This window comes from Stegostoma tigrinum, chromosome 31 (genome assembly GCF_030684315.1).
Source record: "Stegostoma tigrinum isolate sSteTig4 chromosome 31, sSteTig4.hap1, whole genome shotgun sequence".
Taxonomy (NCBI): domain Eukaryota; kingdom Metazoa; phylum Chordata; class Chondrichthyes; order Orectolobiformes; family Stegostomatidae; genus Stegostoma; species Stegostoma tigrinum.
Genome location: NC_081384.1, coordinates 13,494,161 through 13,556,516, shown reverse-complemented (window position 1 = coordinate 13,556,516; position 62,356 = coordinate 13,494,161). Strand labels below are relative to the sequence as shown.

Below are 62,356 nucleotides of genomic sequence, written 5' to 3'. Positions count from 1 at the left end.
GTGGATGGAGTGTCCCCTGAGACATTAGTGCCAGGTGTGCCAGATGGAGCTCTGGAGTCTCCAGGTAACCCATTCTGACTTTCATGTCAGGAATTCTCCTGCTCCAGATAGAATTGATGCTGAGGATGGGAACCTCCATATAAATGAGGTGATATTAACCAATAATGAGATGCAAATGCAGGCAAATAGATGCAAATAGGCCACTTGCTGCTCCCTATTGGAATTCTCGTCTCACTATTCAACACTTAGTCCTAGAATGGGACTTTCTGTTCTCAACATTGCGAATCTCAATACTGCTGGTCTCACCTGATTTTTCCAACTTATTTATCAGAAAGGGGATTGGGAAGCTTCTGCCTTAAATGATCCAGAGGCATGAATTCATGTATTCAGAGCTGCTGCATCATTTAAATTCAGGTAATTAATTAGCTGCAGGATAACAAATAATGGTGACTATGAAATTATTGATTCCTAAGATGATTTGGCTTGACTTGCGAGGAGAGATCGAGCAAATCTACCCACTAGAAGAATGAGAAGAGATCTGATTGAGATATATAAGATGCTCAAGGGGATTAACAAAGTAGACGTAGACAGGATGTTTCCTTGTGGGGTGATCCAGAACAGACATCATAGTTTTAGGAGAAGAGGTACCAGATTTAGGACAGAGATGAGAAGAAATTATTTCTCTCAAAGTGTTGTGGATCTCCATACATGAGAGTGCACTGAATATCAGGATACTATATATTAGTTTTAATTAGTAATGGGTTAAAAGGTAATAGAGACTGGGCAGGAAAGTAGAGTTGTGGCTGAGATGAGATCAGCCATGATTGTATTTAACATCAGAGCAGACTCAAGGGAATGAATTGTCTCCTCCTGCTCCTAGTTCTTATTTCATATTGGATTGTTGTCAGAGCTCATATTTTTCTCTACTGACCTGTAAACAAAGGAAACGCGCTATCTTCACCCAGTGCAGAATGCATATATGACTCCAGACCCACAGCAATATGTCTTGATCCTTAAATATCTCTGAAAGAAGAATTAGAGGGTATCTCATAGAAACATACAAAATTCTGATGGGTCTGGACAGGCTAGATGGGGGAAGAATGTTCCCAATGTTGGGGAAGTCCAGAGCTAAGAGTCACAGCCTAAGAATAAAGGGGGTAAGCCATTCGGGACTGAGATGAGGAAGAATATCTTCACTCAGAGAGTTGTGAACCTGTGGAATTCTCTCCCACAGAAAGCCATTGGGCCCAGTTCATTGGGTACAGTCAAGAGGGAGCTGGACGTGGCCCTTGCAGCTAAAGGGATCAAGGGATATGGAGAGAAAGCAGGAATGGGAGACTGAAATTGCATGATCAGCCATGATCACATTGAATGGTGGTGCAGGCTTGAAGTGCTGAATAGCTCACTCCTGCACCTATTTTCTATGTTTCTATGAAAGGTCCCAGGATGTCATTCAGTTTTCAGGAATGGGCACTAAATTTTGGCCTTGCCAGCAATGCCCACATCCCAAAAATGAATATAGAGTTGATAGCCAGGGACTATTTCCCAGGGCAGAAATGGCTAGCACGAGGGGTCATAATTTTAAGCTGGTTGGTGGAAAGTATAGAGGGGATGTCAGAGGCGGGTTCTTTACACAGAGAGTTGTGAGAGCATGGAATGCGTTGCCAGCAGCAGTTGTGGAAGCAAGGTCATTGGGGTCATTTAAGAGACTGCTGGACATGCATATGGTCACAGAAATTTGAGGGTGCATACATGAGGATCAATGGTTGGCACAACATTGTGGGCTGAAGGGCCTGTTCTGTGCTGTACTGTTCTATGTTCTTTGTTCTATGTTCTAAATTGAATGACAAGTTTGACAACAGAAGGCCTGAAGCAAAAGCTAAGCACCAGTGACACAGCCAAACTGCAATGTGCATAACTGCCTCCTGCGGGCTGGACTTGCTCTCCGTTTAAATGTCGCAATCTCGTTTGTCACCCCATCCCCTCTCCAACATTCTTGTCCTTCATTTAAAAACATATCCTCCTGGAGCTGAACTTTCTCTCAAAACCAGCGGTCACTATGGACTAAAAAAAACAGAGAAATAAAGTCCATTTTAATACACCTTGAACAGTGGTGAAAGAACGATTTTAATACAAACACCACTGTGTAGAACAAATTGAAGCTTTTGAATATGCAATGTTTGTTGCATGTCACTGTACTCCTTCAGTGGGCCCTCTATGCAGCTCCAGAGAAATGCTCAGTTTCAGTTTCAATTCCTGTCGTACAATGAAAGGCCAAAACTCGATTTGAAACGTTTTTGTGACACATTGATACTTCCCCCACTGCTCCTTCAGGGATGAACAAGGAGAACGTCTCGGGTGAGTCGTGTGCTTGATTCCTCACTGCTCAGTTGCAACTTCTATTTTTTTTGCTTTTTTGCATTTAATATGCTTTTATTTCTAATTTATATGTTTGATCATTTTCTTGAAAATAATTACTGCCTTTTCTCCAAGCCTCTTTGTTCTTCCAACTAGCTAACCTTATTTTCGTTATCGATGGGTGCCAATTATGTTGGAATACAATTCTGTACTAGCTACCATCCCTCAGTGACCATTCTTTAAGCTTGTTGGGTGTGTACACCAGCAGACATAGCTTGGTACATAAGGGTTGAGGCATATGTATTAGAACAGACACTGATTGGGAGGATGAGGTGAGAACACAATTAGGTGTTTCGCTGTCAGAGTCACTAAATTGAGATTGGGAGCATGAAATTGGCTTGGCTTCTTCCTGGTGTGCTTAACTTAGTGCCGTTGTCAACGTGCCAATTGCAATGAGGTGATTTCCCTTGTGAGCTATAGGTGGATCTCAGCAAACTGTTTTTGTTGAAATCTATTACCTGGTGTCACTGTAGAAAACAGGCGGCTATCGTAACGAGGACTGATGTTTCAGGTTTTTAACTTTAATGTTTACTGATATTGCCTGTAATGCCAAAAAAGGCACCCAGTCTTTTTCACGCTCTAGTTCACAACAGAGGGTTGGCTTCAGCAAATGCTGCATTATTACAGGAAATGGAATAGAGTTTCATGTCAGAAAATAATCTGAGGGCGGGTTCTACAGGCAGGAGAAATGAAACTTTGGCATGTGCCGCAGTAGCTAGTTTGTTTTGATACAGAACTATAAGATGTAGCTCCATATCTGTGTAGGCACAGGCCAGTTTTCCTGTTTGCAACCTTTGCTTTAATCCTGATCTCGTATAGAGGAGACCTAGCTAGTTCTTCTGATAAGTCTTGTCCAATATAGGAAACAAGACCTGAGGGTGCGTATTGGACTGGCTAAGTCAACAGTGCCTTAAGAATACATGTACAATGAGAAGACTAATAGATGAGTGCTTGAATTGGAGAGTGATAGGTGAACGGATGTGCATGAAAACATACTGTATCTTTCATAAAGCAGTCCCAGGCTGAGTTTCTCAACATCTGAGGGTTAAATATAACTCATCTCTTTTTTTCAGTGTTTCCTTCAATGCTCCTGTGCCAGATGTTCAACTAACCATTTTATAGAGGTAAGTCTCATTTGCCACTATCACACTAATGTCCTTTTATAAATGGCATAGTACATTGTGGATCTCTTTTCATGTTGCTGATTTCTTTTAGTCCCTCATTTCTAAGGACAGGCATCAAAATGGCACTTGACAGAAATGCTCCATTGAGTTTATATAAAATGAATGTCAGACTGACAAGTAATCCAGAAATTTAAAAAAAAAGAGAAAATGTGGGAAATATTTAGCAGGTCAGGCAGCATCTGGAGTGAATCAAGTCGTTAACTCTTATTTCTGTCTGCACTGATACCATCCAAATGAGCAAGTTACCAAGTACCATTCCTCTCCACCTTCTCCATGTGATCCTGCACATTCTTTCTTTTCCACAAATAATTGTTTCAAAGCCTCAATTGAACCAGTGTTCATCTCACTCTCTGTATTCCAGACCCTAACCAGTTGCTGCCTTAAAAATTTTCTCCACATGTCTCCAATGCTACTTTTACCAATAACCTTAAAATGGTACCCTCTCATTCTTCCATCCTTAAGATGTCTTTTTTTATCTACTGTGACCAGGCCCTTTATGATTTTGAACACCTCTATTATTGTGTCATCAGCAAATTTGGCAAACATACTTTCTATCCCTTCATCAAAGTGATTTGTCTAAATTACAAACAGTTGAGGCCCCAGCATTGATCCTTGTGGTAATGCACTTGTGACACTTTGCCAGTCTGAAAACATATCCACTTATACCTACTGTCTGCTTCTTTTTGACCAGCTAATCATCTGTCCTTGCTAATATGCTACCTGCTACATCATGAGCTTATCATTTCTACAATAACCCTTGAGGTGGCACATGTACTCGTTCCCCTTTATCCACAGCACGTGTTACTTCCTCAAAACACTCCAATAATTTGGTTAAACATGATTTCCCAATTACAAAGCCATGTTGACTGTGCCTGATTAGCTTGAACTTATCTACTTTCCCTGTTATAACTTCTTAATTGTAGCTCATAACATTTTTACAATGGCAGATGTTAAGTTGACTGGTGTAATTTCTTGCTTTCTGTTTTCATCTCTTTTGAATAAAGGAGTTATAATTATGATCTTCCAAATGAATGGAACCTCCCAGAATGAAAGGAGCCAAGGAAAATTAAACCAATCCATTAACTATCTCACGAGGCATTTCTTTTAAGACCTTAGGATGAAGTCCTTCAGGATGTGGGCACTTGTCAGCCCATAGCTCTGACAATTTAATCAGTTACACTTCTCTAGTGGTTGTGATTTTCCTGAACTCCTCCTTCCACTTTTTAGATTTATCACAGCTTCTAGGATATTGCTTGTATCCTCTGTATTGAAGACAGATGCAAAATACCTGTTCAATCCATCTGCCATGGCCTTAATTTCCATCATACTCCAGTCTCACTTTCCATAGTACCAACACTCTTCATTAACTGTTTGCTTTTGAAAATATTTATAGAAACTCTTACTATCTATTTTAATGTTTCGGGCTAGTTTTCTCTCATACTCTCATTTTTTCTTAATTATTTTTGTTATATCCTGCCCAGTCTTCTGACCTGCCACTGGTTTTACACAATTATATGCTTTTCCTTTAAGTTTGATAATACTATTAACATTTCTATTTAAGCACAGATGGTGGGATTGCTCCCTTGAAATATTTCTACAGCTTTGGATCTATCTATTCTGTGTATTCTGAATTATCCTGTTAAATGTCTGCCACTGCACCTCTGTTGACCTATGCTTTAACTTAATTTGCCAATCCACTTTGGCCAATTCTGCTTCCATGATCTCATAATTGCCCTTATTTAATTTTTAATAAGTAGTCTCAAACTCACGCCTCTCTCTCTCTCAAACTGAATTTAAAATTCAATTGTATAATGGTCACTGCTGTCTAGAGGTGCCTATACTGGGACTTCATTATTCATTAACCCCACGCACAGTTTCAGGTCTAGTAAAGCCTGCTGTCCAGTTGGCTACAGAACGTACATTTCTGAGAGGTTTTCACACCATTTCTTATGTCCTCAAAACAGTTAAACATTTAACATCTTTTCAGACGCCCCTCAGATGCAGCTGCAGCATCTCCTACATTTCAACATGACTATCACTGAAATAGTCTTCCCATTGCACTGATTGCAGTGAACTTATCTATATGCCCTGCTGTAACTTCTTTAATCATAGTCTAAAATTTTCACTGCAGCAGGTGTTAAGTTAACTGGCCTGTTTTCTGTCTCTATTCCTTTGTAATCACAATTTTGCAAAATAATGTAACCTTTTCGAATCAAAGCAATTTTGGAAAATTGAACCAGTCCATTAACTATCTCTGGCTTGTACATGCTTTCTACCATGAATTCCTCTTACTGTGATCTTTTGCCCTTGGTAACTGAAGATGCAGGTCTCTGACAAACTTCATCACACACTTTAATTCCACTGCCAGGGAGAGAGTGATGTCGTGGGGATGTCACTAAAATAGTAATCCAGAACTTCAAGCTAATGGACATAAGTTCAAATTCAATAAGATCTGCAACTAAAAGCTAACCTAACGTAACTGATGAGCTAAAAATCCCTTTGGTTCACTCATGTTCTTTTTGAGAAGGAAATCTGCTGCCCTTACCCAGTCTGGCCTATATGTAACTCTGGACCTACAGCAATGTGATTGACTGTAAAATGCCTTCTGGGTAACTAGGAATGGGCAATAAATGCTGACCTAGCTAATGATATCCACATCCCATGACCTTGATTGTCAGATTCCACATATTTTACTAATATATCTTTAAAAAGGGAAATGTAAGTAGAAACTACCCTGTTTTTGGTAAATGACAGTATTTTAGAATGATTTAATCCTGAACTAAATCCATGGCCTGTTTCATTTCTAGTCAATTTATTGGTGAAAAAATGTTAATTTCTTTCAGTGCTGTTTCAGATTTATAATGCAAATTGATCTGCGGGACTACCAGTGGGAGGTTATACAGCCTGCTCTTTGGGGCAAGAATATCATCATATGGCTCCCAACAGGTGGAGGCAAGACCCGTGCAGCCGTGTTTGTTACCAGATACCACCTAGAAACAAAGGGAGGTAAAGGCAAAGTAGCTGTTCTTGTAAATAAGGTAATAAAAAGTCACTATTTATGTTAACACAAAAGAGTCATTAATAGGTACTGTTTAATTTGAAGAGTACTGCATAGCAAGGTAACCTATTACTCTGGAAGTAGGAGTGAATATGATACGAAAGGGATTTACTGGAATGGTTTCATTGATGAGGGATTCAGTTGCATGCTTTATATTTTGATATAGATCACATTCCAGAAAGGCCTGTACCTTTAAAACAGTTACATGGCATCAGGACATGTGACATTCCAGTATAAAGGTACCTGCCTCCCCTTCAGTCATCCTTTCTGTGCCATGGATTCCATGTCACCAGTCAACTATATGTGTATAACGTATGTATTATCATTAAGCACAGAACCCAGGCTATATGTGTAAGTCTGTGATATTTTAGCCACATAAACAGTTAGCGTTGTTAATAAACTTCAAGGTATCTGACTCAACAAGTATGCAAGTCTTTCTGTATATATTTCTCGGGCTAACATATAGAAAGTCACTGACTGCATTGGCTCCCAGGTTGATAAGCAGGATCCACAGCCTTTAGCTGAAGGGCTAAACATCAGAATTAACTGAATTCCTTTTCAAAATACACAGTGGGCCAAATGGCCTTCTGTTCTTTTTCCATCTGTGACTAATTGATGACACAGTGCTATGATCAGCCATATCTACTTATGATTTATGTTTCATTTTGCAAGCATTTTACAAATGTAGTGTGTTTAAGTACAATTTTTGTCATATTGCCCTCAAAGTGTTACTACGGAATGGGCATGCAGTAATGATAGCTGTTCTTGTGGTTACTTTGAAGAGCATTCAGGAAAGCATATCTCAAGATTGATTTAGAGCTGTCTACTGAGCTTCTGTTTCATTATGACTCAGTCAGTTCCGACATCCTTCTGTTTGTTTCCTCCGTTTCTTTTATTGTGATTGTTTTGTTGCCTGAAGGCAGAAATGAAAGTGAAACCTTGAAAAACATTTTTTGATTCAAAATATTTTTTAAAAACCCTGCAATTTTATTGTGGTTTTTGTGGCCTCCACACATCTCAAGGTATTTTGCAGCCAATGACAGAATTCTGAAGTATAATAGGCACTGTTCTCATATAGCGAACACTGTAGCCTGTCTGTGCTGACCAAATTCCCATAAACAGGCAATGCAATAAAGACCAGATAATCTGTTTTTGTGATTTTGACTGGGGAATTAATGATGGCCGGGGCAGTGAGGATAAACCCCCTATTCTTCCTCAAGCTAACATCAACAGGGGGTAATGGCTGAGTGGTATTATTGCTAGACTACTAATCCAGAGACCTTAGTAATGACTTTGAGGAGCTGGGTTCAAATCCTGCCAAGACAGATCGTGGAATTTGGATTAAATTGGGAATTGAATAGTTTAATGATGACTATGAAACCGGTGTTGATTTTTGGTGGGGTACAGCCCATCTAGCTTACTAATGTCCTTTAGGGAAGGAAACTGCCATCTATAGCTGGTCTGGCCTACATGTGACTCCAGACCCGCAGCAATGTGGCTGATGCTGACATGCCCTCTGGGTAATTAGGGATGGGCAATAAATGCTGGCCTAACCTTATCCTGTGAATGAATTAAAAGATATATATTTGGGTTCTTTGCCACACACCTGAGTGGGTACGTGGGGCCTCAACTTATTGTCTCATCTGACAGACAGTTCCACTGACAGAACAGCATTCCTTCAACACTGCCTTTGAAATTATTTTGTGCTCGGACCTGGATTGGGGCTTGAGAGCAGAAAACCATATCTCAAGGGCCAGAGTGAGCCAGAGCTGACACTTTGGAGTCACAAGGTTTAAACAACACATTGACACCAATATACTGAAGGAATATTGAATGTTGTGAAAAACAGGCTTTAATGTTGTAGTATACTTCAAATTAATAACGCAGCTGGGTAACTTTTATGCATTTCTCATTTGCACTTTGTCAGCAGAGTTGAATTTTTACTACATTTCCAAAATATGTGCAGGACTGAAGTGTAAGGTCACAACCAAAAATGGATACTGATCATAAATATTTCAGAGAGCAGGAGCCATCATTTCTACAGCATCAAAACTACCTTGGAGTATTCAGATTAAGCTGTTCAAAGTCAACCTTCCCCAAGCCCTGTCAGTGGGGATGAAGATGCTTTTTGACTGCATCTGTTTACAGTGTTGGTTGTGAAAAGCATTACCAATGGAGGCAAGAGAGAATATTAGCACAGTGTTTCTCTACTCCTACCCATTCACACTACCCAGTAGGATTATGGTTTTGAGCATTGAACTAACCCAGTCCCAGTGTAATCAGCACTTGTTGCTAATGAAAATTTCCCGAGTGTTATAAATCAGCTTTAGATATTTTCTAACCAACCTATTCAGGGATGTTTTTACACACTTGGTGTAGGTGGGTTTTGAACTCAGGCCTCCTTGCTTGGATGTAGGGACTCTACCACTGCATCACAAAGCCCTCATCTCAAAAAGCAAAAGTAAGTTTGAGCAACAGTTGTATGCAAATAAAATGGGACTGTGAAACAAAAACAGAAATTGCTGGAAAAACTCAGTAGGTCCGGCAGCATCTGTGGAGAGAAAACAGAGTTGATGTTTCAAACCCTGTTGACCCTTCTTCAGAACTGGACCCAAAGCTTTGACTTTGTTTTCGTTCCACAGATGATGCCAGACCTGCTGAGTTTCTCCCCCAAGTTCTGCTTTTGTTTGAGATATCCAGCGACCACATTTCTTTGTTTTATTAAAATGGTACTGTTGGCATGTGGCTTTTTGAATGAACTGCTTTCAACTGCTTATCTAGTGTGACAACTATTGAGTTTACTGCCTGGGATTCTTACCACATTAGTCCACAGGAATCAATACTTTACTTAGCTGTACTGCAAATGAAGTTATACACAGGAATCCTTTCTCTAAAATGGTGGTTTGTACAGGTGCCTCTGGTGAACCAACATTATGAAAACGAGTTTGAGCCTGCGCTGAAGCATGCCTATCGGGTGGCGCCCATAAGTGGTGACAGTGAACTGAAAGATCATTTTGCACTCGCTGTGCAGAATTATGATGTCATTATCTGCACAGCACAGATTCTGCAAAATGCACTGACCAGCACTGAAGAAGAAAAGCATGTGGACCTAACAGGTAGGGGAATTTAATCAATGCACCCTACAAAACAGAAGCCACACTGGATTTAAAATTCATAAGTCACACGACACCAGGTTATAGACCAACGGATTTATTTGAAATCACAAGCTTTCAAAGCGCTGCTCCTTCGCCAAGTGAAGCCCCATCTCACCTGATGAAGGAACAGCGCCCCAAAAGTTGGCGATTTCAACTAAACTTGCTGGACTATAACCTAGTGTCCTGTGGCTTCTGACTTTGTCCATCCCAGTCCAACACCGGCACCTCCACATCATGGATTTAAAATTGTTTTACTTGTTAACTAGAACGGTAAATAAGCCAAACCATTGTTCCAGTAAGAAATATCCCAAATCTGGCAGATAGAATATTGGGTTCCTCTGGGTTCGTCTTGGTAGCTGTCAGGTATTGAGACTTCGAAATAATTTTCTCCTTCATGGTAATTGTTTTAGGTTTGAGCTCCATTTTGAATGAGCTTGAAGCTGTAATTTTATGAACGTTTATAAAGACACATATTGACAATGGGTGTTAGCGCCAAACTTTGCAGAACGTTTCAACTATTCAGTTACATTCCCATCTCAAGTGAGATGATGGGGCGCACTAAACAATTAAGCATCCTGTTTCCAGATGGCCAGCTAATTTTTACAGTCTGGGAACCATTATTTTCAACTCAGTAGTTAGGCCTGCTAATGAACACTGACACTGGAAGATGCCTTTCTGTTCCATCAGGTCAAAATTAATAGAGAAAAGAGGAAATGATAAAGAGATGTATATGCAACTGGTTTTACACAGGATTGAAAGACAAAGCCTTCAGTCTAGAGCAAGCAAATCAGGTTGCACAGTTAATGACTTAGAAATAAAAGTAATGCCAAAAAAAAACGAGGCCAGCCCACTGAAAGGACAGTTCATCATCTTAATTCTCTCTCCATCCACCAATCCCTGATAGCAGTGAGATTCAGTTAAATTTGCTTTGATCATTTTGAAATAAAGAAACTTAACAACTTGAATGTGGTCTCATCTAACAACACTTCTCAGTCAGCTGTCAAAAATGGTGAAGAAGTACACTGTTTGGACAAGTGAAGAAAAATGTGGTATTAAATTCAGACCACAGGATCTCTGAGATTGTTCGTCAAGGATGGTGTATTTAGATATTAGGCAACAAATGCACATTCTTAAATGTAAAATGTAAATTCAATGGGAATGACCACTGATCCAAAATCAAATTGAGGATGGAATGGAAGGGTGTACAAGTAATTACATCACATCCTGAGTACCACAAGAAAGTTTCATTGTTTAGATCACCCATTCACAAGTAGAAGACGAGAGAACAGTCAGGGATTCTACCAAATATCTAGATGTCCTTAAGAAACTGCAGGCCTTCTGGAGAGAAAAACAAGCTCAACTAGCATTTTCTGTCAAGTTTTAAAAGAAGTTGAACTTGATTTTATATTGGAAATGTTTAGAAATCAGCCCTGATGTTAATAGGGCGTGGTTACTTTTGATTTTTTTTTCTCACTTGTTCTATTTCCTACAAGAGCGAGCTCACTTTAGATTCATGGTCACCTCTCTGATTTTAAGAAAGAAACATTCCATCAGGGCTATGAATCTCTGAATGAGAAAAGTTGTTTGTTTTTTCTGTGTCATGGAGATAATGGTAAGAGTAAAATCTGAAGGCACTTAACCAGAAAAGGTTGGTAAAAAATTATCCAGAGATTTGTTCCATTTACAGTTGGTCTTGGCATCCAATTCTGGAGCCAGCTTTCAATATGATTAAGTTATTTACCGGTACAGCCATAAACTTCACTGTTATGTTGGAAGTGTCACCTGTTGAGTAGTAACATCTGCAAATCCAAATATTATGTTTAGACTAGATTCCCTACAGTGTGGAAACAGGCCCTTTGGCCCAACAAGACCACACCGCCCCTTGAAGTATCCCACCCAGACCCATCCCCCTATAACCCACACACCGCTGAACACTACGGGCAATTTAGCATGTCCAATCCACCTAGCCTGCATATCTTTGGACTGTGGGAGGAAACTGGAGCACCCGGAGGAACCCCACGCAGACACGGGGAGAATGTGCAAACTCCACAAGACAGTTGCCTGAGGCTGGAATCGAACTTGGGTCCCTGACGCTGTGAGGCTGCAGTGCTAACCACTGAGCTACCACGCCATTTAATCGATGGCAACCAATTTAGTTATAGAATTCCAGTAAGTCCTTAATGTGGATCTGTTGCTTGTAAATTCAATTAATCAATTATGGGTTCTGTATTCTTCAGAGGGGCATTCTCTCATTATGGATATTTGTACAGATGTCCTATGATTTTGGTTACTCATGGCTATGTACAAGGGGTTTGTTATAGCTCTTCTGTAATTGCAGGATTGCTGAGAAATAACGAGATTTTCAACTATTTTCTTAGAAATTCTCGAATGTATTCTGTCCAACCAGGTTTCCTGTATACAAATCTTTGACATCTATGTTGTAAGAAAATCATTACTAAGGCCTACTGATGTAATTGATTTATAATGTTGTGTTACAAAGTTCTGAATACGGATAATAGATCTGTCATTTGTGCACTGTTTGTTTGTGAAATAATTCATGAAAGATTAGTTCTTGGTGGGTGGAACTCACTCACACTCAAGCAGTGAAATCTTGAAGTAAGAATGTTCAGGATTTTCAAAGCCTTCTTTAAGAAAGAGCTTTTTGAATTTTTTTGTTTAAATGCAGAATTCTCGCTGCTGATAATTGACGAGTGTCATCACACCCATAAAGATGGAGTATATAATAAAATCATGGGACACTACATTGAGAAAAAGCATCAGCATACAAAGGGCTTACCTCAGATCCTTGGATTGACAGCATCACCTGGAACAGATGGAGCCAACACTTTGGAACGTGCAAAGAGACATATCTTACAGGTTAGTCCAACGTTTGAGTTGCAATGAAACCTCTCACTTAAAACATTTCTCAGATATTGACTGACATTGACATATCCCCAGCAATTCTGTTTGGGTAACTTTTGCTCTTACCCTGAACTGCCTTTTTTTCTTGACATATATTTTATTCATAAAAAAAATCCTTATATACCTGCATAGTCACAAACGTTGTTTGGTTCAGTACAATAATGTATCGAGGAAACAAACAAACATTTGACTGTATACAAACGAATGAAAGGCATCTCTTGCTTGAACCAGGATCTGTTTATAAGCTTTTGAGGCAGCCGGAGGGCCTGATAATTGACCGTTCCTCATTTAACGATAGCGGGAAGACTTCAGACAGTGACCTTTCCCCACTGTGCCTTAGCGGCTGCTGCCCCCAGCTTTAATGCATCCCTTAGCATGAATCCTGGTTCCTGAATTGTCTCTAATGTCTAAACCAGTGATGTCAGGCAGTTAGACACAAAAAAGAACTGCACATGCTGGAATCTAAGGTAGACAAACAGGAGGCAGGAAGAACACTTGCAAGACAGGCAGCGTACGGAGGAAAGGAGCAGTCATCGTTGCGGGTATTATCATTCTTCAGGACTAAGTTGCCTCAGTGAAGCACACTAATGCTGACCTCTCAAGAGCTTAGCCAGTCCAATCTCTTTGTGCTAATATTTCCTATTTGGTGGTTTGTCCAATTTCTGTTTCATGGCATCAGAAGTTTGACACGTCTTTTATTAAGATATCACTGCCTTCTCACTAAATAAATCTTAAACTAAAATGCACAGATCTGTTGATATAGGCAAATTAAATTATAAGCAAACTATGAGGCAAATTTGTCTGAGGGCCTATTGTGTTGTTTTCTTCTGCCCACAATAACTAAACCTTGGATATCTCTGCTGTAAACTGAAGAAGTCCTAATAGCTATCATTTTAGAATCTGTAAGGAAAGTTGTAATCATGAAATGCTGACTTTGTAATAATAATATCAGGCAGTTCATATTATGTACTAAACTGCATACTAATTATTATACATGCTAATGCAAAATTCATTGCTATGTGCTGAATTATCTTTCAACTCACTGTGATAAAATGCATGTTGTGTGCATGTAGTCACTAGCAAAAAGCACAGCTCAAAAATAGAGCTAAACCAAGTTGATGAGGATTTTTCTTTTCATGCACCAAGTAGCCGAGACTAATTTCAGAAGCCATCATCTAATCTCACAGTTCAAATAATGGGTATAAGCTGAATAAACCATTTAATAAGTTCTGTCTCACTTGAGTTATTGTTATAATTAGCAAAAGCCCATCGGGGCGAGAGCTTTCTTTAAAAAAAAACTGCTTTGAAATGAAGGTCAATGAGACTGAATGTGGAGTGAGCATGCACAGCAACAGTAATTTCACTAGTTTGAAAGCTGCACTTGACTTCTCAATAAATAAAATTGGTCTTTTTAGGAGATTTTGAAATGTAGGTTCAAAGTAAATCTACAATGGAAATAAAACTGGAAGATTTATTTGGGTTTTGGCAGTTTTACATCCCAGTGCAATGCCTTGGTGTACTTGGATACAGTACACCTTTACTCAATTCATTTGGAATTCTAAGCACTGTTGATTGTTGGACTTACTGGGCAATTCCAAATTGCCAAGCACTGAGAATTGAGGAAAGCAACTTATTCACATAGCAGAAGAAAATTATATAATTGATTTGGAGCTTAGCACAGGTAATTTGAACATTAATTGTAATCTTAACAGACTGTATTAATTTATTAATGTCCAATGTATATTCTATTCGTAACAGATTTGTGCTAATATGGATGCTGCTATGATAACATCCTCCAAGGAGTGTATAAAAGAGCTAGAAGATAGCGTCCCTCAGCCTGTAAAAATATATGACATTGCAGAAGAAAGAAAAGAGGTACAAAACTTTACCTTCTGCACACTTTAAATTAGGAAACCCATAAATGTATATATGTGTCTACAAAATAATATTAATGCACAATTATTTGGTACAACTTCCTAACAGTATAGCAAAATGGTACACACTAGATTGTGCTATTTATAATCTACCATGTGATAAATTCGCAATCTCAAATACTCTGCTGTAGAGAAATGTTGATGGAAACCTTCTTTAGCAAGCTATCCTTGGCTAATTTTCTGAACAAATTTAGACTCATATTCTGATATAAACAAAAGCTCAGCAATAGCCCCTACTCCTACACATACTGATTATCCTAATCTCTCAAAGCTTTGTTCCCATGCTTTTTAGTGCCCTGTTAGTAGAATTAGCTCATGCCCACTGGCTATCCCACCTTTCTTTGTAGGAATCATCTCCATTCCTCAGGGTTGTAGACTGTGTGCATCACTCCCTCACCAAGAAACTAGGTAGAGGGTCTGTGGTTCTTCTCCATTGCTGTTTCTGCAAAAGGCCAGAATAGTGGCTAATATTAGTATATGTTTGGGCAAGTCTTCCTCTCCCATTGGGAAACATGCCATTATCTACTCAAAATACTTTCTCCTTAGATCATTCGATTGAGCTACTTAACAAGCTGAAATCAGACAGTTTTTATATCTAATCACGTAACACCATGTAAGCAAAAAACTGATTTAAGCACAACATTTTACATAACATTCTAATTTTATTATCAAATCTATCATCCAGAATTACAGCCCGGGCAATTATTATTTAATGTGTCTGAATACTTGTGTAAGACCCCTGTGCACTTGGACAGGGTGCAGGATGTGTTCTGACCCAGTTTGAACAATCCCGCACCATGGGAAGGGAGTGAATCCGGGATGTTATCCCTCCTGAGAGAACTCCAAGCCCGGGACCTCCACCTGGATTCGGTCGGGGCAGATTTCTGATTGTCTCCCATCCTCGGACAGGGTGCAGGTGAATCTCTAACCCAGTCTGAACTATTTCCCACCGCTGGAATTGTATATCTTGTCATAACAACAGAATTTGACTTCACCCAAACCTCTCAGATTTTAATTTTCCAGTTTCCAGCTATTTTTGTGATCTCTGCAATCACTCAGTCATGGGCTGTTAATTTTTCTGATGTCTTAACCTTAACTGAAATTGCCCAAATGTGTGTTCATAAACTAACGGGAAGACACTCTTTTCATCCCCTGATTCCAAGTAGGATTGATTCCTTGTCACAGAAATGAACTTATATCACTCCCTGGGTATACTCCTCTGCTCCCCAGTGGACCTTCTGCCCACTGAGATAAATCTACAGCTAACATGAATGACTACAAATCGTGTTAGTTTCAAAATGTATGAGCTGCACCCATTCCGTCTCATTCTCGTTGCATTGATTTCTACTGCACCGACTCTCTCCTATCCACTCACATCAAATAACATATAAGTAAATGAATATCAAAAAAGAAGTGAAGATGTTGGAGATCTGAAACAAAAACAGAAAAATAACAGGAAGGATGTGGAAGTGTCAGAAAAGGTGCAGAGGAGATTTACCAGGATGTTGCCTGGAATGGAGGGAAGATCTTATGATGAAAGGTTGACAGAGCTAGGGCTTTTCTCTTTAGAACAACGAAGGATGAGAGTGATTTGATGGAGGGGTACAAAATGATTGAAGGTATAGATAGAGTGGACAGCCAGAGATTTTTCCTAGGGTGGAGACAGCTATTAGGAGGCGCATAGTTTTAAAGTGAGTGGAGGTAGATATCGGGAGACGTCAGAGGTAGATTCATTACTCAGAGAGTGGTAGGGGAATAGAATGAATTGCCAGAGAGGGTAGTGGAGTCGGCCTCATTAGGGGCATTTAAGCAGCAATTAGATAGGCATATGGATTATAGTATAACGTAGCGATGGAGGTTAGATAGACCTTAGGTTAAGAGTAAAAGTTCGGCAGAACATCATGGGCTGAAGGGCCTGTACTGTGCTGTACTGTTAGATGTTCTATTGCTAGAGAAACTCAGCAGGTCTGACAGCATCTGTTGGAAGAAAGTAGAGTTAACATTTTAAGCCTAGTGACTCTTCAGACTGCTCAGAGTTGCTAGGCGAAACATTAGCCTGCTTTCTTCCCACAGATGTTGTCAGATGTGCTAAGTTCCTCTAGCAATTTCTGTTTTTGTTTCAGTAATCTAATGACTAACTTAATGCTATGAACGAATGGACTCTACACTGGTTCACTGTGCACCATTGTCACTACAACTGTATTGAAGGTTAACCTGGTGCAAGTGTATAGTTCAGCTTTACATGAGCTAGATTACACAAGCTATTGAGCCACGGAATTTTCATTGAGAGCATAGCATATATATTCCTGCCCTTTCAATCAAACTAAAATATAGAAAACCTGAAATTTAAAAATGTTAAAAACATGAAGAAAAGATATTGTTTTTCCTCACAAATTTGGAATTTCGCTTTAAACAGCTTTTTCTAATTTGATTCTTGCCTTTTCTTCCCATGATCATCCAGGACCCCTTTGGGGACACAATTAAAGTGATGATGAGAACTATCCACTCCTATTTGAATGCACCTTCAATTATGGGTTTTTTCGGGTCACAGACTTATGAGCAATCAGTTGTGGAGTTGGAGAAAGAAGGTGAGGGAATGGTTTATATTGTGACCACTTTGCAACAAGGCATAGATAATTTACATCATTTCTGAAGATAAGCAAAATCAGGAAATGCAAAACACCAAATGGAGGTGTGCTATACCTTTCAACGGCATAGATTTACTTGAGAAATCAAAACATGAGACACAGCCCCATTGAGACAAAGTAGGAATCATATAGGGTGTTCCAAATAACTAATACCAAAATCAGCTGCCAAGCAAAGGGAAACAGAAGCTGCTGGAAGTTCAGCAGGTCTGGCAGCATCTGTGAAGAAAAAATTCAGAGTTAATGTTGCAGGTCCAGTGACCCTTCCCCTGAACTGGGGGACTTGAAAAGTATTTATATAGCACTCTCCATGGCCATCATACATTCACATAACACTTTACAGCCAATTAATTAAAAGATAGTCACTGCTTTGATGTGTGAAATGCAGCAGCCAAGCTGTGTACATTAATCTCCTACAAAAGAACTGATTCCTGGTTTTAAGAGCCCTTGTGACATAGTGATCATATCTCTGCCTCTCAGCCAGTAGACTTGGGTTCAAGCTCCACCTGCTCCTGAGGTGTGTCATAGCATGCCTGAACAGGTAGATTTAAAACGAAAAATATATGCAGGCAGTGCCTAGTCTGCAAGTGGGTTCCATTCGCAAATCAATTTGTATGCAAGTTGGAACACAATACAGGACAGCGAGTTTTGAGAAGATTTGTAGCTCAGGTTGAGGTTCTGGATGTGAGTTTGTTCGCTGAGCTGGAAGGTTAGTTTTCAGACGTTTCGTCACCATTCTAGGTAACATCATCAGTGAGCGTCCGACGAAGCGCTGGTGTTATGTCCCGCTTTCTATTTATCTGGTTAGGTTTCCTTGGGTTGGTGATGTCATTTCCTGTTCTTTTTCTCAGAAGCATGGCATTCCAACCGGAACTCCATCATCAACAAACACGTTGATTTGGAGCCAATCTACCATCCCCTGAGAAAAAGAACAGGAAATGACATCACCAACCCAAGGAAACCTAACCAGATAAATAGAAAGCAAGACATAACACCAGCGCTTCATCGGAGGCTCACTGAGGATGTTACCTAGAATGGTGACGAAACGTCTGAAAACTAACCTTCCAGCTCAGCGAGCAAACTCACATCCAGATCAATACAGGACAATATAAAGGAGCTATATATAAGTACAGGAAATGTTCATGTGTCGGATCTTTGAAATAAACCCCTATATGAGTGTGCACTCATAAGTTGGACGCTGTAAATTGGAGATCCCCTGTACATTAACAAAGGCTCTTGTCGTAGAATAGTAGTCTCCCTAAGGAGCTATATATAAGTACAGGAAATGTTCATGTGTCGGATCTTTGAAATAAACCCCTATATGAGTGTGCACTCATAAGTTGGACGCTGTAAATTGGAGATCCCCTGTACATTAACAAAGGCTCTTGTCGTAGAATAGTAGTCTCCCTATCTCTGGTTAAGCAGGCCTGTGTTTAAGTCCCATTTGCTCCAGAAGTGTGTAATAGCATCTCTGAATAGATTGATTGGAAAATGTCAAAGTGCTACATACAACCATTCAATAATAAGCAGATTATCTGTTTATGCGATGGTGCTGGAGGGATGAATTTTGGCTGGGACACTGGAGACAACTACACTCATCTTCCACAGAACAGTGTGGTGCAACCTTGTAAGTTCACATGACAGGGCAAATCTGACTTAGTTTAACAGCTCGTCTGGAAGATGTCACTTCCAGTAGCTTGGTGCTCCTTCAGTAAGGGATCAGGATGTTAGCCTTGATTATGTTCAAAAGGAGATTCAGGAACATTGAGTCTTGTGACTGACAAGTGAGATCACTACCAGCAGAATCACGGCTGCTCGACAGCTCATAAAATGTCCCTTGGTTTCGGAGTAAATCAGAAACAATAGACTAAAGATTGTTAGAAAAATAACAGTTAATGATAATGAGGTGGCCAGCACTCACTTTATAGAAGTTCCTGTATCTACACAATTAGGTGCATACAGCGTACATTCCTCAAATCTGATCTTGGACATAACTGTATTTCCAGACCATGCAAGAATTCTGCATGACTAACAACAATTCTATGTTTGGATGTTGCCAGGAGCCATTACATTTGACAGAAAAAAGCGGAACTGTGCCCTTCACCTCCGGAAATACAATGATTCTCTTCTGATCAATGACACAGTGCGCATGATTGATGCCTTTCAGAACCTTGCAGAATTCTACAGTACTGAGGAGAGCAGCAAAAATAGTCTTGATCACACGGATGAGTTCCTCCTCAAAGTATTTAATGGTAAGGATTCAATCTCCCTATGTCTCCTCCATTTTCCTGCTACAAGGAGGTGTACAAGGTAATGAGAGGCATGGATAGAGTCGATAGCCAGAGACTTTTCCCCAGGGCAGGATTGACTGCCACGACGGGTCATAGTTTTAAGGTGTTAGGAGGAAGGTATAGAGGAGAGTTGTTGGTGCATGGAATAGTTTGCCAGTGGTAGTCATGGAAGCAGAGTCATTAGTGACATGTAAGCGATTGCTGGACATGCACAAATACAGCAGTGAATTGAGGGGAATGTAGGTTAGGTTATTTTATTTTTGGATTCGGATTATTCCACGGCACAACATTGTGGGCCGAAGGGCCTGTACTGTGCTGTACTTTTCTATGTTCTATGTTCTATGTTCTACAATCCAAAAATGAGCAGGCCATGGGAAATGCAGGACGGGATGTGTCTGGGTGGGATGCTTCTTGGAGATTTGTTGTAGACCTGATGGGCCAAATGGCCTAATTCCACAATATAGTCATTCTCTGATTTCTAGAGTAGTTTCTCAGGGTGGTGTCCTAAGCCCAACTACCTTCATCTGCTTTGTCAATGACCTTCTTTTCATCGTAAGATCAAAAATGGGGATGTTTGTACAATGCTTGACATCATTCAGAGCTCTTCAGATAGTTGAGCAGTTTGTGTCCAAATGCAGCAAGACCTGGGTAATATTCAGGCTTGGCCTGAAAAGTACCAAATAACATTTGCATCACAATAAGTATCAGGCAATGACCATCTCCAACTAACCACCTTCCGTTGACATCCAGTTGCATTACCGTCACTAAATTCTCCACCATCAACATCCTGTGTGTAATCATTGACTTGAAACTGAACTGGACCTACCATTAAAATACTGCAGCTACAAGAGTAGGTCAGAAATAGAGAATTATGAGAAGAGTAACTCATCTCATGACTCAGAACCTGCCCACAATGTACAAGGTGCTAGTCAGGAATGTGACAATTGCCCTACATTACCTGGGTAAATGCGCCAATAATAACACTCAGGAAGCTTGGCACCATCCAGAAGGAAGTTGCCTGCTTGATAGCCCATTCAGCATTAGTGCACCATAGCTGTAAGATACTCCATGTACAGAGCCTCTGGATTACTGGTCCAGTGACATTACTGCTACATTCCTTCCTTCACTCTAATTGCAATGGCTCAAGAATATTGTTCACCAGCCCCTTCCCGTGCTCAATGAGAGACATGCAATAACTTCAGGCCCAGCCACTGATGTCAATCCACACCTGCAAATACTTTTCAAAGAAACCGCTGTGGTCCATATGGTGCTGGTTCATCCACAGTGCTGTTAAGAAGTGAATCCCAGTGTTCTGGCCAAGAGATTGTGACCTAGTTCTTGGTCCGGAGGTAGGTGGCTTCGTGGAGAACCTCAAGGAGATGGTGTTCCCATGCATTTTCTGCCCTTGTCAGAAATTGTTTGGGAAGATATTGCCAAAGGAGCTGTGGTGACTTATTACCATGTATCTTATACAGTAGAGAGCAAAACACTGTTGCTACTGTGCATTAGTAGTGTTGGAGGTGAAACTGTATACACATCCAGTGAACAGTGAGGTTCTACAGTGATGCTTCCTCAGTCAAGTAGGATTGGCTACACTCACTGGCAAGGCTTATTTATTAAAGAGTAGACACGACAGCAGATAATATTTCAAGAAGACTTGCACATCAGGAGAGGCCTGGGAGATAAGAGAAAGAAAAAAACACAGTTTGTATGAGAAATACCAGAATTTTATTATATATAAAAATATTGTAATTTCATACAATGTTAGGAGAATGAATGGATCCATTTAATGGTCAATTTGTTAATTAATGATTGTTTATGTTTTTCCCATCCATTCATACTTTGCTCCTCTCATTAGATTATAAAACCAAGCTGCACTTACTTGCCTTAAATAAAGCGTATGAAAATCCGAAGCTGGACAAATTGGAGCAAATTCTCCTGAGGCGATTCAAGGACTCAAACTCCCGAGGGATTATCTTCACAAAAACACGACAGAGCACTCACGCCATGCTGGGCTGGATCAAGAGTAGTGACAAGTTACAGGCTGCTGGGATCAAGGCAGAAAGCCTAACTGGGGCTGGTGTTAATAGCCAGACAAAGCACATGACTCAGGTGAGCTGGAGCAGTGAGCTGAATATGCTATTCTCAAGCGCTATGATCGTTTTTTTTAAAGCAACTTGTTGGGATCGTTACTCCCCCTAAACATGACAAACCAATGCTGTTCCTAGAACGGTTCAAGCAATAAGGAAACTGTCAATAATGTAGATGATCCAGGTTGCATACAGTAAAGGATAAAGTACCCATAGTCCCACACTCTTGTTAGACACAGAAAAAGAGAGATGACTAGTGGGGACCCTCAGCGAGGGGTGAGGTTGAGAAAGTGGGACCTTAATGGTAACTTCAGCCGGTTCAGGAATTGAACACACACTGTTAACTCACATCATATCAGACATGTAGGGAAGTCTTTGTTATGGCTGTCATGCGAAAGAAGCTCTGGGTTCAATTCCCATTCCAGGACTTGTTGATCATGGAACATGTGTTTGTAACAAGGTCAAACAGGTGATTAACAACATGTAGATCCTGATATGCCTGTGACAAGTGGTGCTTGCAGGAGATCTCCTGGTCAGTTATGGTTGATGCAGAGATATGCCCCTCTCAATCTACAACCCCTGGCTGCAGGGTAGAAGTGACATGTTTTGTGAAAGTCTAACTATGGAAACAGACAAAGGCTGTAGATGTGAAGAAGAAGAAGCTATCAGGATTTGGGAGGCTAGATATCTTTTCCATTACCAAATTTTATTTAAGTTGTGAAATCAGACTGAATCTTTTCTTGGTCTTTCTGGATTACTCCCATTCTATGCTTTGCTTTACCCACTGGACTGAAAGATTTATTGAGTGTTTTTTAATTTTATTCATGAGACATGGACGTCAGTGGCAGGTCAATGTTTATTGTCTATCCCTAATTGTCCTTGGAATAGTAAGTAATGAGTTGCCTTCTTGACCCCTGCAGTCTGAGTGGTGCAGGTAAATCCACAATGCCGTTCGGGGGGGGGGGGTTGGCGGGTCGAGGTTCAAGATCTGGACCCAGAGACTGAAGCAATGACGACATACTGAAGTCAGTATGATGAGCGGAATTTGATGGTGGTGGTGCCCTTGTTCGCCTGCCTGGTAGACTTTGTGTGTGTTTGAAGATTCCATTAAAAGAGCTTTTTGCTGATTGCAGCCATGTCGTTGTACTTGTTAATCTCACTGCTCATAGAAAAAGTAGGCATCCTGGACATCAATGATGGGGTGGAACCGACCCTATAATCAGAATGCATGCATCCTTTAAATTAATCAGCAGCTACTGCAGTTAAACCATTTATATGAAATTATCACTGCATTGCAATCACCTCCCTTCTGCATGTTTAATGGGATGGATTTTAAACAGTTGAGAACGTGAGACAAAAGTTTTTCTTAAAAAAAATCACACCCTGCAAATGGTGCGTTACACAAAATGAGAACTGGACCACAAAAAGGCGGTGATTGCTTTAAATAATTTTGACGAAAAGATCAGTTTAGGAAATTTGTGTCCTCTCCCCTTTGTTCTTTCATGGGATGGGGGTGTTGCTGACAAGGTCAGAATTTGTTTGTCTATCCCAAAATGCCAGGTAATTTCCAAAGGCAGTTAAGAGTTGCCATAGGACGAGAATCCATTTGTAGAGCAGATCAGGTAAAGTCGACAGATTTTCTTCCTCAGCACTACATTACCACCTTGCCATAGTGGGACTTGAACCCATGACCCCATGGTATTAAGCCAGGCCCCTCGCCTAATAACCCAGCGACATTACCATTACACCATCATCACTCTTCGTTCAATTTTCAGAAGTGTTGTTTATAATCTGGAAAAATATATCTACTTCGAAAATACTATTATCCTTGGTCTGTTACTTTTGAACAGTTGGGAGGATGGACCCTAAGAGGAGGTGGGCATTCTTGATGTCTGTGAATACTAGACTGGGGACTGGTGAACGTGTGATGAAGAGCTGGGTCAGAAGGGGTTCAAGGATGCAGGAGTGAGTCTGATAGAGGGATCAGAGAGAAGCTACAGAGAGATGTGATTCGGGACAGAGATGCGCTGCGACACCTAAGGGAAAAATGTGGCTGAAATAGTCAGTGGTTGGTTTCAGATGGAATCTGGAAACAACCAAACACTTCCTAGAAGCCATCCAGATGTGTATATTGAAGTTACCGTGGCTGCTTACTCTGACATCATTTAAGAAGGCTCAGATTTTCTGGTATTGTTACCAACTTGGGCGTTAACTATTGGCAGAGAGTAAAGAAAGGTATTAGGGACAATTGCAGAATCTGGAATGGAGGCAGGGAGACAGAATGCATGCCAAAAATATCCTATATCGTAGTCCCTGTGGTGCCACTGCTCCTAATTGCAAGAGCCAGAAATCCCAACATTTACAGAATTTTCCAAAAACCAAACAGCGAAGGAAGAGGTGAAGAGAGGCTAGATGCCAAGCAGCATTAGATTTCATGGGTACAAAGGGAACGGTAATGTAATACAGCACAGTACATCAACCAAATTACATGGAACAACTAAAATGATCAAACCAGACAGCATTTTGCATTTGCTATGACCTCATGAAACCCCTTGAATGACTTCACATAATTTGATGCATTAGTAATGCTGCCAGTGAGTCCTAGTATTCACAACATAGAACAAAATGTACAAATTTCAACAATTCTGTTAACTCAGTCTAACACTTAACACCTATCTATTGCGCACACGAAAATATATAACAGATGATTCATTCCTTCAAATGTATTTGCTGCATGTAGTAATGAGACACCACAGAAACAGGATTTTGCTTCCAAATGTGTGAGAGGGAATGTGCGTGTTGTAAACCATGAAAGGAAGCAAAACATCCATGTGGTTAGTGAAGGAACAGGAAACCTCCAGCTGGGCTGTAGAAAGCAAGAAAACCTCCACAGAGTGGGAAACCATCATTTGAATCAGGACAATGGTGGGAAAATCCCTAGTAAACAGTACAAAGATACAGTGTCACTGTAAAGAAGGTTTTGAAATGTAAAAGTCGCACCCCATGGCTTGGCCATAATATAGAATGTAAAGTTTTATTGGAACAAAATACGATAGCATCACTGTACTATAGAGTTTAAACGCTTGCAGATAGATAAACTACAGCAACATTACTATTATTTAGCAATGATCTAGAATGAGACGTCATTATTTTAGGATAAAGTGTGGCAAATTTAAATAGAGGAGATGAGGAGGAATTACTTCTGTCTAAGTGTCATGAATCTGTGGAATTCAGTACCCCAGAGTGCAGTGGATGCCAGGACACTGAATAAATTTAAAGAGATGATGGACAGGTTCTTTTAATTAGTAATGGGTTAAAGGCTGAAGAGCGGGCAGGAAAGTGGATTTGAGGCAGAGTTGAGATCAGCCGTGATCAATTGAATGATGGAGCAGGTTTGAGGGGCTGAATTGTCTACTCCAGCTCCTAATTCTTATGTTCTTAGGTATAGAGTTTTTAAAGGTTTGAAGTAAGTTTAAGAACAATGAACTAACATAACATTGCTTTAGCAGAGGATTCAAAGCCTTAAGACTGCACCAGCATTATATAATGCAGAATCATTAACTTTTTGAGGAAAACAGAATAAAACAATACAAAGATGCTACAGATTTATAATATCTTTAAAGGAATGTGCATAGATAACCATAGTAAGAAGAAATGGAATGGATAAGAACATTATCAAAAGCATTTAACCTGAGAGATGGTCCAATCAGAAAATGTGATTGAACATCTTAGAGAACAGCTTCCAAATTAAATACCAAATGTCAAGCTGAACAAGCAAATACTCTTTTGCATTCACTAAGTCCTACAGCTAATGATGTTGTAAATTACCAGAAAGAAAATAAAGCACAGATATTTTTGAAGATTTTACAGACAGATTCACCATCCATGGAATCCATAGATAATTTCATGAATGGTTTATGTAAATTAGTGGAGGCTGTAACAATGAAACTTTAAAAGTCAAATTCATAAAAGACAGAATTGTTGCTGGAATTATTGGCGATATTACACCTCACTGGGATAGCACAACTTTGTCATCGATAACTGATTACTAATCCTTAGACCTATCAGCTACTTCTTACCAATTGAAGCTCCATTCATATACAACCTCCTAGCTCTAGCTTGTCTGTAACTGGGTTTTGCTTGCAATGAGTGCCAGGTAACTTGCTTTTAAAAAAATTCAGCAATGAACCAAAAATCCTTTGCTTTTAAACTAGCTATTTTCCCATTTGAGCCTCCAATCAAAAATACAGAAAAATAAAAAGGCATGGTCTTTACAATGAGTCTTTGTCAGATTTATTAAAGCCCAAAGGAGACTTGATTTTGAAGAACAATATTCAAATTATGCAGGAAGCAGAAATTAAGAAGACTCTCAGAAAAATCCTGAGGGGAAAAGGACAACAAGAGACCAACTAAACCTATTTATAAGATATAAATATCCTACAGACATACCGGATAAATGAATGCAAAGAAAAGACCAAACAGAAGATAATAAGGTAATAAGCAGATAATCTGTTCAGTGGAACAATTATGCCACAAAGCTTCAAAGAGTGACCAGTTATGATACCTGTAAAGCTATAGATTACTTCCACACGATGTGCAGAAGCAAGACAGATTTCCAGGCCAGTGATATTTGATGGAAGTTACACACACAAAGAGCTCAATATGTTAGAGACCAGAGGCACACCGAATGGAAAGTAATGCTTCAACAGAACCAGTTTTGGATATCGCATTAATTGTAGCCTTTATACAGGAACACGTGTTCCTGTCTTGTCAGATCCAATACCATGGCTGAAAATAAGAGAGGATACAGCTTATAAAACTTAAACTACATGCTCCAGGTGGAACAATCTGAGATTGAAGGCATGTTACAAGAAAAACTGCAATTCAAATAGCATACAAGAATTGAAGGTGTGTACAAGGTTCAAAATCAATACTTCCCTCTCTTGATCCTACTTGCACACTTTTATCTCAGCATGCTTGTGGCAAAAAGAGTTCAACATGTTCAAAGAGAACAAATGGTTCAGAAACAAACTGTTGTTGATCAACCAGTGAGAACAACCAATAGAGGGTTTCACAAGGCTTTCTAGACTTACAGTGGAGCCCAATAAAACATTGAATTTATTGAGGTTACCCTCTGCTAGCACATTGTTGGTAGTTTTATATTGTAAGCAGGAATTCGGCTTTACAGGGCTTATAGAAATGTTTTTCATTCCTATCCTCATTGAAGAAAATTCCGAGAACAATTATCAGCAAAGTTTGCCAGAAGAAGTAACTACTGAGAACAAGAATGAGTTGTATAACCCACTTTAGCTTGTAGACGCATCTTTAAATGAAGTTGTTCCGACAGCAAAATAGCCTATTGCACAAACCAATACAGTAAATTCAGCTTTTATGCAATGATGAGTCAGCATAAGTTCAAGAGCAATGTTTCAATTCTTCAATTTCTGCAGATAAATTATCAGGACCAATAACATAGCTAATGCTTAGTAAGCAGCTGTCATCTCGTAATAGGACTGTGAATGTGAAAATGTCTAATTCACCAGTAAAATAACCAGAAAGAGCAACTACAGATTTTCAATATAATCAATAAGTTGAAATAAAGACCTTACTTCCTTCAGCACAGATATATCAGTGTATTATGAGTAAAGATTTGCTTGAACAGGATGGAGATGAGCTGCATATGAGCTGCAGAGACAGGAAAATAAAGTACCAAATTCAAGACAAGATCTCTCAAACCAAATGATCTGTTACGAAGATCCAGGATATGGCATAGAAGAATTTTCCTGTTCTGGTATTCCAGGATATTGTGAGAAAGTACGTTATTGCTTCAACACAGTAACCATTTTCCATTGTGGACATTCATGAAATCAAAGGACACCCCATCTCTGTGAAGGGAATTAAAGAGATTAAGGGATGCCCCAATTAAGGTTTAGTGGTTAAGATTTACTAGGTTTAGCAGAATTACGTCCTCTGTGAAAGATTTCAAGAAATAAAAGATCTTCTAGCAGTGAAATGGTTCACAGACCACTCAAGGTCAAGATCAGAATCAAGGTCAGTAGTCCTCAAGTATAAGAGCCAACAACCTTCCAAGTCAGAAGAGAAAACATTCTGGAAAAATATTGAAACCTCCAGATCACTTGAAGCAATAAACTCAGAGTCTTGGTAGGAGATACTGCATGTGAAACTGTTAGATATGGGGAAAAATTATTTGGAGGTGGAGGTTGCATAAAGTGATAGTTTTCAAAGACTCTACACAATCTGATGATGTCACATAGACTTTAAGATGAAGAATTGTAATGTGAGGTCTTGCTAGAAGTAGATGTAAAGTCTCTGGCCCTAAATACCTTTGCAATTATGTCTAAGTCATCAGTATAACTTTCCTATTTCTATCATGCAACAAACTAAATCTTGACTGTGTAAGGGAAGTACCTTTTCTCATTAACTCTCTGTAGTGATTTATCCTGTTTGCCAATTATATAGGCAGTTAACCATTGCATACAAAAGAAGATTAATAGGGGCTCTTGAAGCACTGTGGCAGTGTCCATACCTCTGACCCAGGAGGTCTAGGTTCAAGACCCACCTGCTCCAGTGTTGTGTAGTAATAGCTTTGAAAAGGTTGATTACAAAATTAGAAAGGATGACTGGTGACAGCACTGTCTCCCTAATCACAAGCCTCCTGTGTTTGTCATTGTAACATATCACTTTATTTTCCAAAAAAAGGACACATAATTTTTATACAAAGTATTCCCACCTGACGAATACACAGTACAGTTCAAACAATTTAAACCATTTACAATGGAAAAGTCAATGGGATATGACTTGATTGAGTTGGCTTCGGATGAGGCAACTCCCTCTGAGGCTGTCTGCTTCTTTCCAATTTGATCACTGTGAATATAATGTTGGTAATGAATTTCAAGGTATTTTGGCTTTAGGATGAGAAAAGAGCTGCTCACCAAGTCAGAGTTAGTAGGACTGCCAATGCTGGAGAATCTGTAATAACTGGGTGTAGAGCTGGAGGAACACAGCAGGCCGAGCAGGAAGGTTGATGTTTCGGGTCTGCATCCTTCTTTAGAAATGGGGCAGGGGAAGGGGATTCTGAAATAAATAGAGAGAGAGAGGGAGGCGGATGGAAGATAGATAAAGGATCAGATAGGTGGAGAGTAGACGGACAGGTCAGGGAGGTGAGGATGGAGCCAGTAAAGGTGAGTGTAGGTGGGGAGTTGGATGGGGCTGGTCAGTCAAGGGAAGACAGACATGTCAAGGAGGTGGGGATGAGGCTGATAGGTGGGAGGTGGGAGTGGGGATTGATGTGGGAGGAGTGGATAGGTGAGAGAAAGGATATGGCGGCAGGTACGAGCTGGGCTGGTTTCGGTATGCGGCCTGGGAAGGGGAGATTTTGAAGCTTGTGAAGTCCACGTTGATACCATTGACTGCAGGGTTCCCAAGCGAAATATGAGATGCTGTTCCTACAACGCTCGGCTGACATCGTTGTGGACTGGAGGAGGCCCAGGATGAGCACGTTGTCCAAGGATTGGGAGGGCGAGTTGAGGTGGTTCGCATCTGGGAGGTGCAGTCATTTGTCGCGAACTAAGTGTAGGTGTTCCACAAAGTGGGATCCAAGCCTCTGCTTGCTTTCCCTGATGTAGAGGGGACCACATCGGTAACAGCGGATACAGTATACCACATTAGCAGATGCGCAGCTGAACGTCTGTTTGATGTGGAAGGTCTTGGGGCCTGAGATGGGGGTGAGTGGGGAGGTGTAGGGGCAGGTGTAGCACTTCCTGCAGTTGCAGGGAGAAGTGCCGGGGATGGTGGCACTGGTGGGGAGTGTGGAGCGGACAAGGGAGTCATGGAGAGAGTGGTCCCCATGGAAAGCAGATACGGGTGGGGAGGGAAAAATGCCTTTGATAGTGGGGTCGGATTGTAGATGGCAGAACTACTGGAGGATGACGTGTTGGATGTGGCCACTAAGTCAGTTCTTTGAAGGGTATTTACTAAGTATTTTGATCAAAGTGTTCTGGCGTAACAATGCATTACTGTACTCGAAACTATTCACACATCACAGTGATTGATGCATTCAGAGACTATGGGATATAACATAAAACTCTACCTTTCTGTATCCTTTCTAAACACACAATCAAATGTTTCAAGGATACCGTTTTATTTTCACACCCTTTGTTCTTGTTCATAACCTGATTGTAGCTCATGTCTGAGACTGAACCCAATAATTCACCCCTTGCCAATACTGTTTCCTAAATTCAATAGATCCCTTCCAAAATGGCTACTTAAGAACTGCCAGTGGCAGAATTTCAGTGAAACTCAAATTACCTCTGGAACAGATATACAAAAAAATTAAACCAGCTAAGTAAATGCTTATTTGTAGAACAATGTAATTACATACAACAATTTCTTAAGTGATGAACCAATTTGTTGGGAGTGTCAGTGCAGAACACGGGGAAGTATAAAACTGAGGCACTGCCAAGTCACCATTGACAAAAAGTTGTAATTATACCAGGATGAGCTTTTGTGTTGCAATAGTAGTGCACCTACTTTTGATGCAGGAAGCCTGGGCTCAGATTTCATCCGCTGCAGAGGTGTGTAATAATAAGTTGATTAGAAAATATTATTATACCAGGCAAGGTTTACACAGGACATTTACATGATGAATTTGATAGAGGGATTATAAAAATATCTGTACGTTGTACGTTGCCCCTTAACAAATAGCTTCAGCCGTAGGATCCCTAATTTTTCCAGAAGCAAAAATCAGTAAAACTTATAAGATGGCACATACCAGTCTAAATTATCCCTTATACTTCAAAATGGAGCTCCATTATGACCGGTACATTGAAGTCCGATTATTACTAGTCTATTTACTGATTTTGCTCCTCAGGGCATTCATTTTGTGCTCCTTGTTCAAAGGTTATGTTGTGCTCGCTTAATATTTTCTCTATGTCAGCCATAGATTCACTGATTTCTACTGTAAATAACTTGCCCCAGTGTAACTACATCTTCTACAAGCCAATTCCCTCCTGTCCAGGAGACTTCATTGGCTCTTCCGACTGCCAATGGCAAATCATAGGATCATGGTCATACTTCATCTAACATTAACTCTAGCTGCCAATGGAAGCTTGGTTTTATAAAATAACTAATCAGTTTTGTGGAAGAGAATGTGACCCAAGGGACTTCTGGTACTGTTTGAGATGGTAGACAGTGCTTCCGCTATATCAATGAGGGAAGTAAATTGAAAATCTCCGACTGTCACTTTTGGGTGGACTTTGCAATTATACCTTCAGCTGTATTGGTCTCTTTCACCATGTGCTGTTTTCTTGCTGTCTGACGGAATATAACTCTCAAACTTCACTGCATAACGACAGTAATTTCTATTTTCATATCTATCTTATACATATTTAATGATTTTCATACTCTAAAACTAGCTTTAGATCTACCATGAATTCTACCTGGTGCCTGGCTGTGATCTGCACATTGCTGTTTCCTCTATTCCTGCTTAATGTCTGGATATGACTGACTTTCCCACAGGCAGAGCATTTTGTCAGGGAATGTCTTGTATTTCAATGGTTGGTGGCAACTTTGGCAACAGTAATATCTAGTTTTCTGACTCTGACACAGTGAATCTCAATATATGACCTGGATCACACTCAAATCTGGTGGAACTGTCCTGGTGGCTCAGAGAACATAAAATCATAAGATATAGGATAGAATTAGGCTATTCTATCCATTGAGTCTGCTCTGCCATTTGATAATGGGTGATACGTTTCTCAACCCAATTTCCTTGCCTTCTCCCTGTAACCTTGATCCCCATACTAATCAACAACCTATCTATCTCTGTCTTAAATATACTCAATGACTTGGCCTCCACATTCTTCTTAGATACAAGGCCTAAAACTGCTCACAATATTCCAAATGCAGTCTGACCCCAGCCTTCTACAGCCTCAGCATACACCCCTGCTGTTGTATTGTAGCTGTCTTGAAAAGAATGCTGACATTGTATTTGCCTTCTTAGCTGCCAACTGAACTGGCACATTAACCTTAAGAGAATCCTGGACTAGGTTTCTCAAGCCCTTTGTGCTTCAGATTCCAGACGCTTTTCCCCACTTAGAAAATATTCAATGGCTCTATTTATCCTGCCAAGGTGCATAAACTCACGTTTTCCCACATTGTATTCGATCTGTCACTACTTGGCTCACTTTCCTAGTCTATCCAAATCCTCCTGCAGCCTCCTCACTTCCTCGACACAACCTATCCCTCCACCTAACTTTGTTTCATCTGCAAACTTAACAACAAAACCATCAGTCACTTCATCCAGATTGTTAATGTATAAAGTGAATAGTTATGATCCCAACTGACCCCTATGGAATTCCAGTAGTTATTGGCTGCCATTTTGAAAAAGACCCCTTTATCCCTACTCTCTGCCTTCTGCCAATCAGCCAATCCTCTATCCAATACCTTGCCCCTAATACCATGGGTTCTTATCGTATTTAGCAACCTCCTGTGTGGCACTTTAACAATGCCCTTCTGGAAATCCAAATAGATCACATCCACTGAATGTCCATTGTCTAACTTGCTTGTTGTCTTCTCAAAGAAGTCAAACAGATTTGTCAGGTATGACCTCCCCTCGATGAAGACATATTGACTCAGCTTGATTTTACCTTGCACTTCCAAGTACTCTGCAATCCCATCTGAACAATGGACTCTTAAAATCTTACCAACAACCAACATTAGACTGACTGGCCTATAATTTCCAGTCTTCTGCCTCCATCCCTTCTTAAATAGGGGTGTTACATTAGCCACTTTCTGGTCCTCTGGGACTCTGCCTGACTCCAGTGATTCCTGAACCCTAACCACCAATGCCTCTACAGTCTCCTCAGCTCTCTCCTTTAGAACCTTGGGGTGTAGTCCATCTGGTTTGGGTGATTTATCCACCTTCAGACCTTTCAACTTTCCCAACACCACCTCGTTAGTGATGGCCACTACACTCACATCTACCCTTGACTCTCTTGAAGTTCCAGTATGCCACTGATGGCTACAACTGTGAAAAATGATGCAAAGTGTGTATTTGGTTCATCCACCATCTCTTTCTTCTCCATTACCACTCCTCCAGCCACATTTTCCTGCTGTAAAATGTGCACTCTTGACTCTCACTTACCTTTTATATGACTAAAAATAACTTGCAATCTTCTTTTATATTATTACCTAGCTTACCCTCAGATTTCATCTTCTCCCCTCCTTTTTTTTTAGTTACCCTCTGCTAGAAAAGCTTCACAATTCTCTGGGCTCACACTAATCTTCACCACATGGTGTGTTCTTTCTTTTGCTTTTGCCCTGTCCCTGACTTCCCTTGTCAGCCATGGTTGCCTCGTCCTCACTTCAGCATGTTTTTTCTTCATTTGGATGAATTTCTGCAGTGCCTTCCGAGTTACCCTCAGAAGCTCCTACCGTTGCTGCTCCACTGTCTTCTCTGTCAGGGTCTCCTTCCAATCAAGTCTGCCAAGTCTGTCCCTATTACACATCACCAGATCCAGAATTGTCTGTTCTCCAGTGGGCTCCACTACAAGTTGCTCCAAAACACAATCTTGTAGAAATTCCATGAATTCCTCTCCTTGAGACCCAAAACTAACCCAATTTTCCCATATTGAAATCCCCCATGATTATTGTAATAGTGCCTTTCTTACATGCCTTTTTGTAGTTACTGATTTATTTACTTCCCCACATTCTGACTACTGCTGGGAGGCCTGATCAAGGTTCCTATCAGGTTTTTTTTCCCTTTAAGGTTCCTCAACTCTACCTACACAGATTCTATACCTCTCAACTCTATATCACTTCTAGCTTTAATGATTTAACTTCATTTCTTATGAACAAAGCAGCCCCGCCTCCTCTGCCTGTCTGCCTGCCCTTTAGTTAGGACATTTCTCCTTGGATATTTTGGTCTCGGTTGTGATCCCCTTGCAGTTATGGCTCTGTGGTCCCAAAATATCATACCCCATCAATTTCAATCCACGCTATAAACATATTTACCTTGTTCCATATAGAGCGAACATCCTCAGTCCTGCATTATCTGCTCTGCTTCTCAAAGTTATCCCCTTATCTATGGTGCCTGAACATAGATTCTTGACCCTTTTTAAACTCTGTCATATTCCTTGTTCTGGAAGCTTTAATATCCTTGGTTGAGTCCAACCCCTGCCTTAATTTTTTAAATAATTTTCCATGCAACTGAACCCCCTCCAACCCTTCTCACCAACCCCCCCAACTCATCTCTGCTATTTAATTTAAACCCCTATCCCCAGGTCTAGTTATTCAATTGGCCAGGACCCTGGTCCCAGCATCATTCAGGTGGAGCCCATCCCATTAGAACAGCTCCCTCCTTCCCCAGTGCCCAGTTGCAATGTCCTATGAATTCAAACCTGTTTCTCCCACACCAGTACTTGACTCACACATTTAGCCCTTTAATCTTGTTGACCCTGTGCCATTTTGCTCGTGTCTCAGGCAGTAATCCAGAGATTATTATCCTTTTTGATTCTGGTTTTTAATTTGGCCCCGTGCTGCTCATGTTCCTTCAGCACAATCTGTTTCCTTTCTCTACACATGTCGTTGGTGCCTATGGCAACCGCAACAACTGAATCTTTCCCCTCCCATTCTATGTTCCTCAGTAGTCTGGATGAGATATTCTGAACCCAAGCATCAGATAGGCCACGCAGTCTTTGGGAATTTCAGTCCTATCCACAGAGAACAGTGTCTATTGTCCTGACTATACTATCCTAATTATAACTACATTCCTCTTTACTCCCCCATTTTGAACGGCTCCCTGTACTTGGTGTTACGGTGAGTTTTCTCAGCATCACCACCCTCTGTGCTCTCATCCACACAGGGAGCAAGAATCTCAAACCTGTTAAAGAAGTTCCAAAGCTGAGGCTCCTTCAGCACTACTTCCTGGATCCCTTTACCTGCCTCACTCATTGTCACACTCTCCTGTGCCTGACCACTGACCCAAATTGAGGTAGTTAGCCTAAGGGCTGTCACTACCTCCCGAAACTCAGCAAGCAGGTAACTCCACCAGCTCTGATGTGTCACAATATTCGAAGCTCTGACTCCAGTTCATCAGTTCTGAACCAAGTTCCTGAAGCAACCAACATTCGCTACAGATGTGGTCACTTTGAACCACAAAGAAGTTCACCAACTTCCACATCATGCAGGTGAAACGCATCACATGGCATCTCTATTTTATTTATGTGTTCTTAATTGGATTTTCAAAATTTCCTACTGGTCTTTTAGTTAGTAACCTGCCAATATTTTCCCTATTTACCTTCAATTTGAAGGTAATCGATAATAGATAGTCAAATTAGTAGCTATTACGAAATAATGAACTTACAGTTTACCTGTGGTCTCACTCTTCTGTGCTGGACCTCTGATGCTGTGCTTCAATTTATCCTGTTGAACAAATATTCCAAGCTATGAACCAAAAAAAAGCAAAAAGTACCTCTTCCCCTCTGCACTGAATTCCCGTGCTGCCTCTAAATTCCCTAAACTATATATTCACTCAGGCTGTGTCTCACTTCAGGTGTGATCTTTCTGACCGTGCAAAGCTTACTGACTGCATTTTCAACAGGCCCTTTCTTAAATGAAGGAGATCACTTGTAATTTTCAACTATCTCCATGATTATAGCATCATCATACGTCTCCTTCCACATCAGCTTATTGCTTTTGCTCAAAAGCTTGCCCTTAATTTTATTGTCCTTTAAACTGCCTGTGAACATGCCTTTAAAGTTAAAAACCGAAAAAATTTGCAGATGCTGTAAATCAAGAAAAAAAAACAGAAATTGCTGGAAAAGCTCAGCAAGCCCAGCAGTTTCTGTGGAGAAAAAATCAGAGTTAACATTTCGGGTCTGGTGACCCTTCCTCAGAACAGAGTTCTGTTTATGAGTTTTTCTTTATGCCCTTAAGGTTGATTTCCAAGTTGGTGCTAAATTCAATCACACCTAGTAACTGCTTCCTTTGAAGGAATACAGTTCTCAGTGCAGTCAGTCATACCATCATATGAACACAAAACTGAATTAATTTCAGCATATTCCATTGTATGTCTGACAAAAACGGCTTGCCACTACCTCAAGAGAGTCTGACTGATCATCACGAGGCAAGTATTCACTTTATTGTCATCTCCAATTATACTTACTCTCAGTCAGATGTGTAACCTTCATTCCTAATTACACCAGTTTTCTCTATTACATTTAGAATTTGCCCTTATTTCTGATTGCCCTTCAGTATGTTTTTCCTTTCAAATTACCTACTGTGCTGACTGATAATGTTTAATTTCTTCATTCCCTAACTTCTCAAATGAAATTTATGTAAGGAATTCTGACTTGTAACCATTCTCTCAGTTTTGCAGTCTGTAAAGTGGAGCGGAGACTACGCTCAGATCAGCCATGATCTTATTAAATGATACTGCAGGCTTGATGGGCCAAATGATGTACTCCTGCTCCTAAATCCTAGATTAGTATGTAACAGATTCGCTTGTCGATTCACAGCGAGCAGCCTTTAAACTACGGTAATTTTATTTTCACTTGCCCCCAGCAGAGAACCCAAAATCACAACATGCTCAGATCTTGCAATATACAATGAAATGTTTTTAATGACAAACATACCTCAGAACTAGATGAATGCACTTGCCTAGCAGTCTAACTTTCTGACATTTCGCCTGATTTGTATAGACCTTGTTATAGTGTGTCCAGACAAGTTAACCAGCACGTAATAAATTCAATGTTGAATGTTTTCTTGTGTGTTTGCAACATTACAGCAAGAACAGCATGAGGTCATTAGGAAATTCCGAAATGGCATTATCAACCTACTACTTGCCACCAGTGTTGCAGAAGAAGGCCTGGATATAAAGGAATGCAACATCGTCATCCGCTATGGTCTCATCAACAATGAAATTGCTATGATGCAGGTAAATCAATTGTTGGTACACAGAATGCTGTGCTCAGTCAGCGCCAATAAAAGAAAAGAGAACAAAGAACAGTACAGCACAGGAGCAGGCTGTTTGGCCCACCAAGACTGGCAACGCATGATACCTTTCTAAACTAAAAATCTTTTGTCTCTATGCTGTCAATATCACTATTCCCTGCTGTATTCGTACATCTGTCAAGGTGCCTCTTAAACCTTGACATTATATCCGCCTCCAATGTTTTATGTATTTACTAGATATGTCTTCGACACGTATGATCCTACAAGATTAATGAGCAGGTTATGTCCATTTGATCCTGCAAACTAGGTGAAAATGCAGGGAGGTAAGATGTAATGCTCTAACAAATTCCTTTCCAGTGGCTTTTGGTGATTCAGCCAACTGAAGAGGAAGTTAAATATATTTCATTGGATATATAAGACAAACCATGATACAAATGCTCAAAATATGATGGGGACCAGTGGTGCGTTTTTTATTTCATGCACAACTCAAAGAAATTACAAGTTAAAGATTGAGGTCATTGAACGAACCAATTAAGTAACATCAGCATATGGACTAGACTGCCATCTAGAGTAGAGGACAGTTGTTTCAGCAAAGATCAGAAGAGTGCAGGTTGGAGCTGGAATGCACTCTGTGCCTGCAAGTTGTTGTTGGATGCAGGTAACATATGAAAGGATGTTATCCTGTTCTTCCCTGTTAAAGGGACTGACAAGAGAAACTATCTTGAACCACTTGCTGTACACTCTTATATCATTGTTGCACTTTTCTTTCTTCTCCCAGGCCAGAGGACGAGCTAGAGCTGAGAACAGCATTTATTCAGTGGTTGCTAAAAAAGGCGGAAAAGAGATATCAAGGGAATTTATAAACGAGTGCCGCGAAGGCCTTATGAAACGTGCAATAGAGGCTGTGCAAGAAATGCCAGAAAGGGAATATCTCATCAATGTAAGACTCTTTAAATGATTTTGCAAAAACATAGTATTATTTTGCAACATTGTAATAGTGTGAATGTACTTGCTATGGCTTAGGAGCCTTGGCAATTCTGTACAGTCCAGCAATACAATTCGCGTAAATTATCTGAAGCCAGATAAACAAGCTTTACAAAGGGGAGAGGTAGAACCTAAGCAAGGAGTAAATGATTTTGGTGTGTCATTGTTTTGTGATCTAGATGTGTCAATTCACCAAGGATCAGGATGCGAATCACCTGACCAACTACCATGCAGAGCTCGGCAAGTAGCCTAGCATGCCAGGAGAGGCTGCATTCATTCATGAAGTGTGGGCATCCCTGGCTAGGCCAACATTTACTGCCCAACTCTAATTTCCCAAGAGTTAACCACATTGCTGTGGGTCTGGAGTCATAGCTTCCCTCCCTAAAGAACACTAATGAACCAGAGATAGTAGGAACTGCAGATGCTGGAGAATCTGAGATAACAAGGTGTAGAGCTGGATGAACACAGCAGGTCCAGCAGCATCAGAGGATCAGGAAAGCTGACGTTTCGGGTCTGGACCCTTCTTCAGAAAAGAAAGGTCTAGGCCCAAAACATCAGCCTTCCTGCTCCTCTGATGCTGCTGGACCTGCTGTGTTCATCCAGCTCTACACCTTGTTATCAACTGAACCAGACACATTTTTCTTATAGTTGATTCATGGTCATCATTAGACTTTTAATCAAATCCCACCATCTGTTACAGCAGGATTTGAACTTGGGCCCCACAACATTACCTGGATGCCTGGATTAACAGCCCAGTGATAATACCACTAGGCCGCCACTTTGCCTGTAATTGCATGCATGTTATGGACTTATCTGTTAAATAAATCCACATGAACTTTTCAATTAAAGATGCATGGTATTCAATCTATGTCAGTTAGCAATAACAAAAGAAAGCACATCTGAGGACTGATTGAGGGTTCAGATGAGAAAAGATGAGTGGGTACTTGAGTGGAGCAAAATTACCAGCATGGCCCGATTGGGCTGAATGGGCTGTTTCTGTACCATATGGCCTCTGTGATCCTTTATAATTCTAGCAAGTACTGTTACAGGAAAGGGTTGCCCATCTAGTTAGGAGATCAAATTGCTGCCTCTTTAACCTGAAGTGACTTCTCTCTTATAGATTCGAGACCTCCAGCAGGAAAGCATAGTCACCCGGAGAGTAAAAGAACAGAAGTATAATTCTGTAAGAATGGAAAATGATCCGAAAGATGTAAGATTTTTTTGCCGGAACTGCAATGAGGCTGTATGCCATGGCAGTGATATTCAAATCATTGAGGGCATGCACCATGTCAACGTGAATCCAAACTTCAAGTAAGTGTTTGTGACCATCTTTCCATTGCTTAAGTTTTAGTCCCAGCCACGTTTGGTGTGCCTTTATCTAGAATGTATGCTGTGCCAGCTATTCTTGCTTTTCTCCCTTTCTTTTCTAAACTCTGTCACAGCCACCAGGCATGTCTACCACACTGTCAATGAACTGTACATTAATATAACAAATGTAGTCACCTTTTAGTGTATCACAATTCAGATCAACAATCTTTTGTTTAAGTGGCTTAAAGTTTGTTGCACGTTATTGCTGAAGGTTCACTAAAGATAAAGAGAGAACATTCTTAACAAGACATCAAGGTTAAAATGAAGATAATTGAGACAAAAAAAAAGTAAATGAAGGATGTCCCAAATAGCCTCTGTGGTTTTCCATTGGGACCTGCTGTTTGCGTCCCTTGTTGCTAAAGTGAAGAGTTTACTATTTGAAGTCAGATCCAGCAGTGCCAATTGCTTCTGCAGTTGAATTGGCTGTGTTTTCTTATAAAGGTAGGCTCCCTGTGCAGGGAAAAAGAGAGAGAAGATCCCTGGGGGGTGTCTGATTTTGTAGATGTGGCCCTTTTAGTTATCAATCACTCTACAGCAGACAACTGTTTGAAAATGCCTCTCTACTTCATCCCTCTTCCTCACCCTCTTACTGCCCAGGGAGGAGTTTTCTTGCAGGGTGCTTCACAATGGAATCTCTCTTTTGGCTCTTGGTGGAAACTTATCTCTCGGCACAAGCCGTGTTCTCGGAGCTCTGCACACAGGCTGTTCAAAAGTCGAATATGGTGCTGTTAATTTTGAGGCATCAATTCAAAGAAGTCAAAGTATTGAATCCCCTTAAAGCACTGCCTCCTGTCTTCTGTTTCTCTCTGAAGCTAGAATTCTCACACATCCCATGTCTGTTTACCAACTGCTGGTATTTCCAGAGTCTTCACACATCTGGCCATGTCTCTCTGCAGTCCTCTTAGAGGTTATAGCTCTAGAGCCGGGTGCTTTATAGCAGCCATGTTTTTTTCACCTCGTCAGTTTTTTTTTCTATTTATTTTGTTGGATGTGGGCATCGTTGGCTGGTCAGCATTTCTTGCTCATCATGAGTCGCCCTTGAGAAGGTGGTGGTGAGCTGCCTTCTTGACTGCTATATTCCTCCCACAATGCTATTAGGGAAGGAATTCCAAGATTTTGACCCAATGGCAGTGAAGGAATGGCAATATATTTCCAAGTCAGGATGGTAAGTGACTTGGAGAGGAACTTGGAGGTGATGGTGTTCCCATATATCTGCTGCCCTTGTCCTTCTAGATGGAAGTGGTTGTGGGTTTAGAAGGTGCTAGCTGAGGATCTTTGGTGAATGTCTGCAGTGTGCATCTTGCACATAAGTACACACTGCTGCTGCTGAGCGTCTGTGGTGGAGGGAGTGGATGCTTGTGGATGTGGTGCCAATCAAGTGGGCTGCTTTGTCCTGGATGGTGTCAAGCTTCTTGAGTGTTGTTGGGGCTGCACCCATCCAGGGCAACTGGAGAAATTTCCATCACCCTCCTGATTTGTACCTTGTAGATGCTGGAAAGGCTTTGGAGAGTCAGGAGGTGAGTTACTCGCTGCAGTATTCCCAGCTTCTGGCCTGCTCAGTTGATGTGGTGAGTCCACTTGCATTTCTGGTCAATGGTTACCCCCAGGATATTGATAGTAGGGGATTTAGTGATGTCAGTGGGCAGTTGTTAAATTGTCTCTTATTGGTGATGGTCATAGCCTGGCATTTGTGTGGCACAAATGTCAATTTTTGGTTAGAGTCAAATTATTTTTATTTTATAAAAGAGATTGTAATGTTATAACTCCTTCAGTCATGACACCCTTGTATCTTCTTAACCAAAGAGCTGATTTTTGTGTAGACATAGTCTACAAACTGGCAAATGTCCTTCAGTATAAAAACAGGTAATACTGGAGATACCAAGCAGATCAGGCAGCGTCTGTAAAGAGAGAAAAAGAGCTAAGCTTCCAGTACTTCCATCAGAATGGAGAAAAGTTAGAAATATGTTGAGAATGCATAGTTAATTTTAAAACCTATGTGAAAAGTGATCTGGAAGAGCTTGAATGAGTTGGATGTTTTCTCTGTTGAACAAGATCACGCATTTTCTTGGAATTATGTTCAACAGTCTGTGGACTATGATTGACTTGCTAATTACTGAAGTCAAAAAGTTAACATGTTCTGTAAGATACCTGCAGTTTCTTTTTTTGTAAATCAAATGTCTTTGGAACAGCAAAAAAGGATAGTTTTCAGGGAGATAAAATTAGGTCTATTGCATTAATTACTGAACATTACCTGGTAGACCCAGAAGCAGTGAGTATGAAAGAGATCCCAGAAGCTTTAGTTTCTTCTGAAGCCTTGTTTCTTAGAAGACATCATTGGGAACTTATAAAGTTTCAGTATTCAGTAAACAGAGTGCCAGTATTTCTGTCTGTCTGGTGAAGCCTGAGGAGCTGGACCATGACCAATTCTCAACAACTTGAATCCAAGTTGATTGGAATCAGAACTGGACGTTTATCCTCAATCCACAATTATCAGGAATTTGGCTTCATCAACAGGAGTTCAGCAGATGTGAGAAATTATCACATTTTATACTTTGGTTCCAGGATTTGGCCCAAAGAACTCGTCTCTTCCTTTTTCCTTATTTTAAAAGAATCATCTCTGCAGAGACTTTTCTTTTTGTGTTGTGTGTGTGGCATTAATGGGATAATATTTTAATTTTGGATCATGGTTTGGGTGCTAATCATTAGTTGGCTCTGGCCTTAAGAGTCAGTTTTGTTCATAATACAAAGAATGTTTTGACACTTATTAAAGAAAACTGGTCAATGTTCTGTTTGTTTTGGATAGCAGGATTAAAAAGTGAAATTAACCATTTTTGGCAGGTGATTTAACAGTGCATCTGGTTGTGTAGTGGAGTTTGCTCATCAGTGTACCATTCCCATCACAGCCATAACAAGCATTATAGGACAAAAGAAAATATTGCAAATGCTGGAGATCAGGGTACAGGAAGTGCTGGAGAAACTGAGCAGGTCTGATAACATCCGTGAAGAGAGAAACAGAGTTAAACCTTAAAGTCCAATTGGACTGTTGAATCAATATCAAATCTGTTTCTGTCTCCACAGTTGCAGTCAGTTTCTCTAGCACTTTCTGTAAAAATGTAATAGGTATTGAGCAAGTGTAGGTGGTATCAGGAAGTAGTCAAAAAAGGAAGATATGTGGAAGGGAGAGATGAAATGACACGGTTTCATGGTGAAAAGTCCCCCAATTAATCCAATCCAAATGCAGATTAAAGTCAATTACAATCAGTGCTTCAACATTTTGCATGCCCTCATTATAACATATTCCAATTAAAAATAAATGTTTGTTATGCTTACTATTGCCTCTTTTGTTTTTGCAGAATTTACTATACAGTAGGTGGAAAAATAAAGCTTCCAAGAAAATTTGAGGACTGGGAACCAGGCGGAACAGTGAGCTGTCGCAAGTGTGGTCAGGTACGTAAAAACCTAGGCAGCTCAGCATAGCGACCAACCAGTCCCTGGTAGTGCAGAATTAGGTGGATGCCTGCTTTTGCAAAGTTAAAACCAGGCTCTGTGGGAAGCTGATGATGAGAAGTTGAAGATCCTGGGTAGTTTTACCAGAAGTATTCTTTCGTTGTAGGCACTTAGAGAAATAGTTTATGATTGCTATATAGTTTGATTCAACTAAGACTGTGTGGAATCAAACATGGGGTCTTCTTAGTCACTTTAACTCAGTATCACGCTCGCCATTGGGTGCTCACCTTAAGCAACTAAAATGTTTGTTATTTGTAAGCCCATGTTATGTATGGAAGGCATGTCTATTGGATGTAATGTCCATCAAACCACCAGAAATGATATCATAACACTATGCTTCATTTTCTTGATTATTCTTCTTCACTTTGGTCCACAAGGGCTGCTAGTTTGCGGGCACAGGATCAAATGTAGCTGGTGGGGGGCAATTTTTACAAAGGGTATCCATTAAAAGGCTGTCCCTGAGATTGCCATTCAATTAAAAGTGCACTAATAGCATTGACCACTGACCGTTGACACAGGGAGACAACAGCTTAGTGGTATTACTGCTGGACTGTTAATCCAGAGACCCAGGTAATGTTCTGGGGACCTCAGTTCAAATCCCGCCATGGTGGATGGTGGAATTTGAATTCAACACCAATCTGGAAGTAATGAGGTAAATAATGAACAGGAATCCATTGCCAATTGCCAGGAAAATAAAACTCATCTGGTTCATTAATGCCCATTATGGATTGTAATTGCTGTACTTACCTTGTTTGACCTGTGACCCAGACCCGCAGCAATGTGGTTAACTCTTAACTGCCCTCTGGGCAATTGGGGATGGGCAGTAAATGATGGCCTGGCCAGCGATGCCCACATCCCATTAATTTAAAAAAAATCCTGCCAAGGCTGCAGGGAGATGGAATGGTGTCTCCACATTGAAACCCTCCTCAAAAGGGTCAGTCAGTGTGTGGAGGATGTGGCGGAGCCAGGTGTGGCAGTCTGCAGGCATCAGAGGGGGCAGCCCTGTGCTGGTGGTGTTGGAGCTGGGTTTGGGGGAAGGCGTTTGTGGGGCACGGGGCGTTTGGAAAGGAGGTTCCCCAGGAAAAAGCTCTTACAATGCAGTTGGAGTTTGATTGTCAGTTTTCGGCTCCCATCACAGTCATAACAAACATTATCGGACAAAAGAAAAACATTGCAAATGCTGGAGATCAGGGGACAGGAAGTGCTGGAGAAACTCAGCAGGTCTGGTGACATCCATGAAGAGAGAAACCATAGATCGGAGGCCTGTTCCCTGTCTGGAAAAATCCTAGCAGCAGTAAATGACTGATTATTTGGCCACTGCTTCCAGTCAGTGAGCAGACAAACTCCCCTCATTCCTGCCTTTGCCAATATCACCAGTGGCTAGGCCACACAGTTCTCCTTTCTTGATACCTACTGGCAGCACTTCCTATTTCCAGCCTCTCGGCCGATCTTCAAAACGGTGGGTAAAATTCAGTTACGTGATTTCCTTTCAACTGACGTTTTTAAATTAAGAGATGGCTTCTACCCTGCAAACCAACAAAAAACCAAGTTGGATTCTGGATGGTTAACTTGAGATGCATGCATGAATGTTTGTTAGGCAGTCCCAACTCTCACACAGCCAGCACAGAATTGGTGCATCAAATATCCTCCTTCTGTGCTGGAACAATGCTATGATTCGAAAATCAGTTGCATGGTTCCCAAAAGCCTGATACTCTCTGGTATCTGGTCATTGCTGCACCTGAGTGATGTCTACTTTTAAATACTGTTCAAGCAGCTCTGTATGACTTTTCTCCACACAGGCCTGGGGTATGGAGATGATCTACAAATCTGTATCTGTGCCCAGTTTAAACATCAAGAATTTTGTGGTTGAGTTGCCAACTGAGAAAAGAACCTTCAAGCAGTGGAAAGGTGTCCCATGCCAGATGGAAGAGTTCAACTACCTAGAATATTGTGCAAACTGTCTTCCAGATCTCTTTGCAGATTCCTTCTAAAATTGAAGTTTGCTAAACGTTCTGTGCCCTCGGATGCAGTCGGGGTGTAATTGGACGGAACATACATTCTTTAGTTTGAAATAATCAGAAACATCTCATGAAAATAATCATGTTTAGTAATCATATAAGTTCTAAAATATTTACTACCTTAAACTGGATAAGGAGTAGAGTGAGATGCATATTTTAAGAATTAAATTGCTGTCTCTGTTATGTGGGGTTTATGACAATTGTTGAGTTCTTGAAATAGACGCTAAATATTAACAGTTTCTTTCTTCCATTATTCAAAATAAAAGCATGAATCATTTTCAGGGTGAAAGCCCCTACCTCATTGTCCTGAGGAAGTTGTAATAAACTGCTTATGAGTGGCTTTGTGGGCCATTTTGAAGGACAGTTAAGTTACCACTCTGCTCATGATAATTCCACTATTGTCAAGCTATCACAATAAACTTTAGTAGAATTTAATATATACTGTAGGGTTATGCACTTGATTAATCCTGAACTGTTTACACAACATAGCATGTTTGAGTACTCACCATTCAGCTGCACAGTCTACCAGTCAATCTGAGTGAATTTCAAATTGTTGTTTTGCAGAATTAGATTTCAAGTGCAGGGCTTGTTTGCTATCTGTGTTACTGTGGTTAATGTCAGGTGTCTTTTCACTTTTCATATGTGTGCTGAATTTATCTTCTTGTTACACTAAGTCGTGTAATTTTAAAGTTTATAAAATGTAATGGCCAATGCTTAAATCAATGAATGAATGATCAACAGACATTCTGCTTTGACTCGATCATTTTTCCATGTTTCGGGGAACCACATTCACCAGTTCAACTTTCTAACTGGAGTTCAACTTCCAAATTTGAGAAACAGTATTTTTTTCATCAAGACTACCAACCCATAGATTTTGCAAAATCAAAACATTCAAGGCTCAAGTGAGGATTTTATTTTCAGCCCAATGTGTGAATATCTGGGATTGTCTCACTAGGTTGATGAGATGGTAATGATGCTTGTCATAATCTCACCTCAGCTGAGATGAGGTTGTGTTGTCAAAATGTCCCCCTTGAGACAGTCCAAATAGCCTTCTTAGATCAACGGCAGGAAGATCATTCACACAGGGTTGGGGGCAAAAGAGATGATTCAACAACAATCTCAATGTTTCTCCGAATCTCTGCTGTGCTGACATCAATATGTGAGAAGTGCAGTTGTGACCAAAATGGCTATCCAATTTGCTTGCTTTAATCACATGGCTGAGATACTTGCACCTAAATCTTGCACTGATTAAGAACTTGAGAATGAGGAGCAGGAGTAGGCAATTGGCCAGCCATTCAAGATGATCATGGCTGATCTCTTCTCGGCCTCAACACCACCTTCCAGCTCAGTTGGCTGGACAGTTGACTTGAAATGCAGGGTAGCATCAACAAGTGTGGGTTCAATTCCTGCAATGGCTGGGGTTACCATGAGTGATTCATCTCAACCTCTCCCCTTGCCTGAGGTGTGTTAACCCTTGGGTTAAACCACTACCAATCATCCATCTCTAATAAGAGTGTAGCCCAATGATCTGGTAAGTTTACAGTGACTTTGCCCTTACCATAACCCTTCAATCCATTACTCATAATAAATCTACCTCCTGTTCAAATTTACTTAGTGTTCCAGCATCCACTACTCTGAAGTAATGAGTTCCACAGATTCACAATCCTTTGAGAGAAGTCATTTCTCCACGTCTCTGTTTTAAAACTGCTACGCTTTATCCTAAATCAATGATCTGTCATTCTAGATTGCCCCACCAAAGGAAACCACCTTTCTACATGTAGGAGCAAATTACTGCAGACGCTGGAATTTGAATGAAAACAAAAATTGCTGGAAATCACAGCGGATCAGACAATATCTACAGGGAGACAGCGAGCTAATATTTCAAGTCTAGATGACTCTTCATCAGACTCTTCTACACGTACTGTGTCAATCTCCTTTAGATTGTACCAAATCTGAGCAACTAGTGATGACTTTAGTTGTTGGTTACGTAGCAGTTATGTTTGCAATGTTGACCCAGTGCTGTGCCATAATTGAGCACTCGGTGCTTTTGAAAGAAGGATAGAACACAGAACGTAGAACATTACAGCACAGTACAGGCCCTTCAGCCCTCGATGTTGTGCCGACCTGTCATACCAATCTCAAGCCCATCTAACCTACACTATTCCATGTATGTCCATATGCTTATCCAATGACGACTTAAATGTACCTAAAGTTGCGAATCTACTACCGTTGCAGGCAAAGCGTTCCATTCCCTTACTACTCTCTGAGTAAAGAAACTACTTCTGACATCTGTCCTATATCTTTCGCCCCTCAATTTAAAGCTATGCCCCCTCGTGCTCGCTGTCACCATCCTAGGAAAAAGGCTCTCCCTATCCACCCTATCTAACCCTCTGATTATTTTATATGTTTCAATTAAGTCACCTCTCAACCTTCTTCTCTCTAATGAAAACAGCCTCAAGTCCCTCAGCCTTTCCTCGTAAGACCTTCCCTCCATACCAGGCCACATCCTAGTAAATCTCCTCTGCACCCATTCCAAAGCTTCCACATCCTTCTTATAATGCGGTGACCAGAACTGTACACAATACTCCAAGTGCGGCCACACCAGAGTTTTGTACAGCTTCACCATAACCTCTTGGCTCCGGAACTCGATCCCTCTATTAATAAAAGCTAAAACACTGTATGCCTTCTTAACAGCCCTGTCAACCTGGGTGGCAACTTTCAAGGATCTGTGTACATGGACACTGAGATCTCTCTGCTCATCTACACTACTAAGAATCTTACCATTAGCCCTGTACTTTTCCTTCTGGTTACTCCTACCAAAGTGCATCACCTCACACTTGTCTGCATTAAATTCCATTTGCCACCTCTCAGCCCAGCTTTGCAGCTTATCTATGGATTTCCCACCCCACCCCCAGAAACCTCTGGAGGCACAGGAAAGCCATGTCATTTGCTTTGTCAAAAATAGCGTCAGGATTGTCCAGTCAAAAAGAGCAACAACTGAGAGCAAATGGCTAGAAAGATGGAAAGAGAGCATGGCTGCTTGAGCCAACCGTTCGTTGCCACTTTCCGTAACTGGTAATCCACATTCTCACTGTAGAAGAGCATGTAAAGGAAAGATTCGTAAATGATGTACAAACCTGTTGCAAATATTGATATCACACTCCAATGAAGACATCCACAAGGAAGAATCTTCCTCGACACAAGGGATTATCGATGAGGATGATCTATTGGTATGGACTGTGACAATGTGTTTGACTCTTGACATTTCCAAGTGAGGAATAATTTGGCTTCTGGCTTATCTTTGACAGTTCCCTGAAAAGCTCTCCAAGAATCAGAGATCAGCAGCGTGCACAGCACAGAAGGAGAGCACTTGGTTCAATGCTTCCAACTCTATGAAGGAATCTGCTGAGCTTTTCCAGCAACTTCTATTTTTGTTCCTGATTCACAGCATCTGCAGTTCTTTCAGTTTTTATTCTCTATGAAGGGACTATTCACCCAAGTCCCACCCTCTCTTGCTGTTTCCACTTCCCTCGTTTGGGATTTTTTTCAAATATTTCTCCACTAATAAGAATTGTAGAATCCCTACAATGCAGAAACAGACCATTTGGCCCAGCAAGTCTGCATCAACTCTCCGATATGCATCCAACCTAGCCCTATACCCCTATAACCCTGCCTAATCTACCCAGCCTACACATCCTTGGACACTACAGGGTAATTGAACATAGCAAATTCACCTAACCTGAGCATCTTTGGATGGTGGGAGGAAACCAGGGCACCCAGCAGAAACCCTCACAGACATGGGGAGAAAATGCAAACTCCACACAGACACTCACCAAGGCTGGGTTTGAATCCAGATCCCTGGTGTTGTGAGGCAGCAGTGCCAACCATTGAACCACTGTGCTGCCCATTCCATGGCTTAATATCCTTCAGCTTAAAAGCAAATCTTTTGACATTAATGATTATTAGAGAACTCACGAATCTGAAGAATTAAGGAAGTGGTGCAGGTGGGTACAACTACAACATTTAAAAGCATCTGGATGGGAATAAGGATAGGAAGAGTTTAAAGGAATACATGCCAAATGCTGGCAAATGGGACTAGGTCAGGTTGGGATGTGTGGTTGGCACAGACCAGTTGGACCAAAGCGTCTGTTTCTGTGCTATACAATACTGTATGATGCAAGAATGCAATTCACAACCAAGGCATTTTAAAATTAGTATTTTGCTATTTGCAAAGCATTGTTCTCAAGGCCTATCAGATCAGGCACGTAGCCTACAGCAAGCCTTTTGCCAAAGCTGAAAGAAATGGTTGTGATGGCTATAGTAAACTTACACTACCTGTGTCGGACAGGGTATGTTGTCCACTTGTCTGACTCGAGACTGCCCGTCTCACAGCAATGCCAGGGACCCCATTCACAAAGTAGAGGCTGGTGAGAAGGACAACAGAAACAATTCAAAGGCTACACAAACCTGCGCTGAAGGTTCCCTATATTAACACCAGCACACGGGAAGCAGACGCCAAATGGCATGCATTTCAGGCTCTGCATATATCTCCATTCTTTAGCAGCTGAGAATTCTCATATCATCGATTATTAACTCAGACACCTGGAACTCAGGTTGGAGCCCATACTCCTGGTACAGCTGGTCTTACCAAGTGCTTTATATTTAAACCGCCTGGGTGAACAGTAATTATAATCAAACTTCCACTGATCCTTTTTTTCACAATACTGATTCAAAGATGAGCACACCACGTGGTCTCGGATCAGGTACAACGCCAGTATTTGCGTCCTTAATGCTATTCATCACACTGCGCACAGAACGACACACGTCAGAAAGATGTGAAGATGCCTGATTTCTGATATGAAAACACAGTGGCATTTGTGTCCCCAAAGCACTTGGCTGATTATTTCCTCATCATCTCTCTATTCTATTTTCTGTCATGAGAAGTTGTTGGGTTTCTTTTAAAGTCAGTCTTTATGCAGTTTTTGACCTTTCCAGGAGCCCTTTAATCTGTTGGCACGCATACAACACATATATTCAGGTAAATGTACACACTACCCCTCATTGTAAGGAGCTCAGATAAGTATTTCAATGCAAGAATAAACAGAATAGACAAAGAGGTGCACTTTTTTACCAAGCCTGGAATTAACAGGCTGGGCTTGAGGCCCAAACTCGAATCCCTGATTTTAAAAAATTAAGGATTAATTCCCATGACGCTGGCTACAGCCAAAGTTGAAACTTATCAGAGATAAAGCAAACTATGGACATACGGAAAAGGAACAAAAATAAACCATACAATCCTTCAAACCTGCTCCACCACTCACAAAGATCATGACTAATCCATTTTTAACCTCAAATTTACTTAGCTGCACTTCCCTGATAATCTTTCATCCCCTTGGTCATCGAGTACTATCCTATCACTGCCATAAAAATATTTAGACTCAAAGGAATACTAACTGAAAGGAAGTGATGTTGGGTGAAAGCTAGGATTGTTATGGGTATATGAGCTATGTTGGCCTATTGACAGACTTCTTCTGTAACTATTTTGTGATTTTTGTGAATTGCTTAGATACGTATAATTTTGCAAAATGTTTAATTACATTCGAGTGACCTAATGTTCTAGGTTGCTCGGTAGACCATAGGATAAGTTCTCTGGGCCCAGTTGGGCTTTGTGCAGCTTTCAAACCCATTACTTGCCTTTTTGGATTGTTTGGGTCTAGCTGTTTCACCTTGGGATTCTCCTGATCTCGCTGATGAAGGATTATCATTTCTCTTTCTCCCCCAAAACATTGACCATCCTGAACTTAAACATTACTAAAATGAGGTCACCAGTCAAAGCTTTTAATTCTACACTCATTGGGATGATTAGGGAAAGGGTGCTAATTGGTTAAGCACTCTTTTTCTCATGCTGTAAATTGGCATGCCTTTTTTTATCTCTGCCCCTTGGTCCTAGTCCTGACGAGTGCAACACATGAAGCCCTTATCTGTTTTCAGCAATATTTATGTTCTGTATTAACAAACAATTACTGCCCTTTTCCTCATAAGTTCTATCTTTACTTCATACCTCAAGCATTTTGAACCATTCTCTAACTCCGCGAAACTGCTTTATTTAAGGTCCCTTTATTTGGGCACTTGAAGTCATGTTTTTGAGGACTTTTAAATTTCCCACTTATGAAGAAATGTCTTTGTAAACAATGTGTGTAATAAAAATATCTTTCCACTACCAACTGAAGTAAATCAGTTGGCTCAAACACTGCTCCTCCTCAGAGCTTAGGTCATCATCAGATTGAGTTTGAGCCCTTGTGAGACTTTTGTACAAATTAAATATCATTTGCAACATGAACTTTCCTTGACTGACTTTGACAAGTCATAGTATTTTGGGCTACACCTGCATGTGACCAGAAGAGGGAGCTGGATGTACATAAGTATAAAATGGCTGGTTAGATACATATGCAAACAGGAATGCACAGGACTGCATTTTGTGTGCATTTTATTCCAACAACATTGGAAATGTTTCAGAAACAGTTTAGTGTTGTAATGTGTTCTACTCAGCTTGTAGTTCAGGGATAGGGAATAATTTCCATGTTATTAATGTTTCTTGGTTTTGGGAATATGCCTTATAGAGTCTTAGATTTCAACAGTGCAGAGAGAGACCATTTGACCCAACGTGTCCACACTGTACCATCGAGCTATTCCAATCTCATTTTCCAACATTTGACCCCTATCCTTACAAGTGCACATCTAAATGCTTCTTAATTGTTTTGAATGTTTCTGTCTCTACGACCCTTACAGGCAGTGAGTTCCAGATTTCCACCACCCTCTGGATGAAAAAGTTATTTCTCACATTTCCCCTGAACCTTCCGCTCCTAACCCGAGGTCTATACCCCTTGGTCATTGATCTGTCTCTCAAAGGGAAATGTATCTTATAGTCTATTTATGCCCCTCCTAATTTTATATATCTCTATGAGTAGATAAATAGTTTAAGACAAAAAGTTGGAAAGGATGTTTCAGACATTAAGTGTTCATGCACTCAAATGCCCAACTCATAATTCAAGGGGCCTTCTGGGAATCTCTGAGCTTTCAGTGGGTGATCAAAGATGCTACAAGCAGGTTGCCTTAGTTTGGATACCTTAGTTTTAAGATGCTTCTTCCCTTTCCAAACCATCCTCAAATATGTGCAATTCCCTACCATTACATATGATAAAAATGATCACTTGGGTTGAGGCACTGTAATGACGGTGCGGTGGCTCAGTGGTTAGCTTTGCTGCCTCAGAGTGCCAGGGGGGTAGGTTTGATTCCAGCCTGAGGTGCCTGTCAGAGTGGAGTTTGCACATTCTCCCTGTGTCTGCGTGGGTTTCCTCCTACAATCCGAAGATGTGCAGGTTAGATGGATTGGCCATGGGAAATGCTCTTTAGAGGGTTGGTGCACACTCAATGCACCAAATGGCCTCTTTCTGCACTATAGTAATTCTATGATTCTGTGGTGGTCATCTTTCTTTCTTGTCAGACAATAGTTTGCACCTTGGTGGTCAACTCTGTAGTGATAGGGTTTAGTAAGTATGTGAGTGAGCATCTGTCTTGTGCTACGTTGTAACTCAGTAAGTCATGTGAGAGAGGCTCTGCTTGAAGATTGGAACCAGAGCAGCTGAATGCAGAGATGCTTTCTATTGGCTCAGATGTATATAGTGTTAAAAAGTACAGTGTTTGAAAAAGCACTTTGAGGTCCAGCTCCACACTAAAACATCTGGAGTTCTTGCTATCTTTGAGGTCTGGCCTGAGCTTATCTGAACAGATGAGCACAGACTAAACCAAACTCTGTGTCCCAAGAAGCTGGGGTATCTGCTATTTGGTGCAAGCCTGGCAAAAGTCCTAGAGACCCAGGGCTTCCTTTACATTAGTATCGGACACTTGACCTCTCCATTGCAGCCCAAAGAATACAGTGTACTTTGTTTGGCATTAGCTTGTTTACAGAAGTTGTCGGAAAGATGACAGCATTAACTTGCCAGGATTTGTGTCAGGTTCCTTGCCTTAGTCTTCAGTTCTCCGACGGTATCTCCAGGGAAAGGGTTGGGAGAGCTTATTTGGCCATGAGTTTGGCTCATGGTTGCCAGGGTGAATCCAGGGCATGCTGGTGGGCTGACATGGCAGCAGACAAACCTCCTCCAAGTTCCTCTGAAGTTGGGGAACTACAGGACCAGGTTTTCATCTGTCATCATGAGAAGCTGCAGCAAAGGATGGGGACTTAGGCAACTGAAATCATGGCCAGCAATGGTGGAGAAAGGGATTCTTAACAGGCTAGAATTAGAGGAGGTTTTGGAGCTAGGTGAGAAGAGCACTGGAAAAATCATACCTGAAGGCAACAGAAGTTTCCAGGAGTGTTCTGGATATGTTGGAGATGAAGTTGGCCAATATGGGCATCTTGTTAACAATATCTATAGATAGATATAGACGTTAGACATATATATATGTAGATAAATTGTTGCCTATATAAATGGTTATATCAGTATCTATAGATTGATATCGGAGTTAGATATACCCCGTAGACCTAAAGCGATGAAAACGTATGGGGAGAACGTGAAAACAGGGTACTGAGTTGGGTGTTCAGCCATGATCTTATTAAATGGTACAGCAGACCTGATGGGCTGAATGGTTAACTTCCGCTCCTATTTTCCATGTTTCCGTGTTGGCAGTGGTTAAATGTGGGATTTGAAGTTCAGCTCAGAGCTAAACAGGACGCCAAAGTTCCACACCATGACATTTGATCCGGGAAATCCAAGAGAATCTAGGGCAAGGATTCTGGCGTCTGGTGAACCTCCAAATAGAGTGGTGGCCAGAAATATTTATCATTTATCTTACAGTGTGCTCCCTGACATGATTTTTCATATATTATTTTATTTTAAATACTATGAGGGTTTTGTTTTCTCGTGATAATGGTTGCTCACCATTGGAATGTTTATTGTTCAGAGGGAAAATCACCAGGAAGTAGGAAATCCTGTGGCATCCTGAGGAATGTCTGGGGAAGAACACTACACTGTAAATGCACACCAGTGGAATTAACCCTCCCACGCTGTTGAATACACTTCTCAAGTTATAAACAGAAGCAGATTGATTCCAGGATATTTGAGCAGCTGGGCGGACCAGATATCAGGGAATGAAATGAATCTGACATTTTACTGTGGTCTCAATTAGAATTGGTGCATTGTGGATGATCTTTGCTCACTTGAGTCCTTAAAGTTGTACGTGTTCTTGAAATTTTGATTAGTCATTGTCTAATGGACTTTCATGTAGTTCTGATATTTTCCAATAAAGGTGGGTGCTGTGAGGTGAGTTAGTTTGCTCAGCTGGCTAACTGGATACCGAATGGATTTGAGCAGTGCCAACAGCAAGAGGTTTAATTCTCATTCTGGCTGAATAACATTCAGAGCCTGTCTCCATCCTCAGTTTATCTGTTGCAAAAAGCACAGCACTTTACTGGCATTCAGTAGATAACTACTAAGGAGTTGCCTTTTGGACCAGGAACTGAAGAAGATGTTCCAAGCAATCATAAAAATTAGTTCAAAGTCTTCTGCTTGAATTTCTAACCATATAGAAATGAAAATTAATAATAGGCAGAATGACTGCACAAGCTGTCGTAAATTGTTTCAATTTATATTGGCTATTTCACTCCAAAAGTATTTTAAAAACAAAGAAAACTTTGCAAGGGTCCTGACCCGAAATGGCAAGCTATGCTGCTCCTCTGATGCCGCTTGGCCTGCTGTGCTCATCCAGCTTCACACCATTTAGATTAGATTCCCTACAGTGTGGAAACAGGCCCTTCAGCCCAACAAGTCCACACTGTCCCTTGGAGCATCCCACCCAGACCCATCCCCCATAACCCACACACCCCTGAACACTGCAGGCAATTTAGCGTGGCCGATCCACCTAGCCTGCACATCTTTGGACTGTGGGAGGAAACCGGAGCACCCGGAGGAAACCCACGCAGACACGGGAAGAATGTGCAAACTCCACACAGATAGTTACCTGAGGCTGGAATCGAATCCGGGTCCCGGATGCTGTGAGGCTGCAGTGCTAACCACTGAGCCACCGTGCTGCCACCATGTTATCTCTGCAAGGACTTGCTTTGCTCAAGGTATTGTCCCTTTGGTTGGAAGTAAGTGATACGCTCACACAGAAACTCCTTGTTGCTTTATTAGTCAGTTGGCTTTATACTGCAGCTGCTGACCCAAGGTTCGTCATGCCTGTCGCAACGTGCAGTCAGGGAGCCCTGGCTACTAAAATAACCTTGTAACTTTGTGCATGTGTGCGTTGGGGGGAGCTGGTGCGATTAAGGCAGTGTTAGCAAACAACCAGGGGTTCAGGCCAATGCTTTGCGGACATGGCTTCAAATCCCACCAAAGCAGCTGGTGGAGTTGAAATTCAATTAATGGCATGAATTAGGAGCAGGAGTAGGCCATTCAGCCTGCTCTGACGTTGTGTAGGATCTTAGCTGATCTGATTGTGACTCCAACATCCTGCCTATCTTGATCCTCTTCGATTCACTCACGAATGTTATGGACCAGACCAAACTCCCTCAAAATATATAAAGAAGTACCTTGACCCTAACTTTTTCTTATTTTTAAAGGCAAATGTAAGTCATTGTGTTCTGATGTAATTCAATTGGCTGTCCTAACAGGTTTGAAGCGAAACACATTTTATTTTTACGTAAGAGTTAAATTATAAACAAAGAAAGAAGAATTGCAAAAACTTAAACTCTTTTGTAAAACTTAACAGAATAATAGGATATTGAACTATTAAACAGCAACTGTTCCAGTATCGTAACATCCCATAAACACACCCTTGGCAAAGGTAAATTCAGATTTAATAGATTGTCTCAAATGCAATTCTAGCAGCATGAAAAGAACCCAAGCTTTTAGCTGTAACAGAAAGAGGAATAACAGCTTCACATCCAACTTCAAGACCCAACATCTAACGAAAGCTTAAACTAAAAGTCGTGGTTCTGTGGTAGTTTCATCCCTTCATGCTGCTTCCATAGTTCCAACTTTAAAAAACGCGAGCTGGCCTCAGAGCTTGGTTCCAAGTTTACAACACTTGCTTTCAAAAGAAACATGATAGAATAAACCCTTTTTAAAGGCACATCTCGAAACACTAATCAAGACTGTATCCACGCCTGCCTTAAAACTAGTCAAATACCTTCGCCCCACTCCCAGACTCATTACTCTCTACGAGAAAGAAATTTATCTTCACCCATGTTTGTATTTTTAAATGGTGACCTGCAGTTCTAACCTCTCCTACAAGGGAAACATCTTCTCAGCATCTATCTTGTCAAGTGCTCTCAGGATCCTACTTGTTTTAATAAAATCATTCTCTTACTCTTCTGCACGTACTACTCTTCTTACTCTTCCACACAGCATCCACAATTCTTTCGGTTTTTATCTATCATAAATTTCTCTTCTGTGCTCCAACAAATACAGGCCCAATCTTTGCAACCTGCCTCTTATGCAATTGTGTCCTTTTCTTAATAAGGCGACCAAAGTTATGCACAGAACTTTCAATGTGGTCTTACCAATTCTGTCTCTGTACAACTGTAGCAAAACATTCCTCCTTTCATATTCCATTCCACTTCCAATAAACGACAACATTTCATTTGCCTTCACCTGCTTTACCTGGAAAGCTGGAATAATTAGTTAGTCTCAGTGCTGGTTACCATGACAACTATTATTGATTATTGTAAAAGCCTGTCTAGTTCATGAATGCCCTTTAGGGAAGGAAATCTACCTTCCTCACTCAGTCTGGCCTATATGTGACTCCAGACCAACAAGGATGTGGGCAACCGTGAACTACCCTTCGAAATGGTGTAATGAACTACTCAGTTCAAGTGCAATTAAGGATGGACAACAAATGCTGGCCTTACCACAGAAATTGCATCCTCTGAAAGAAATAAAAGAATAAAAAATGCAGCTAAGGTGTGGAGCTTATCCCTTCTTCCTGGCAGCTGAAACATCTGATAAAACAAGTTTTCAATGAAGGAAAGATTGGTGGGAGTCTCAAGGCAATCTTGTGCCCTGTGCAACCCTCAGATTATACAGTTCTGCACTGAAAGGAATCTACAGTGAAATGGCATGACAAAGAAAGAATTGCATTGATATAGTGCCTTTTACAAACACTGAATTTCCCAATGAATATAACTAGCTTTATACCTAATTATATATCTCTGAATAAAGATAATAAAATGTGAGGCTGGATGAACACAGCAGGCCAAGCAGCATCTCAGGAGCACAAAAGCTGACGTTTCGGGCCTAGACCCTTCATCAGAGATGAAGGGTCTGGGCCCGAAACGTCAGCTTTTGTGCTCCTGAGATGCTGCTTGGCCTGCTGTGTTCATCCAGCCTCACATTTTATTATCTTGGATTCTCCAGCATCTGCAGTTCCTATTATCTCTTATATATCTCTGAACTCTGGTTCCACGACTACCACTGGCAAAGTATTCCATGCGCTCACAACTCTCTGGGTGAAGAACCTCCCTCTGACGTCTCCTCTATACCTTCCTACTAACACCCTAAAACTATGACCCCTCATGGCAGTCAATCCTACCCGAGGAAAAGTATCTGGCTATCGACTCTATCCATGCCTCTCATTACCTTGTACACCTCGATCAGGTCACCTCTCTTCCTCCTTCTCTCCAGAGAGAAAAGTCCAAGCTCAGTCAACCTCTCCTCGTAAGACAAGCCCTCCAGTCCAGGCAGCATCCTGGTAAACCTCCTTTGCACCCTCTCCAAAGCCTCCATATCTTTCCTATAATAGGGCGACCAGAACTGGACACAATATTCCAAGCGTGGTCTCACCAGGGTTTTGTAGAGCTGCAGCATAACCTCGCGGCTCTTAAACTCGATCACCCTGTTAATGAAAGCCAAAACACCATATGCTAAATTAACAACCTTATCCACCTGGGTGGCAACTTTGAGGGAGCTATGCACTTGAACACCAAGATCCCACTGTTCCTCCACACTGCCGAGAATCCTGCCTTTAATCCTATATTCAGCATTTAAGTTCGACCTTCCAAAACGCATCACTTGGCATTTATCCAGGTTGAACTCCATCTGCCATTTCTCAGCCCAGCCCTACATTCTGTCAATGTCTCGCTGAAGGCTGCAATAGCCCTCGATACTATCAACGGCACCTCCAACCTTTGTGTCATCAGCAAACATACTAACCCACCCCTCAACCTCCTCATCCAAGTCAGTTACAAAAACTACAAAGAGCAGAGGCCCAAGAACAGAGCCCTGTGGGACACCACTCAGCACTGACCTCCAGGCAGAATATTTACCATCTACAACCACTCTCTGCCTCCTGTCAGCCAACCAATTCTGAATCCAGATAGCCAAATCACCCTGTATCTCATACCTCCTAACTTTATGAATGAGCCTACCGTGGGGAACCTTATCAAACGCCTTGCTGAAGTCCATGTATGCCAGATCCACTGCTTGACCCTCGTCAACCTGTCTCGTGACCTCCTCAAAGAACTCAATAAGATTTGTAAGGCATGACTTGCCCCTCACAAAGCCATGCTGACTCCCTTTAATCAGTTATAATGAGGGAAATGTTACTTTTTGGTAGGAATGTCTAATGTAATGTCTATTCAGTAACCAACCAGTGGCTGCAGGAAAGCCTTCAACATTGAATTGTCCTGGGAATAGATTTGCAATGATCTAATGCCAGGAAAATCTACTACAGGTTGTATTCTGAGCTGCTGAGAATGGATAGCCCACTTTCCACACAGTGATGTCAGTGAACGTGAAGATCTTTTATTTAAGTGTGTATGTTCTGTACAGGACAGAGTAAGAGAGGACGTGTTTGGCACCCTACACAATTATGTTCCAGTTCCATTTCACCTGATGGTTTCAGGACACAGCTTCGTACACACATTCTCCGTAAGGTTACAGTTGCCCCTTTATTTCACACAGACTGGTACTGAGAAAAATCTTTAACTTGCTTGGAGTTGCACCCTCTTGCAAGGGCTTGCAATGGAGTCACTCCAACATCGTGATGTTAATCCAGAAAAGTGACTGTGAAGGGGACGAGGCCAGGCTGAAGGGTTTCTGTTAACGAGACAGTCAACATTTAAACAAAAAGGCTTCAACGTGGACAGAAAATGAGAAGATGCTTTCTTTGGACAGCTGAGATAATGAATCGTCCCACACAAAGCCTGGTTTGCTCCTCATGAAGTCCAATTGATGGACCCACTGCAGGGATCAGCTTAAACCTCACAATTTCAAGACTGTGAAGAAAGCCAGCAGTAAGTCGCTTTGTGAACCTTGACTTTCAGATTCCCTTGTGCTTTTCTGATACTAGCAGCTACACTCTGGGTAGCTAAGTGATAAAACCTATCACATCATCAGCCTTGAAATTTAGCCCTAAGATATGAAAACAACAAACTCTAGCAAACTCCTCTTCAATTCGTTTCTTTGCAATTTCATTGGAAATCGAAAGAGAAATGGTACTCAACCTGCCTGGTTTAAAATGTAAACAAAACCTGGCAGCTAACTGTTAATCAACACTAATGGGTGCATTCTCCATGGCAACACCTCTAACAATCAGTGTCCACTTGTAAACCAGTCAGCATTGCTGTCTAATGTAGTGGTATAAGCAGTACAGATGGATGTAATGAATGAAATCTCTGGAATCGATTGCAAAAAATTTATTTGGGTCATCTTAATTTGTCTATCCAGAAATTCCCTATTCAATTATTCTAACTGGTCTGAACGAGTGCAGTTTTTCACACCATCCAGGACAAAGGAGTCTGCTTGATTGGCACTACAGCCGCAACCATTCGCTTCCTCCAACACCAAGGAACAGTAACAACAATGTAAAAGTTGCCCTGAAGAAACTCACCAAAAGTCCTTAGACAGCACCTTTCAAACCCACAAGTGAAGGACAAGTGAAACAGGTACATGGGATCACCATCATCTGCAGGACCTCCTCCACTTATCTTCCTGACTCAGAAATATATTGCTGTTCCTTCAGTGTCATTGAGTCAAAAACCTGGAACATCCTCCTCAGTGGCACCTTGGGTTTACCCCTAATACTGCAGCTCAAGAAGGTACTACCTTCTCAAATGGTTCCTCAAGGGCGACTAGGGACGGGCAGTAAATGCTGGCCAGCCAGTGATGCCCACATCCCACAAAAATGAATATAAAATACAGGATCAGCAATAATTTTTGGCCCAGCCGGCAACACCCAAAAACGAATTTAAAAAATGATGTGGAGAGGGAGTGTAAATGCATCCTCTTGCACATTGCATCCATTGTAGATAAATGATATTTTCCTGGAAAAGTATTGAGATGTTTTAATAGTGGAAGACAATAAACACTGGCAAAGATTGCACAACTGATCAGTAATTTGGATTGTCACAACAAAATGCCTTTTTACGTGTATCAGGGAGCATTCCTAGCATGACTAAAATACGTTAGGGGACAGGAACTGGGTAGAATTGTGCCATTTGGTGTCAGCATTAGACTTGATTAAAATTTCATTTAAAGCCCTTAACAACTTTAATAATTAATAACTGCCCTATAATAACATCCATGAAGAAATTAATGATTTGTAACAATTTTTGCATTGAAGAAGATGCACTAACGTTTATGTGAAATGTTTCATTTTCAGTGGAATTTGAATTTCTATTAGGAATACAAATATCAGATAACCGGATTCCAACTCTACCTGAGCTAAAACCCCAGTCAAAAACAATTAAGATTCAGTCCCCAGTGCAGTCTGTTATATTATCTGCACTGCCCAGGGTTGTAGTAAACTGCAGTTTAGTAAAACTGTGCAATCCACTCATGGCTTGAGTTGATGATTTGCTTGGTGAGAAATGCTGTAGAGCATTTTTTAGCTCTACATCCATCAGCTGCAGTGAAGGGTGCATGATGTTCTGTAGCAACAGCTTGTTTGTGTGCTTTTATTAAATTTAGTGCTGTCTGGGTAGCCACAATACAATTTTCACAATTGCATCTTAAAGAGGCAACATCCAGGGTTTACACTTCTCATGTCCAGTTGTCAAAACTGTATGTGAGGTTGTTAGAAAGAATTGATTCTGTCAATAAAATTTGCATGCCTGTAACTAAAACTGTTGATTTGAAGTCCATATGTTAATAGACTACATTAGCTTCTGCAACACATTACAACTTTTGTAGACAGTGTCTGCATTTTAATTAAGTGTGTTTATTCTTGTTTATTCCATTAAAAGTTCACACATCTTTTATTAAAACTTTTATCCTGAGTGATTTGTGTGAACAAACAGAGATGTAACCGCGAATGTTGCTGAAGCGCTTTTATTAATCACATTCACACACACAGACATCAAAAACTGCATCCTTCCTATTTGATTGGTGTTGTTTTGAGCTTACAGGGCAGAAGTGAACCAACAATAATTGCAATTCATGGCTGCAGCCAGAAATCCTACTGGATAAACTGCAAAATTAGCCAATCAGTCCCATCCAAGCATCTTGATAATATTGAACAAAAAACCCAAAACATTGTAGATGCTGGAAATCAAAAGCAAAAATCAGAAATTACTGGAGAAACTCAGCAGGTCTGGTGGCATCTATGGAGAGAAAACAGAGTTAATGTTTCGGGTTCAGTGACCGTTCTTCAGAACTCAGTTTTCAATTCTGAAGAAGGGGAACTGGACCCAAAACATTAACTCTGCTTTCCTTGCACAGATGCTGCCAGACCTGCTGAGTATTTCCAGCAATTTCTGATTTTGATACCGATAATATCACTAGTTTTACTGGAACATTGTGTAGCTTTTGTGGTACAGACTTGATGGGCTGAAGAGTCTTTTCTGTACTGTGATTCTTACTTCCTACAAGGCCATCAATTCAGAACTAGTCACATTTCCTAGTTCAAAGCTGAATTGGCTGGTAGCATTTTACCAAAAGCATCTTCTGTGTAATGGTAAATATAGTGTTTGACTTTAGATGCATGATTATTCAGGGCTAGATTATTCCACTTCGTTTTGTGTGGCAGAGCTTTGTTAAAAGGTAACGGCAGGGAGAGATTTATGGCATTGAAGGAGTCTCTAGTGTTTGGAACTAGATAGATACCTTGACATGAGATCCTTGTTTGGGGTTGGTAACCTGGGCCAATCAGGAAGCTCTGGCTGATTAATATAAACAGAGGATTTTGAATCTCCTCAGCTCAGGGACAGACTCTGAACTAGCTGACCACAGTAAATGAAGGGTAACTTGGGGAAGGGATGCTGGCCTCTGTGCAGCTATTTCAGAGTTCATCAAGCCATTTATGTCTGCACTGGTAGGAACAGAGCTACTTAGCTAATCCCACTTTCCAGCTTTAGGTCATGGCACTTCAAGTATATACCCAAGTGTTTTTATTAATTGGAAATCACTTCAAGATTGAGGTAGAGGAGTAAAGGGATAGCAGAAGACTGGCAGTATTGACTAGATACAAACTCATCTCACACAAAACAGGTTGGTATCTTTGAAGACATTACAAATGAAGTAAACAGTGGAGCTATTCATAATTTAGTTTATTTAGACTATTAAGAAATTGTAAAGTTGCACATGAAAGACTTCCAGTAATCTTAAACACTTTAGAAATAATTAGAGTATGGAACAGTGCAGAGCAGGACTACAACGGTCATCGTGTTAGACTGAGATGAAGTTATAAGTAAAATCCTGTAGGGGTCAGTACATTGATGCTGTTTTTAATCTTGATGAATGTTCTAGATATCAAAACCAAATGCAATCTTGGAAAATCTGCTGAGAACACTGAAGCAGAGAGAGTCAAGTCAAAG

General features: G+C 40.9%; 1 protein-coding gene across 4 annotated transcripts; it reads left to right on the top strand.

Annotated features, from left to right (window-relative positions):
* The first annotated feature begins 2,041 nt into the window (after nt 1-2,041).
* dhx58 (DEXH (Asp-Glu-X-His) box polypeptide 58) lies at nt 2,042-45,282 on the top strand. 4 transcript variants are annotated; one of them, XM_048560514.2, is made up of 14 exons: nt 2,042-2,358; nt 3,492-3,542; nt 6,457-6,640; nt 9,572-9,776; nt 12,502-12,692; nt 14,496-14,612; nt 17,133-17,259; nt 19,377-19,568; nt 21,466-21,719; nt 36,504-36,653; nt 37,449-37,610; nt 38,775-38,965; nt 42,376-42,469; nt 44,329-45,282. In XM_048560514.2, exons 3-14 carry the CDS (start codon nt 6,464-6,466, stop codon nt 44,518-44,520), a joined length of 2,052 nt encoding a protein of 683 aa, XP_048416471.1. In that variant the 5' UTR covers nt 2,042-2,358; nt 3,492-3,542; nt 6,457-6,463; the 3' UTR covers nt 44,521-45,282. The 4 variants fall into 4 exon arrangements, with proteins under 4 accessions (XP_048416471.1, XP_048416470.1, XP_048416469.1 ...); XM_048560513.2 differs by having other exon boundaries at nt 2,043-2,358; nt 6,446-6,640; XM_048560512.2 differs by lacking the exon at nt 2,042-2,358 and adding an exon at nt 2,868-2,929 and having other exon boundaries at nt 6,446-6,640.
* Nucleotides 45,283-62,356: the final 17,074 nt, after the last annotated feature.

Excerpts from the sequence above, each read along its gene's own strand:
- dhx58 (XM_048560512.2), top strand. Across the intron at positions 17,260-19,376 it reads TGTGGAGTTGGAGAAAGAAG|GAGCCATTACATTTGACAGA; the intron begins GTGAGGGAATGG and ends GGATGTTGCCAG. Across the intron at positions 36,654-37,448 it reads ATGAAATTGCTATGATGCAG|GCCAGAGGACGAGCTAGAGC; the intron begins GTAAATCAATTG and ends TTCTTCTCCCAG.